The 65,525-nt window shown below is 39.0% G+C and overlaps 1 protein-coding gene and 1 non-coding gene across 2 annotated transcripts; one reads left to right on the top strand and one right to left on the bottom strand.

Moving 5' to 3' along the window:
* Positions 1-8,270: 8,270 nt before the first annotated feature.
* Positions 8,271-26,546, top strand: DYDC1 (DPY30 domain containing 1). The gene is made up of 6 exons (XM_065919902.1): positions 8,271-8,417; positions 10,411-10,512; positions 18,768-18,860; positions 22,024-22,080; positions 23,133-23,234; positions 26,517-26,546. Exons 1-6 carry the CDS (start codon positions 8,271-8,273, stop codon positions 26,544-26,546), a joined length of 531 nt encoding a protein of 176 aa, XP_065775974.1.
* Positions 26,547-45,216: 18,670 nt separating this feature from the next.
* Positions 45,217-45,323, bottom strand: LOC136162042 (U6 spliceosomal RNA). Its single transcript, XR_010661894.1, has one exon. It is a non-coding gene; the product is annotated as a U6 spliceosomal RNA (small nuclear RNA).
* Positions 45,324-65,525: the final 20,202 nt, after the last annotated feature.

The raw sequence follows: 65,525 nt of genomic DNA, 5'->3' as shown, positions 1-65,525 counted from the left end.
TGAAACTGACACATTTTAACTCCAAAAGAGCTAATAATAAAGTGAATAATAGGCTTAGATCAAGTCCTAACATTTCCTGGAGACGCTTTTCAGTTTAAGGAGGGAAAGGTAAGTAGATTGATAGATATGAATATGGAAAAAAATTCCTAGCTCTTTCCACTGCAAAGACCTAGAAGCAAAAACACCTCAGTAGCAATGGACACAAAGAATCTGCTTTTTGAAAGTTGAAGTATAGTTGATTAGTAATGTTGTTTTAATTTCTGCTATACAGCAAAATGATTCAGTTATACATATACATTAATATATGTATTCTTTTTATATTCTTTTCCATTATGGTTTACCACAGAATATTGAATATAGTTCCCTGTGCTATACAATAGGACTTGCTGTTTATCCATTATATATATAATAGCTTGCATCTGCTAACCCCAAACTCCCAGTTCATTTCCACCCACCCCACCCACCTAGCCTCAGATAGAATTTGCTTTTAAATAGCCTTAACAATTTAAAAAGAATCAGGGTTCCTTGGAGAAAGGACCAAGATCAAGGCAGAAAAAGTCTAATATACCTGGAATATTTTGCTGTCCCCCCAAAATAAGAAAAAGCTAAAAGATAAAATGGTTGGGGACAGAGGAGTCAGCTTGAAGGGGCTATTACTAGCCAAATCTGAAGTAATTTGGCCACCAAAATTAGTAATGACTGGTGTTATTGTTCAGTTGCTAAGTCATGTCTGACTCTTTGCAACCCCATGGACTGCAGCACAACAGGCTTCTCTGTCCTTCACTAGCTCCCGGAGTTTGCTCAAACTTATGTCCATTGAGCCGGTGATGCTGTCCAACCATCTCATCCTCTGTCGCCCCCTTCTCCACTTGCCCTCAGTCTTTCCAAGCATTAGGGTCTTTTCCAATGAGTTGGCTCTTCACATCAAGTGGCCAAAGTATTGGAGTTTCAGCTTCAGCAATAATAACTGTAATGGATTATAATCAATTGAATAACGTAAGAATCCATGAGTCCATATAAGAATAAATTACTGAATGGGAGAGCAGACGAATTCTTTCATAAAGAAGAATGCCAACTAATAAATGTGGAATTTAAAAATATTTTGTAATGATCATAGTATAACTGAAGCAATCATCAGTGAACACTAAAACTTGATGAATATCAAGGACAAGGACAAGACAAGGAGTAGGATATTCATATAGTCTCAAAATTTCTCTCCACAACTTATGGAATCCACAAGTTATGGATTAACTCCAAAAAGAAATACAGAAACTTAACAGTGGTAAAACCTGATAGGCACAAAGTTAACCAACTGATCAAAGCAAACATCACCAATAAAGGGACAAAATAACATTATGTGTCTCCTGATGTGATGCACTTTGTCCTGGGACACAATATATTTCTGTGAATTCTTGCCCCAAACGTAAAACTGGAATAAGACATCAAACAAAGCCAAGTTGAGAGAAAGTCTGTAACTGGGGTATACTCTTAAAATGTCAACATCATGAAAGACAAAAAAGATGAGGCACTGGTCCAGATCAAAGGAGCCTAAGCAGCCATCCCAACTACAAGCAATATATGATCCTTAGTTGGGTGTAGACCAGAAGACAGAATTCTGTAAAGGATGTTGTTGGGAAAACTGCATGTCAGCTGTAAGTTCCATGATAGAATTATATCAAGGTTAAACTTCCTGGTTGTGGTAATTGAAATATGAGTAAGAAAATGTCCTTGTCCCTAGGAAATACACAACATGCCAGGGGAGAATAATGGCTCCCAAAGGTGTTCACAAAGTAATACCTAGAATCTATGAACTACGTTACCTTATGTGACAAAGGGGACTTTGCAGATGTGATTAAATTAAGCATTTTTTGTTTTGGGGAAATTATACTGGATTATCCAGATATGCAGTCTTTCCAGGTGGCTCAGTGGTAAAAATCTGCCTGTCAGTGCAGGAGATGTGGCTTCAATCCCTGGGTCTGGAAGATCACCTGGAGAAGGAAATGGCAACCCACCTCAGTATTCTTGCCTGGGAAATCCCATGGACAGAGGAGCCTGATGGATTATAGACCACGGGGTCATAAAGAGTCAGACACAGTTTAGCAGCTAAAATAACAACAAATATAGGTAGGCACAATGTAATCACAAGGGTCTTTATAAGAGGGACACAGTAAAGTCAGACAGGGTAGAAGAAGGTGGGTAGCAGCAGAGGGAGAAAAGGTGATGTAATTCAGGACCATGAGCCAAGGAGGGTGGGTGTCCTCTAGAAGCTGGAAAAGGCAAGCAAAGGGATCTCTCCTGGGGCATCCAGAAGGAACCAGCCTTGCTGAAACACTCTGATGTTAACTCTGTAAGATTCATCTTGAATCTCAAACTTCAAAAACTGAAAGATAATAAATGTGTGTTTAAAGTCACTACGTTTGGGGTAGTGGTGAAGGGAGGGGATGGGAATATGTGGTGGCTCCTTCTGCCAATCTGTGACCAATGCACCTGAATCAATGCACCCAAATAAACTACTTTCTACACCCCTTCTCATCAAAGTGTAGTCCATAATCAGCACCATTGCATCACCTGGGAGTTGTTGAAATGCAGATCCTCAGGTCCCACCTCAGACTTACAGATTGAGAGTCTGCATTTTAACAAAATCCCCAGGTGATACACAGTTACAGCTCTCCTTTGCCTTAATCTCAGTACAAATGCCTTTCTCAGGGGGCAGAATCACCAAGTTTGCATCCCTCGCAGAATTCCAAGTCTGCAAATGTTGAAGGCTCTTCAAACATTTGGTCCTCAGTAGCTGCCACACTGCATTAAGTGTGGCAAACTGGATAAACTATCTGTTCCAAACTACACATTTTCAACAATGGTCTCAACCAAATATGTTGACCTGACCATTATTAAGACTTGATGTGAAAACAGTCGATCTGAAAAAGAGAGCCTCCATGCAAATCCTGGAAAGGGAGGGGCCAAAGGAATGCATTTTACTGCCCACTCCACACCAAATCAGGCCACACTCACCAGTGACAAGAGGGCTATTATTCAAAGTTTTCCAGAGCTCCTCTAAGGGTCTGCTTATACTAGACCTCCTTGCTCATACATAGCCTTGCATTCAGTAAACCAGGCTCTAAGTATAGGAATTGTTTTTGTTCACACTATATTTTTAGCGCTGGGCACACAGTAGGTGCTCAACAAATATTTCCTGACTTAAGCAATGAGAGCTCGGATGCACGTGGACTCAGGCAAGAGCTCATGCTCATTTCCGTCTGTCAGTGCCCATGCTGGAACATTTATTATCTCAACCAACATTTAGTGAAGCATCTCAAGCCCAGCACTGCCCCACATAAACTGAAACAAAACATGGGAAATGTTAGCCAAGAACTGCAAAACAACTAGCCCAGGGATGGCTGCAGATGGTCAGGGAGATCAAAAAGGTTGGAAGACTTCCTGGAAGTGGAGGCACCTGTGCTAGTTCTGAAAGGAAAGCCAACTAAAGAATGTCTTCAGCCAGCTAGCTCTACAAGGACTGAGTCATTAGCAGTTGTTATTGAGTCACTAACACAGCCTGAAAAGAGTTCAGGGTGGAAATCAGGAATGAGATACTCTACTCTCTGGGAAAACTCACAGAATAGATCTTCAGATAGAAATTTTCAGGAGAAAATTTTATAAACCCAATTTCTTGCATCTTACATACTTAGAAAAGCAATAAAATAATTAAACTGTGTGTGCTTGATAACTAGCAGTAAACTTTTACCTAGATATGAGTTTGACTGCAGGTACCCGTTCTCCAAATCTGCCACACGCTGACCTCTGCCCTCACCTCTTCCATGCTGAAGCAGTTTCTCAGAGTTGTCTGAGAGGCTGTCTGCAGGGCTATAATCCTCAGTTAAGTCCCCAAATAAAACTGAATTTACAGTTCTTAGATGTGCTATTTACACCCCCCCCCCCCCCCCCCCCAGTGGACAGGCTCCAAGCAGAAGTTACCAGCAGGTGCAAAAGTGCTAGGTTGAGAAAATACCAGGATGTTAGATTGCCACACTCCTCTCTGGCCTTAGGAAGTGCGGCTTCACCTACAGGTAGTCTTTGCGCACATCTACTCCCTCCCCCGCCCCGCCCCGGTCAGCCTCTGTCCTTGCTCTCTCCGTGTGCACAGCGTTTGCCAGTCTCGCTTGGTCGATTCCCCTTTTTGGCTGGCCCCTCCTCACAGCCTCTAGGTTGCACATCCTGTCTCTGCTCACCTACCCTGGTGCTTCCGGCTCTCCATCAGCACCCGGCACACCTCGGGCGCAGCCTCCTCTCAGCTGCGCATCCTACCCCGCCCCACTTCTCCAGCCTCTCCCCTCTGCAGCATCTACTCCTCCGTACTCTCCCCTCCCCCCACCCCAACTCCCACCATCGCTCAGGGCCCGGCCCGCGCGCCCCCTCGTCTGACCTCGACCCAGCGTTGTCAGCTCAGCTCTCAGAGAGCACTCTTCCCTCTCTGCCCCAGGCGGTCTCCAGCCCAGGGGCGCGCGGACTCGTTGCCTAGCAACGGGACGCTACCTGCAGGTAGGTAGGCGCATGCGTCAGGCGCCTGCCTCTAGAATGCAGGCGCCTTTGGGGAAGTACAGCTCCCGGTGCTGGGTTGGGTTCCAGCGGGCAGAGGCAGCTTTGGCTTTTAGACCTTGCCAGCGGTGCGAGAGAGGAATAGTTCAGCGCCGGGCGGCATCTCTGTGGCTGAGTCCTCCTGCTCCTCACTGGTGAGCAGCGCCGCCCCTTTTGGAGGGGCAGGGGAGGCGGGTCTGGGATAGAAAAGCTATCGAAGCTCTCGGAATCCAGGTCAGGTAAAATTCGGGGTACCCAGTTAAATTTGAATTTCAGAGAAATAAGAAATCACTGTTTATCACAAGTATAGTAGAGTGTATAATACAAAATCGTTTCCTGTTTATCTGAAATTTTAAATTTAACTGGCCACTGTATCCGATCCCTTCCTCTCTCACTCGGCCGGCTTTCTCCCAAGCGCATGCGAGGAACCTCTGTTTCTTCGGACAACTTCGCCAGGCTTACGGCAACTGTTTCTGTGGGAATGGGCTTTCTTATGTTGACCCAAGATGCCTCTTGGTGTGTATGAAAACTATGCCTTACAACAGGCTGGGTATTTTTGCTGTTTCGTGGAGAGGAAGCAAGCCAAACGAAGTAACGAGTTTCACCTGGGTTCCGATGATGAGAAGATGCAGCCGGCTTCGATTGGAGACCAATCTTCCTTGGGCGGTTTCTCCTTACGGAGACCACGGTCGTCTTCTCTTGTGTTAGCTTTCTAGAGCTGCAGCAGGAATTTGTTCCAGATTTCCTGCACTGCAGGCATATTCTTTACTGTCTGAGCCACCAGGAAAAAGTCCTTTAAATTGCTAGTGTGTTTCAAATGGAATTGAGATGTCAATGTAGTTATTTTTGTCCTTAGAGCATTATCCCATTGAAGAAGTACAATTAGGATACTGTGTTCCATTCTCAGTTATAATCTTTCTTTTCTCTATGTGGGTAAAATGCCAGTGCCAGCTAGGTAGGGCCTTTGTGCCGGGTTTTGGTTTGTTTTATGACAATGTTTATGCATACACAAGTACACATTTCTTTCCCCATAGCGGTTGTTAATACCAAAGAGGGCATACTAGATGCAATTTCTGCATCTTGCTTCCCCCACTTCCCGCCTTCACAGTATGTCCTAGAGCTCACTCCTGGTTTTGGAGACCTTCCTCATTCTCTTTATTTGCACAATAATCCATTGTGTGGCTGTACCTTAACGATGGATTCGCAATTTGGTTATTGTTAGTGATAGTACAAAACAACCCTGTATATGTATTGTAACAGAACGTGGGGAGCTCAGCCCTTAGAACACAGCAGTTGCTCTGCGGGTTACTCGACACCCCTTAGCAGGCAATGGTCCGGCTCAGCCATTAGTCAGTACAGGCGGCGGCCCGCCCATAAGCAACCAACCAACCATCAGTGAGTGACCGTTAACGGTCCTGCTTAACCATTGGTTGCTGCTGCAGTGGGCTCCGCCCACAAGCAACCAACTGTCAGCAATCGTTACTCAGGAACACAGCCGAGGGTCTGTTGGTGGAGTAGTGATCGGCGGAGTGGTAGTCCTCAGGCGCAGAGTGAGGTAAGAGGCGGATCCAGACCTTCTCCATGGAGTCCTCCAGTTCACCTGGCCTCGGACCAGTGGGTGGGCTGGAGGGCCCAGGGAACAGGCTGGGGGCTCTGTCCTGCAGAGTTTCAGGGCCCTTGCCAGGGCCACCCACTGGCCTTAGCCCGGGGCTTGAGGCAGCAGTGAACCTCTCCCCCATTCCCACTAGCTAGCAGTGGCTGTCTGTGGAACCTGTTCCTTCCCACACCCCGCAACTTTTTGGGCAGAACAGAGAATAGCATTTGATGGAATTTACAGGAGCACCGTCACCTGATCATGATCTGATATAAAGAAGTTTGCAACAACTAACTCCACCCCTCTCTCATCTTTCCTAGAAAAGATCTTGACTGAGAGCTTTGGAGTTTGGAGTTTTTAAGGCATGAGCCACCCAGTTCCTTGCATGGCCCTGCAATAAACCTTTCTCTGTTCCAAACTCTGACGCTTTGGTATTGTTTTGGCCTCACTGTGTGACAGGCATATGGACTTGCATTTCAGTAATAATTATCACTTCATATTTTTGTAAGATAGGATCCCAGATGTGAAATTGATGGTAAATGGTAAATACATATGTACATACCTATGTAAAATACAATGATAAAATACATATATAATTTTTAAGATATTTACAAATCCTTTTCCATGGTGTTATGCCATTTTGTACTCCTATCATGAGAGAGAGAGTAGGTTTGAGATCGATGGATCATTGTTAGGGGTCCTTGTTTCTACAATTTTGTGGAGAATGTTAGGTACAATTGTTTAGGGACAGGTCTAGACACTGGAATTCTGTCCCCTGAAATTGCTCATGTCTGAATATAACAGATACTCAGTATATATTTGTTGAATAATGAATACGTTTCATCAGATTCTCAGAGGAATCTGAATTCCATACGGGTAATTCAAAGGTGATCATTGCTTTCAAAACACCTGAGATAGAGTGGTTATTGCATTCCTCCCTCCCTCCCTCTTTCTTTCTTTTATTCTCCCTTCCTTTCTTGTCTAAGATTATTCTTGTCCAGATTCATTAGTAAATTGGGACATTACTGAGAGAGTGGAGAAACTCATTCACTTGCCCATGGAGGGCCAGCTGTGTCCTCACTGTGACTGAGCCATAATTTTTGAGGAGCTAGAGAAACTTGTCCTCTTGTGGGAGGACAGACATATGCATACACAGTGCTGAGGTAGTGTGACACATGCTGTGTGAGCTGCTTGGGGAAGGAGGACCGTCTTTGCATTGCCTGGGAGACAGTTGTATGAGGCACAGCAGGGAGAAATGAGGCCTTGCAGGTGAGGAAGTATTTTCCAAGCTGAGGGAGAGTGAGGGGGCCATCATATGCAAAAGTCATGGAGATGGAAACATGCAAGGTGTGAGCAGAAGGATGGCAAGATCTTCTGTGTAGTTAAAGCCCAGGAGCCAGAAGGGATATCTGGAAGTGAGCCCAGAGAGAAAAGTGGAGCCAAAGCATGAGGAACTTGATACGCTATTCTTGAAAGGTTGGATTTTTTTTTTTTTTTTTATTGTTTGGTCTTGAGATATTTGGAATTTTAAAAAATTTGAGGTGGACGATGGTGATATTTTCAAGAAATAACTCTCATGGCTTGCAACGAACATCTTAATGAGTCATGTAGGGTAACACTCTGGAATCAAGACTTGGGTATGATTCCCTCTCCATCATGCACAACCTGTGTGATCCTGGGCTGTTTGCTTACACTCTTTGTGCCCAGTCATCCTCATCTGCACAGTGGGGCTAAGGATACCATGTTCAGGTATGCTGTGAGGATTTAGTAAGACATGCATCTCTTGTCATATGGACATCCATATGTCATATGGACAATAATGAAAGTAACCCTCCTCTGACTCTTGGACCCCAGGGTCTTTAGGATTTGGAAACTATTCTAGCCGTGGCAACTTTTGTGGAGCCCTTTTGGAAACTGCCAGAAGCACCCTGGGGCCAGCTCGCTTGTGTCCTGATGTGCTGACGGCAGGTGCCCATGGCTGGTGACAGAGGTAATGCTTTGTTGGCCTTACCGTACTCTGCCTTGACTGTACCTTCATTGAAAATTTCCTGCACTAATGCAACACACTTGTCTTTTAGAAGTTTTTATTTAGCAATTAGAAATGGAGTCAACGTATCTTCAGAAGATTCTTGGGACATGTCTAACTGAAGGTCTTGCGGAAGTGGCAAGGATGCGTCCAGTGGATCCAATAGAATATTTAGCACTGTGGATTTATAAGTATAAGGAAAATGTGACCATGGAGAAACAGGTAAATGTGGATATAGTTTTAAAACTTCATTATTTATCAAAGAATAGTTGCTTTACAATATTATATTAGTTTTAGGTGTATAGTAAAGTGACTCAGATCTATGTATGTATTATATACATATGTATTTTTTAGATTCTTTTTCCATATAAATTATTACAAAATAGTATAGTTCTCTGTGCTGTACAGTAGGTCCTTTTTTACTATATATAGTAGGGTGTATGCATTACTTCCAAATTCCTAATTTATCCCTCCGCTCTCCCCAAACCTTTCCCTTTTGGTAACCGTAGCTTTGTTTTCTGTGTCTTTGAGTCTGTTCCTGTTTTATAAAGAAGTTCGTGTGTATCATTTTTTAGATTTCACATATAAGTGATATTGTATAACGTTTGTGTGACTTACTTCACTTAGTATTAGAATCTCTAGGTCCATCCGTGTTGCTGCAAACGGCCTCCTTTCTTGTGCTGAGGAGTATGCCTTTGCATATATGCACCACATTTTCTCTATCCATTTAACTATTGCTGGACTTTTAGGCTGTTTCCATGTCTTGACTATTGTAAACAGTGCTTAAGTGAACACTGGGATGCATGTATCTTTTTGAATTAGAGTTTTCTCCAGATATATGCCCAGGAGTAGAATTGAAGGATCATGTAGGTTCTATTTTTCATGTTTTAAGGAACCTCCATACTTTTCTCCATGGTGATTGTACCAATTTACATTCCCACCAACAGTGTAGGGAAGGGTTCCTTTTACTCCATACCACCTCCAACATTTATTATTTGTAGACTTTTTGATGCTGGCCTTTCTAACTGGTGTGAGGTGATAACCTCATTGTAGTTTTGTTTTGCATTTCTCTAACAGTGATGTTTAACTTGGCATCTTTTCATGTCTTTTGGCCATCTGTGGGTCTTCTTTGAAGATAAGTCTATTTAGAATTTCTGCCCATTTTTTGATTGAGTTGTTTGTTTTGTTTTTTCTTTTCATTTATTTTTATTAGTTGGAAGCTAATTACTTTCAATATTGTAGTGGTTTTTGCCATACGTTGTGTTTGTCTGTTTTGATATTCAGCTATATGAGCTGCTTGTATATTTTGGAGATTAATTTCCTTGTCGGCTGCATCATTTGCAAATATTTTTTCCCATTCCGTAGGTTGTCTTTTAATTTTGTTTATGATTTCCTTTGCTGTGCAAAAGCTTTTAAGTTTAATTAGGTCCCATTTGTTTATTTTTATTTCCATTACTCTAGGAGATGGGTCAAAAAAGATATCACTGCAATTTAGGTCAAAGAGTGTCTTGCCTATGTTTTGTTCTAGGAGTTTTATAGTATCCAGTCTTACATTTAGGGCTTTAATCCCTTTGGGGTTTATTTTTGTGTAGGGTACTGGAGAATGTTCTGATTTCATCCTTTTACATGTAATTGTCCAGTTTTCACAGCATCATTTATTGAAGAGACTGTCTTTTCTCCATTGTATATTCTTTCCTCTTTTGTCATAGATTAATTGACCAAAGATGCTTGGGTTTATTTCTGGGCGTTTTATCCTGTTCCATTTTGGATCTTCTGTTATAAAATTATATGAGTGAAATAATTGGCCCAGTGTCTTTGCTTTTTGAAAGAAGTTCAATATTATCATTTCTTTCTATTATAAAAATAGTATGTTTATTAAACAAAACTTGGACAACATGAAAAAGCAGAAGAAAACAAAGACATCTATTTAGATTTTTAGGTATTTTTAGTTAGTCTATAATCTTTTTTCTACATACTTGTCTGGAGTTTTGTTTTTTTTTACACAATTGTGACCACATTCAATGTGTAATGTTAATATTATGCTCTTTGTTGAAATAATACACACATTTCCCCCAATTATTATATAGTTTCCTAATGGATAGACTGTAATTTGCTTTGCTTTCCCTATTGGTGGTGGTTTAGATGCTTTCAAGATTGTGATTTACAAATTGTTTTGTCTGTAATTAGTAATGTGTTTTTCTTTAAATCATGCGAGAGACAAGAGGAAATGGTCCAACTGGAGCATGAAAGAGAAGTAGCTTTGATGGAGCAGGAGATGATGGAGAGACTTAAAGCAGAGCAGCTTCTCTTCCAGCAGGTGAGACCAGAGAGTTCAGTGGTGCCTAGAGCCCCAGGGGTGGCACTCTTGGTGCGGTACCCCCACACCAAGGTGCAGAAAACTCCTCACCTCTGGTTGCTTAGATGTGGCTTCCTTATATCTTCAATGTTATGTCTGTTATGTGGTTTCTTTAGTTTAATACTTATTTTTATTTATTTATCTCACTTGGCTGCACCAGGTCTTAGTTGCTGGCATGGGGGAATCTTCATTGGAGACATGCGGGATCTAGTTCTTATATGGGGAGCATGGAGTCTTAGCTACTGGACCACCAGGGAAGTCCCTGTATGTGTCTTCCTTACTGGGGAAGAAGCAGTGTGAAATAGGAGGAAAACCCAGAGAGTCTGCTATCATAGAAGCCAAGGGGACAGCATCTCAGTGAGACCTGAGTGGTCCATCATGTCTGTGGCTGGTCAGGTGAGAACAGAATTGCCAAGTGCTCCCTTAAGGCCACTGGTGACCTAGGTGGGCACAGCTCTGTGGGGTGGGGTAAAGCAGGGGAGATGGAGATGGTGAGTAGATGTAATGCTTTCAAGGAGATTTTCAGGGAAGGGGTTTTCTTTTGTTTGTTTGTTTTAAGGAACAGAGTGGAAGGGGAGTGGTTGATATAAAGAAATGAAGGGGATCGTTAACTAGGGTCAGCTTTTCTTGGAGACCAGAGGAAACTCTCTGGAATGAAGATTAGGCAGGTGAAAGTATCATTTGATTCAAGGGAAGAGGAGAAGACAGCATTAAATACATGTGGTGTGTAGGTTTTGTGGAGCAAAGATGAAAGCAGTTTCTGTGTGACTGTCTTTTTTATAAAGTAGGGACCATGATCATCTACCCAGAATGAGGTGATAAGGTAGGAGGTGACGGGAGAGTGGTAAAGGTTTGAAATGGTGACTTTGGAGAATTAGAGTTGACCAAGGAAACTTAGCATCCCTTGGTAGCACTGAATTCCCTGAGTCCAAGCAGTCATAATGGGGCCTTTTGGTTTGATTTTGTTATTATGTGATTTTCTCCACTTAGACCTGGGTATACTGATAAAGATGTGGAGGAGACAGACAGACTGAAGTGAGTGTGGGTTAGCAGGATTGGGGAGCTAAGGATGTTGGTATGAGAATGGTTGAAGAGGTGGGTCATGGACTATAAACCAGATAGGGGAAAGTCCTAGAGTGACTTCTGGGCTAATTTAATTTATGGAGCACTTCTAAACCAAATTTGAGTCACCCTTATACTTCTACCATATAGTACCTAACTCTAGAGACTCAACTCCAGTTTACATATTTTAAGAAGGGATTATTTGGGTGTGTGGATAAAAAGGAAAATCTAGACATGGAAAATAGCCTCTCTATCTTGTCTCCCACCCTCAATAGTTGGTAAAACATTCTAGGCACCTTAGATGGATATGGCTGTAGAGGCCTTTACTGCTTCTGAGTCTTCATTTTTCAGTCATTGGGCTTATTTTTGTGGAGAGGTTGCGAAGTGTTGGATGTCAAATGCCCATCCCAATTGGGTAAGTGTCTGCCACAACTTTGAGTGAGGATCTGCCCTGCCTCTTCCAGCTCCTAGAGCTGCATCTGTCCCCTGTCTCTCTGAATAAAGGGAACTTCTTAGCAGTTCTCCTTCCCCAGATAATTAAATCACAGCTGTGGAGGCACCCTAACTTTTGTTGACTTATCTTCTTTACATTACTTCTATAAAGTTTGACAATACTAGAAACTTTTCTCTGGCTGTATCAGTATGAAGCCACCTACTGTGTATTGGGTGGGTCGAAGATACAGTGATATCCTGCAGAGGGCATGGTGGCTGGTTAAAGAAGTGAATTGGTGGGCAGAGAGAGATGAGAGGAGGAGAAGGGATGTGTGTGGAAAGATGGACCAGCAGAGAAGAACTTAAAACAGAGTGAGGCTAAGATGAAGAAAAATCAGAGAGGCTTTCTGTGCCCTTTGAGTCAAATGAACTGGAGGTCAGGACTTTGGTCACCTGCCTTTTGGTTGCAAAAGCAAGTGTCCTCATAGTATAGCTGACATGAAATTCTTTGAAATTTTAAAAACTCTTCAGCAAGCCCAGGTCCTTGTGAACAGGGAAACATTTTTATTGGTATTTTTACTTAAGAGCTCATTTTGGAAGTAATAGCTTTTATATTTGTTTGAATGTTTTTCTAATGGTATTGGTCACATGTGAAGAAAGCAGTTGAGTTTCAAACATTTCCTGAAAATGTTAAGAAACTGGTTATGTTGACCAGTGTGGTTGGTATTTAACAACTGCATTTTGCATTATTATTGACTTAGAGTTATTTCACTTTCTTTACTGAAAGTGAATGAATGATAACGTTCCTGCATTTCAGCTAGCTAGCCCATCACTTTTATTTTAGTGGGGATGACATAAGAATACAAAGAAATTAATTAACAGCCCTTTGTGAATAACTATTAATCACTGTTTATTATCTCTTTGTAAAAAATGTATTTTTAAAATGCCTTAATATAGTTTTAAAATGCTCTTAATGGAATGGGCTTCTATTATCCTGTTTATGGAGTGGCACTGGACTGATGGTAAGAAATTATCTTCTGGTGAGGTTAACAAACTCTTCCTGTAAAGGTGGATATTTTGTGATTTTCAGGCCAAGAGGCAAAACTGAGGATATTGTGTGGGGTTTATGGTATATTATGTAGCCATAGCAAGAGAGAAATTTCTACAAATGTTTTATCAATGAAATAAAAAATTAAAAAATCTATAATTTCTTTCTGTAAGGTAGGCTTACTGTTGAGAAGAATTACACTCCCCCTTTAAAGCTAAAAGTTCACTTAGTTGGACTTCAAAGATAATATTCCCTCTCATCAAAATGGATGGAAATGTTTCTGTTAATGCTGATCTGTAATGAGATTTTATGTATTTCATCTATGAAAATGTTTTTTTCACTCATAGGTCCTACCAACTGTTGATAATTAGTCCCTGTGCCTACAATATTCAGTGTATTGATCTCTTGGAAGGCACTTGTAGAAGACTGCTCAATTTTTCTCTTGATATTTGTCTTTTAGCGTGTCTCCACCTGATAGATTAATCCCTTCCAGTTGATGGTTGGTGAAAGCTTCTCAGTTACACAGTTTTGAAATCCATTGTAATTGGATTTTGAAATGTGGGAATTTCCTTTGCACTTACATCAGGCCTAAACACACTCTGAAACTATAGTTTGAACTTAGAAAATGTATCTGGCACAAATTTGTATGGGAATAGAAATCTGGTTTCTCAGACAAAGGATTAATCTAAAAAATATACAAGCAACTTCTGCAGCTCAATTCCAGAAAAATAAATGACCCAATCAAAAAATGGGCCAAAGAACTAAACAGACACTTCTCCAAAGAAGACATACAGATGGCTAACAAACTCATGAAAAGATGCTCAACATCATTCATTATCAGAGAAATGCAAATCAAAACCTCAATGAGGTACCATTACATGCCAGTCAGGATGGCTGCTATCCAAAAGTCTACAAGCAATAAATGCTGGAGAGGGTGTGGAGAAAAGGGAACCCTCTTACACTGTTGGTGGGAATGCAAACTAGTACAGCCACTATGGAGAACAGTGTGGAGATTCCTTAAAAAACTGGAAATAGAACTGTCATATGACCCAGCAATCCCACTCCTGGGCGTACACACCAAGGAAACCAGATCTGAAAAAAACACTTGTACCCCAATGTTCATCGCAGCACTGTTTATAATAGCCAGGACATGGAAGCAACCTAGATGTCCATCAGCAGACAAATGGATAAGAAAGCTGTGGTATGTATACATAATGGAATATTACTCAGCCATTAAAAAGAATTCATTTGAATCAGTTCTAATGAGATGGATGAAACTGGAGTCCATTATACAGAGTGAAGTAAGCCAGAAAGATAAAGACCAATACAGTATACTAACACATATATATGGAATTTAGAAAAATGGTAACAATAACCCTATATGCAAAACAGAAAAAGAAACACAGATGTACAGAACAGACTTTTAGACTCTGTGGGAGAAGGTGAGGGTGGGATGTTCAGAGAGAACAGCATTGAAAAAGTATACTATCAAGGGTGAAACAGATCACCAGCCCAGGTTGGATGCATGAGACAGGTGCTCAGGGCTGGTGCAATGGGAAGACCCAGAGGGATGGGATGCGGAGGGAGGCGGGAGTGGGGATCGGGATGGGGAACACATGTAAATCCATGGCTGATTCATGTCAATGTATGGCAAAAACCACTACAATATTGTAAAGTAATTAGCCTCCAATGAATAAAAACAAATGGAAAGAAAAAAAAAAGAAATCTGGTTTCTGACAGCACTGGGAGTGTATACAGCAGCTTGACGTGATTCAGACGGTATTAGCTGTTGTTGAAATGATTTTGCTGAGGTGTTAAGGTTTACATATAAGTGCTATTTTGCCTTATACTTTTAGATTGAATTGATTAAAAATTGTTTAGTCTACAGCAGAAGCTAATTTCCAAAGTTATTTAATGTTTGATAATTGTGGTTGAAAATGGTCTTCTCATTCAGAAATACCTCAATCTTGTCCCTGAACTCAAAAATTCACAACAAAACTGTTAGGCATGAAACTATCGAGTGGTAGAGCATGTCAAGATATATTCAACTTCTATTTCTTTTTCTTTTTTAATATATGGTCTTTGTAACATTTTTTATTTATTTATTTGGCTATGCTGGGTCTTAATTGTGGTGTGCAGGATTTTCTATGTTGTGGCATGCACGATCTTTAGCTGAGGTTTGTGAATTCTATTAGTTGTGGCATGTGACCTGGAGTTCCCTGACCAGGAATTGAACCCAGGCCCTGTATTGGGAGCATGGAGTCTTAGCCACTGAACCACCAGGGAAGTCCCCAGCTTCTATTTCTTACGAAAATTCATAGAGCAGATGATGGTTAAATTCATAAGTGTAAATGAAGGTCGCTGTTGACACTGTTACTGAATCAAGCTCAAGTCTGTTTATCCAGTCCACAGTAAAGCCAAATCTGTTGACGCTGGGTTGTGGTGAAGGCAAGTACAGTTTACTGCAGGGTAACAAGCAAGGGAGAAGGAGACAAACTGCATATCCACTCATACTTAGTGTTTGAATGAGCGATTTTCTTAAAGGGGAAAAGTAAAGAGGCTGGGATTAATCTTGTGACATTTCTGTAACATTTTCTATTTTTTAATTTGAAGTATAGTTGATTTATAATATTGTGTTAGTCTCATGTGTATAGCAAAGTGATTTGGTGTTTTATGTATATATATATATATAGATAGATAGATACTTTTTTCTGTTTCATTATAGTTTATTACAAGGCATTAAATATAGTTCTCTGTGGTGTACAGTATCCTTGTTTATTTTATATATGGCAGTGTACATCTGTTAACCCCTGCTCCAATTCCCCCTACCTTTGTTAATGATAAGTTTGTTTTCTATCTCTGTGAGTTTGTTTCTGTTTTTTATGTTATGTTCATTTATACTATTTTTCAGTTTCCATGTACAAGTGTGATATATGATATTTGTCTTCCTCTGTCTGATTTATACTTAGTATGATAATCTCTAGAACTATCCATGCTGCTTCAATACTTCTGTGATATTTCTTAATCATTGCTTTTTTTCAGTCAGCAATTGATTTTTCAGTCGTTTTGAACTCAGCATTGACTCCTTTGGAAGTCAGGGTGTCACCCATTTATAGTTCTCTGGCCAGGTGGTCCATGGCCCAGTGGGTCAGTTAGCTCATCTTGTCCCAGAGAAATGATCTGAATTTGTACATTAATGATAAAATAGCAATTTTAGTGCATTAGCGATGTTACCGACAATAGCAATTTTAGTCATCTGACTCTGGTTGATTATAGTGTTTAGTTAGCACAGAATTGAGGTCAGAGAGGACAACAAAGGGAATAAAGTCTTGGATAGAGAGATTAATCATAAACTCGGTATGGGAACTCAATTTTAGGGGGTCTCAGTTTCAACACTGCTGGCTCAGTAACACATGATCAGTTTAGTTCAGTTGCTCAACCATGTCCGACCATTTGCGACCCCATGGACTGCAGCACACCAGGCTTCCCTGTCCATCACCAACTCCCAGGGCTTACTCAGACTCATGTCCATCAAGTTGGTGATGCCATCCAACCATCTCATCCTCTGTCATCCCCTTCTCCTCCTGCCTTCAATCTTTCCCAGCATCAGAGTCTTTTCCAATGAGTCAGTTCTTCACATCAGGTGGCCAAAGTATTGGAGTTTCAGCTTCAGCATCACTCCTTCCAAAGAATATTCAGGCCTGATTTCCTTTAAGATTGACTGGTTTGATCTCCTTGCTGTCCAAGGGACTCTCAAGCGTCTTCTCCAACACCACAGTTCAAAAGCATAAATATTTTGATGCTGTTTAAGAATTTTCCATAGTTTGTTGTGAAACACACAGTCAAAGGCTTTGGCATAGTCAATAAAGCAGAAGTAGATGTTTTTCTGGAACTCTCTTGCTTTTTTGATGATCCAACGAATCTGGCAATTTGGTTCTTCTGCCTTTTCTAAATGCAGCTTGAACATCTGGAAGTTCATCTGGAACTCTAACACGTGATAGAGTCAAATATTTCCTGCAGAGTAGCTGCTATTGAATCTTACAGTGAAAACTCATAGACTTTAAACACTATGTTTTCACAAACTTTGTAAATTTGTCCAATTAGGCATTTTTCTGTTCCACACACACTGTTTTGGCAGGTTGTTACACATCTTAGCAGATTTCATATCTGGTTGTACTGAATTAATGTTCCTCAATGTCTGAAGATGTTCTTGCCTATAAGTGCTATTCTATGAAGATTGTTCATGGTGGTTGATTTTTCAGTCACTGCAAACTCAGCATCAACTCCTTTGATAAAAAACAGCTAAGCAACGCTGAGAGGATTTGTCTACTCATCAAGGGCAAGGAAGATCAGTATTTCCCTTGTCTTTAATTGGCCATTGAAGTTGTTCCTCATGTTATCCACTCTGAGCAACTGTTCTCACCAAAAAGCTAATAATCTTAATTTTTTTTAGACACTGAAATCAAACTTGTTTTAATTAAATCACCATCGATAAATGTGTTTCTTTGGTTGGTTAACAGATGAGCCACTTGGTAACTTACTTTCATTGCAGGTTCGTTTTCACTTTTAATTTTTGTGAAGAAATTCTGTTCTGGTGAAATAATTTTGTTTTAAATTATCTAATATTTCCGACCTTTGTGTTCATGCAAGTTGAGGCCATTGTGATGAGTGTTTACTCTGATAATATTGACATTTACTGTATTCTTTAGTACAGTGTCATTGAGTGAGGAACACCATCCTTTGCTGTTGAATAATTTGATAATAAAATAACGCACAGTCTGCTTTGTCTTAAAAGAGCAGCATTCAACATTCACTTCTTTTCTTGATGGATAATGCACTGGTTAAAAAAATATCCCGGTGTAGTGATACTATGACACTCCAAACACTGTGAGTTCTGATGGTATCAGTGAACTTGTATGTACTGTGCTGAGCAGAAGTGCAGGGCAGTGAGAGCACCACCTGCTGCCTCTGTTGCAAATACTTGGGTCTGCTGTCGTGGGGCAGAAGCAGTCACAGTAAATAAGTGAGTGAGCGTGAGCACGGCAGTGTTTCAAGAGAGTTTTATTTATAGACACTGACATTTGGACTTCGTACAATTTTCATGTGAAGTAAAATATTATTCATTTGGTATTATTCAACCAAAAAAATGTATAAAAACCTTTCTTGTAGACTATAGAAAAACAGGAGTTGGGTCAGGCTTGGCCAGAGGAATTTAGTCTGTGGACTTCTATTCTCCTGGAGCTAGGATATATGTTGAGATGGAACCAAATATGTTGTTGATTATCTCTGTGTTCAGGTAATATACTTAAAAATGTTCTCATCTACTGTTTTACAACCAGAGTTTGGTTATTTGAAGATCTATCAGTTCTTAAAGAAATTTTATTTGATACAAATCGCTGCAGTCTCATTTGTAGCTTCTAGAAGAATAGGGAAAATGATTTAATTTTGTACAAATACTGCTTTTCTAAAATTAGCAACTAAGGAAGCTTCCTTTTAAATTTTGTACTTCACGAAATATTTGTAAAAGCTAAAGTATTGGGAGGCTGTGACCATTTATTCTAAGTTTCTGAAATTTAGGTGAGTGTAACCTTAATTATCCTGGGATACTTCAGAGTAATCAAGTGGATTCCTTGCAATAAACTCTAATATGACTTATTTATATCTGAATATTCAGCAACAGCTGGAATTCCAACTGGAGTTGGAAGAGCAAGAAAAAGAGAGACAGAGAATAGAAGAACTGCAGAGAGCTCAAGAACAATTTGAGAAGGTAAATTAGTTTGTTTTATTGAAAACCTCTTAGAATCCTCACTGTTAACTTCCAGTTGTTATAGCAGGGGATTCACAGTCTAAAGACCTGCCACATATTATTTGCATGACTTAAGCAAGTCCTATAACCCTTTTTAGTTTCAGTTTACCGTTTAGAAAAATAGGGATAACAGTATAATGTTATTGGCAATATCTCACTGGGCTGTTGTAAAGGATCGAATAAGATTGTGTATGTAAAACTGCTTTGTGATCAGTGGCGTTCTCTAACATTGATATGGTCAACATTTTAGTCAAGAGATAGTGGTTCCTAATTATGATAGCTGATACTGAAGGCAAAATTCTTTGTAGTATTGGAGGTATTCTGATCTCTGAGACAATAGTTTGTCTCTTTTCTTCACACTGGATGTATTATCAACAATAACTTACATTTTAAAATATGTTCTTATTTGGATTTTTCATGTCTTTAAATTTTTCAGTAACTTAGGTCAAAAAAGTCCATCTCCCTTGACTGTGTCTGTTTTATGTCAAGCCTCCTGCTTGGTCAATGTTTCCTTGTGTCCAAAAAGTATATGTTGTATAGTCCAAACTTTTGCATGACTGAGTTATACTTTTCAACTGGATATTTCTTATCATATGCTTACAACTATCAGTTGTTACTCAAATGCTATTCCTCTACTTAGTCCACAATTAAAATTAAAAAAATTTAAAATAGAAGCAGGTTTTGTAGAGTATATTTACTAATGGCTTAGATGAGAGCATCATTGTTTAAAGTGACTTGAAAAAGTAAGTTAAAGGGTAAATTAAATTAAAAAAAAAAGAGATTTAATTAATTTACTACTTTTTCCCATTAATTTACAATATTTATCATTCTATAAGAGATGAATAAGAATTGTTCTTTACAAAGTGAAATCATTTAGTCCTATTGTAGTCTAAGTGTTGGAAGACTACTTTTGTGAGTCAAAAAGATGAGCTTTTAAAAGGATAAAATCAAATACCTATACAGAGTTTTAAAAAACACAGATGCTGATGTTATCTTTGTCTGAATGAGCATAGGGCACATGGATATCCATGCATGCACACACACATGTAAATGCACACACCCTTCCACTTCAGTTAAAATTCAGTGATTGCAAATAAAAGAAGAAAACTCAGAATACATCAAGAAGATAGTGATCAAAATGATAAAAGAATTGAAAATGTGTTTTATTGAGATGCCCTGATAGTTATATCTGAGTGATACAGAAAGTCTGTGATATATAGGAGGGATTGGCTCCAAAGGGTCCCCGTTCATGTTACTTACTTTCTGGGCATTATCAGACTGAGTGTCCAGAGCTGCAGTAACATTAATAATCCATATTCCTACTGGCTTATCACCCCTTTCTTTCCTGCAACATACTGCCTTGCTCAGAGGCAAATTCATCCAAGTCTTTTCATCTTGGCCTTCTTGTGGCTTCAGAGACATGACTTAAACTATCATTTGCAAAAGGAAATTTATTGGAAGGCTCCTGGGTTGAAGCAAGGGTTTTACAACTAAACTGTGAAGGACTTTGGTTGAGTTGGATCTTCTAGACCTCTGGAAGCAAGAGAATCAGTGCTGTCAGGGCTCACACCTCTGCTATTGTCTCTCACTGTGGCCTGGTTTGCTGCACATGGATGAGGATCATCATGGTCCTTAATGGTTCCTGGGTCTTATAATGCTGTGTCTCCTACCATCTGAAAGGAATGGATTCCTTTCTTTTGGGTTTCAGTTTAGAAAAGAATCTTGGGAAGGATTCTGACTGGATGAGTTTGTGTCAAGTATCCATCCCTTGGTTGGGGAACAGAGTCCTGTGAGAACATGGATTTTTCCATCAGAACCACGAAGTTGTGGGATAAGATGTGTGCAGGAGAAGGGAGTGATCTGGAGAAAAGCATATAGTGCTAAGTTGCTTCAGTGTGTCTGACTCTTTGCAATCCTATGGACTGTAGCCCACGAGGCTCCTCTGTCCATGGGATTATCCCAGCAAGAATACTGAAGTGGGTTTCCATACCTTCCTCCAGGGGATCTTCCCAACCCAGGGATCAAACACATGTCTCTTACATCTCCTGCATTGGCAGGTTGGGCTTTTTTTTTTTTACCACTAGCGCCACCTGGGAAGCCCATATGTACCATTCAGTTTAGTTCAGTTGCTCAGTCTTGTCCAACTCTTTGCAACCCCATGGACTGCAGCACGCCAGACTTCCATGTCCATCACCAACTCCCAGAGCTTGCTCAAACTCATGTCCATCGAGTTGGTGATGCCATCCAACCAACTCATCCTCTGTCATCCCCTTCTCCTCCCGCCTTCAATTTTTCTCAGCATCAGGGTCTTTTCCAGTGAGTCAGTTCTTCGCATCAGGTGGCCAGAGTATTGGAGTTTCAGCTTCAGCATCAGTCCTTCCAATGAATATTCAGGCCTGATTTCCTTTAGGATTGACTACTTGGATCTCCTTGCAGTCCAAGGGACTCTCATGTACCATATGTGTCCCTAATCATCAGGGCCATTATATAAAAAGTCACGAGATGACTCACCTTTGGGCAGCTGAAGTGAATCAGCTCAAGAGCAGTTAAGTCAGCTTGCTGCCTTAGAATGAAAAGATAGAGGCCACAGCAAGGTTTGGTTTGATTAGAAGATTCTGTGTTTTCACATTCAGAAAGCAGTCTCCTATGTGTTCAGAGTGCTTTATAGAGGGCATTGCCCAGGTGCTGTGGAGAGGTCACATGTATTAGGTGGTGCCTTGGGCCAGACTAATCACTTTAGAAATATTTGCGTCTTTTTTACTATGTATAAAATTCTACTTAACTGAAAGTTATTTCAAAATCTCTTATTTTAAGAGTTTATTAAAATTTTTATTTTTTCACTTTTCACTTTTGTTAGTAATCTGGCTTCAGGTTTAGTGTTTCAGTCTATTTCATTTTTAAAAAACATTCTATTTAATTATAAACAAAATACAGTAGTCACCTATTACTAGAGTATTAAATGAGACTGTATCTGTAGTTTTGTGTTCATATTTCTCCTTTAAGAAGGACAGCATTTTTGCTGTTAAATGAGTCATAATGTAAAAATAAAATGCTTAAAAATTAAACATGGAATCAAAATGAAAAGCATAATCAAAGTATCTTTCTTCATTTTTATATATTATAGGAGTTGAGAATGAGCATGGAAAATATGGCTAAGGGTGAAGATACTTTACATGGAGAGGTGAGAAGAAAAGTTACTCTGTTATGGAATACAAATAAGTATCCTGGAGTGTGACGCTTAATTTTGATGCATTAGTAGATATGTTTTAAAAACAATTTTATTTATCCATGTTTGGCTGTGTTGGGTCTTCTTGCTGCACAAGGCTTTTCTCTAGTTGCAGTGAATGGGTGCTATTCTCTAATTGAGGTACACGCTCACTGTGGTGGCTTCTCTTGTTGTGGAGCACAAGCTCTAGGGCACATGGGCTCCATAGTTGCAGCTCCCAGACTCTATAGAGCACAGGCTTAATAGCTGTGGCACACAGGCTGCTCCTGCAGCATGTTGGATCCTCCCGAACCCATGTCTCCTGCATTGGTAGGCAAATTCTTTAACACTGAGCCACCGGGGAAGCCCAGTAGCTAAAGTTTTAATATGGTGATTATCAAAACTGATAGTTCAAATACATAATCTAGTAATAACAAGTCACAAATAGGGTATACTTTTTTTTCCATTTATTTTTATTAGTTGGAGGCTAATTGCTTTGCAATATTGTAGTGGATTTTGCCATACATTGACACGAGTTAGCCATGGATTTACATGTATTCCCATCCCGATCCCCCCTCCCACCTCCCTCTCCACCTGATCCCTCTGGGTCTTCCCAGTGCACCAGCCCCGAGCACTTGTCTCATACATCCAACCTGGGCTGGTGATCTGTTTCTTAAATAGGGTATACTTTAAAGCCAGTCTTCAAAGTGGGTAAAACTGGGATATTCAGTTCATTTTTGTATTTTTAAAAACCCAGAATATTATGAGATTATTGACCATATGATTACATGCAGTGATATGTTTTAAATTTCTGATGTATTTTTTTAAAAACACATTTTAGCATTTGTTCTTAGAATTCTCTTGTCATTAACAGGTATTGGTTCATTCCATTAACTGACAATGTTGAATTTTGATGTTATAATTCAGAAATGTCTTAGCAGAACTGAAAGCAAATTAATGTATTAATCTTAAAGTCATTCGAAAGTGAAAATGAATTATATGATTCATTTATGATCATATGACTATAGGATGGAGCCGACTCAGGCAAAACGCTAGCTGAAATTAGTGATCGATACGGGGCACCAAACTTGAGCAGAGTGGAGGAACTCGACGAACCAATGCTCTCTGACGTAAGTATCCTTAGGAAAGTGTTTTGTGAAAAGCAGAGTTTCTTGTTTTACTTGGGAAAGCCTAGTGTCTCTCAGGCCAGGGTTGGATAGCAAAATTGGTCTTTTGCTTCACAGAAAGAAATCAGTTTTCTGGGTGCCAACTTTTTTCTAACTGATGTTCTATGCAGTGTGCTGCTGGCCCCGAGAGTGAGGGCAGGTACTTGTCTGGCTCCACACAGAAGTGTGGGTGCCGATGGTGAGGTAGCCGGGTGTTAATGTGGAGTGAGCAGTATGCCCTCCTGTGCAGAGGGTGATATGGTTGATCGGAAGTGAGGCTTTGAAAATTTCAAAATCTCTTCAAAATGTATATTTAAAATCATGTATAATCTTTAAATTTTGGGGGCTGATATTTTGGTTCTCAGTAATAAGCCATGGAACCACGTAAATAACCTAATGAGGGTGCATGTTTTACAGTATTTATGTACTTGGCTTATTTAATAATCATATAGTGTTTCCTCTGCACACATATTGTGCCCAGTGCTTTTATGGCCAAAACACGTCGTTCTGACCTTGTCTGGGAAAGAAACAAACAACTGGACAAGCAAGTAATTGTCAGTGTTAGAGTGGCCAGGTAATTTGTCGTCCAAAGCAGCATGCTTTGAGAGCGAGAGGAGGAGCTGTTGATATCTGATGCCATCAGCAGCTATCACCCAGGACTGCCCTGAAAGAGGCTGCATTGAGTCACCTGCATCAGTGGGCACTGACAGAGTAGAACAGTTGCCTGGCTGAAGACCCTTGATCAGGGAAAGCTTCATGGAGAAAGTCAGCCTTGTCACTCAATGGGGGGGGTGGGAGTCTGGGAGCACAGAAAGTATCAAGACCCAGCTCAGGGTGAAGAGAGAGGGAATGGGAGGCAGGGAGAGATCAGAGCTGGGACAGTGGAGAAATCAGGGGCCAGGCCACTAAAGGACCTGAATTTGTGCTCAGACATATGTATTTTATCCTAAAGGCAGTGGAGGTCAACATAATCAGAGCTGCGTCTTAGGAAGGCCATCTGGCTGTAGCGTGTAGAAGAAAATGGAGTGATAGATTTGAGAAGACCCACCGGGGGGCTATTGTAATCTACGGAGAGATAGCATTGATGACCGAAAATAGTAAACGGTGTTTTAAGAGCTGTTCAGAAAGTGGAGCTGGGTGGATTTGGTTCTAATCAGTCAGCGGATATATTTTTATTAAATGGCTGCTGTGGTTCAGTACTATGCAGGGAGCTAGAAAATACCAGAGAGCAAAACAGATTGGGTTTCTGCCCTTTGGGATCCTTGGGCTGCTGAGGGAAAGGTCAGTGAGAGGACAGAGCAGGGAAACCTGACCTAACCTGGGTGAATCTGATGCAGGAAGTGACATTTAAAGAATTAGCCTGAGATAAGTCTAGCAGATAGAGATAGCAAGGTGCTTTCAAGGAACTGGAATAGTCCAATATTTTGGTTTGAGTTGCATGGAGCGAGGGGAAGGAAGTGATCTGAAGGTTGGAGAGGTGGGTATAGGCCAGATCATACTGGGCTCTGTGTGTCATGTTAGGGATTTTGGACTTAGGTGCAGTAGAAGTCATCAAAAGGGTTTATGTGAGGATTAGATAAGTGTTTTTAGAAGGTGGAGAGAAGATCTGAGTGGGTGGGAGTGGGAACAGCAGACAACTTAGGAAATTATCATAGTCATTCAGGTGCAAGGTGAATAGGATCAGGATGCACACAGCGCAGATGGGTACAGCTGAGTGGATTCGCTATTAGCTGGGAGGATAAGGGGGAGAAAGAAATCAAGGATGAAGTCCAGATTTCTGCCTTGGGTAACTGGACTCGTCACCATTTTTTGAACTTTACCATTGGTTGAATTGAGGAACGTATGAATAGAAAGTAGGTTTTGTGAAAACAATGACTTCAGTTGTGGACATGTTGAGTTTCAGGTCACTCTGAGATATGTAGGTGGGTCTGGAGGACAGGAGAGAGGTCCAGGAAGGAGAGAGGAATTCAGTCATATATACTAAGTGAAGCTAGGAGAGTGAGTCAGATGCTCCAGAGAGAATGCAGAATGTGAAGGAGGGGTCTCAGGGTGAAGTTTGTGTGTGTGTATGTGTGTGTTCAGTTGCTAAGTCATGTCCAATTCTTTTTTGACTTCATGGACTGTAGCCCACCAGCTCCTCTGTCCAGGGGGTTTCCCAGGCAAGAATACTGGAGTGGGTTGCCATTTCCTTCTCCAGGGGGTTTTCCCAACCCAGGAACCAAATCTGTATCTCTTGCATTGGCAGGTGGATTCTTTACCACTGAACCACCTGGGAAACCCTCTCAGGGTGAAACCATGAGAAATTTCAACATCTAAGGGATGGGTACAGGAACCTGCAAGAAGAATACAGACAACAATAAGAGAGAATAGCCAGAGAAGTAGAAGAAAGGATGGGTTAATAAATACATTGAGGATACAATTAAATTATTATGTTGAACTTGGATTTTATGTGAAATAATCTGAAACTATCAAAAGCTTCATTTACATAGTCACATAGAAGTTACCTACACTCTAATTTTGTGTAGCTTGTACATTTCACAGTTCTAATTGTATTTAGTTAGTTCAGTCACTCAGTTATGTCTGACTCTTTGTGACCCCATGGACAGCAGCATGCCAGGCTTCTGTGTCTATCACCAACTCCCAGAGTTTGCTCAAACTCATGTCCATTGAGTCAGTGATGCCATCCAATCATCTCATCCTCTGTCGTCCCCTTCTCCTCTTGCCTTCAATCTTTCCCAGTTTCAGGGTCTTTTCTAATGAGTCAATTCTTCGCATCAGGTGGCCAGAGTATTGGAGTTTCAGCTTCAGCATCAATCCTTCCAATGAATATTCAGGCTTGATTTCCTTTAGGATTGACTAGTTGGATCTCCTGGCAGTCCAAGGGACTCTTAAGAGTCTTCTCCAACACCACATTTCAAAAGCATCAATTCTTTGGTACTCATCTTTCTTTATAGTTCAACTCTCACATCCATACATGACTACTGGAAAAACCATAGCTTTGACTAAATATACCTTTGTTGGCAAAATAATGTCTCTTGTTTTTTAACATGCTGTCTAGGTTGGTCATAGCTTTTCTTCCAAGGAAAATTGTATTTCTAATTGTATTTATTAAAATTTCTAATTGTATTAAAGCATATTTTAATACAATATGCTACAATTAATTTTAATACAAAAGCATATAGGTAATTGTATTAGTTAAAATTTATAATTGTATTAAAGCATATTTACTTTTCATTTTGTTTTTAGGTTGCATTAAACATTGATCAAGATTTGTAGGATCAACCAACCTAAGAACACATTTTTCTTCTTGTTTCAAGTTTCAAAATAGGAGGTCTCCGGTTGTATTATTTTTACCTCCAAACTTGTACTCTGTTTTTCCTCCCTCTAACCACAGCTTTATAAATGAGTTTCAAGTGTGGCCTTAAAATATTGTTTTCTTAATGTAGCCAGTTATGTGTATGATGTCACTGAGAGAACAGGAGAGAAATTTTCCCAAAGCAACCAAAAGAAGCACCAGCTGAAAAGAATTATGTGCATCTGTATGAGAACAAGATTGCCTGAGGTGAAAGTTACTGGTCTGTGAGAAGTGAAAGAGGCTGCCACTGTGTAGGGCTCAGGAACATTCAACATGCTTTAGACATGATGGTTTCCTCCCGGGTATGCACTGCAAAGACCTCCCCAGTTTGCTGGGAAATGATACTTTGTAGTTCCACCTAATCCATGCTTATTGATGCGGCTGGGGTGGGGAGGGATGTCAAGTTCCCGGATAGGGAAGCTTTGTTTCTTTTGCAGCAATCTTTGGGCAGAGGGATGATGTGCTGCTGTTGAAAGGAAGATCTCTCTTCCTTCAGTGGATGCTGGATGGTCTGTGGACCTTGACTGCACTCTTGGCCTCTTGAAAGTTTCAGGGCTAGCTTTGAACTTTAGGGAGAAATTTGCTTTTATAAAAAAAATTTTCCATATCTTTGTTTATGTATGAGTCCTTTCTGTTCCTTAAGGAGTGGTATAGGCATGGAAGCATAAATGCCAAGAAGAGGCTTCTTCTAAAAAAAAATCCTGAAAAAAAATAAAAATAAAAATTCTGGTTTTGGTTATAATATACCTTTCCTGACACAGTGAGAAGAGAACAACCTAATTGCATAAATGGGAAAAGAAAAAGGGGAAAAATTATGGGAAAGAATACAGATTTCATTGAAGAGAAATGTTATATCAGTTCTGTACTTTTTAAAAAACTTAAAGAATTTGGGGCTGCGCTGGCGCTTCCCTGCTGCCCATGGGTGCTTTTCTCTAGTTGTAGTAAGCAGTGGCCACTTTTCATTGTGGTGCGCAGGCTTCTCATTGCTGTGGTTTCTCTCGTGGAGGAGCTCAGGTTCTAAGGGAACAGGCTTCGGTAGCTGCAGCATGTGGGTGCAGTAGTTGTGGTCCAGGGGCTTAGCTGCCCTGAGCATGTGGAATCCTCTTGGTCCAGAGATCAAACTTGTGTCCTTTGCATTTGCAAGCGAATTCTCAACCGCTGTATCACCAGGAAAGTCCACTTCTGTACATTTTTTTTCTGAGAAAAAAGTCCCAGCTGCCCTGGAGCCATAGATAACTTCTGTGTCAATCAGGCTGCCAGGCACTCTGCCCCCCATATGGATGACTTGTGTTCACTGCACCCAGGCAGAAGTATTGAAGGCAGCAGGAGAGTGTCTTTCCAACCAGTGTGGCACCATCAAGGAGGGTTAGGTGTGGAAAGACAGGCTCAGAGGGCAATCTTGGACTCAGTCCGCCCATGCCACTCCCCAAAGAGTGCAGTCTGGCCCTGGGATTTGGCAGGAAGAGTCTCTTGAGTGTTTGTCAACACTCAAGAGTATTAGTCACATGGTGAAGCTTTGTGGCTCTGGGCTAGGGGGTGGTCTTGTATGAAGAGTCCCCAATCAGAGCTTGGCATAAGAGGAAGAAGGTAGAAAATGGGATAAGAAAGAAAATGAAAGGTGTTCAACCTTTGTCTGGGGAGAGAGCTCTCAGGAGGATTCAGCTGGTGATCAGGGTGCAAGGGAAGAGGCTCCCATCTCCACCAGGAGATGACTCCCAGATACAGCAGATGCCCACTGGGACTAGGGCAAGGCTGTCGTCTTCAGGCAGACACTTATGCTGAGTTTAAATCTTAGTCTTAGAGTTTCTTGCTAATGGCAGCAAGACTTATTTTAGACCCACCCAAAGGATGGAGTCCTCTGTCCATTTGATTTCCCAGGCAAGAATACTGGAGTGGGTTGTTATTTCCTTCCCCAGGAGATCTTCCCAACCCAGGAATGAAGCCCGCATCTCCTGGATTGACAGAGAAGCCTGGTGGGCTACACAGTCCATGGGGTAGTAAACAGTGAAAACAAAGGATGGGGTGGAGATGGCTCCTGTTCTGGCATACTTTTAAGTAGCTAGATGAGATCCTGTTTTGGTTGAAGTATTCTAGGTTTTCCTATTGATCTGTTTCTTCAGTTCAGTTCAGTCGCTCAGTTGTGTCCGACTCTTTGCGACCCCATGAATCACAGCACGCCAGGCCTCCCTGTCCATCACAAACTCCCGGAGTTTACTCAAACTCATGTCCATCGAGTCAGTGATGCCATCCTGCCATCTCATCCTCTGTCGTCCCCTTCTCCTCCTGTCCCCAATCCCTCCCAGCATCAGGGTCTTTTCCAATGAGTCAACTCTTCACATGAGGTGGCCAAAATATTGGAGTTTCAGCTTCAGCATCAGTCCTTCCAATGAACACCCAGGACTTATCTCCTTCAGGATGGACTGGTTGGATCTCCTTGCAGTCCAAGGGACTCTCAAGGGTCTTCTCCAACACCACAGTTCAAAAGCATCAATTTTTCGGCACTCAGCTTTCTTCACAGTCTAACTCTCACATCAACACATGACCACTGGAAAAACCATAGCCTTGACCGGACGGACCTTTATTGGCAAAGTAATGTCTCTGCTTTTTAATATGCTATCTAGCTTGGTCATAACTTTCCTTCCAAGGATCTGGTTCTTAGTGGAAGGCAAAGAGGAGGAAGAAGTGAAAGAATGGAGAGACATAAAGGATCTAAATATAAGTAAACTATAGGTTTCTGCTTCTTTTTGTTTTACTCACTAGTTTGTTGTAGTTTTTTAAATTCCACATGTAAGTGGCATCATGCAATTAAATAGATGTTTTGACTGAATCTTGAATAGCCAAGTATTAAGTTCACTGTTCAGCTGAAGTTAAAGTTTAACTTCTGAGACATAGCAATTTTTAAAACATCACTTTTATTAAAATTTTGGTTTAATATTATGATGCTGGAGCAGTGATTTTTCAGTATTTTTAAATGCTTGGAACTTTTGTGGTCACTGTGCCACACAATTGTAGTACTGTATAAATGTTTATTTTCAGCTAAAATAGAGAAAGAAGATACTTTTCGGTACTTTTTCCCCCTAATGTGTTTTTTTCTTTAAGCTCTCTATTATTTATTTGTGTTTGATACTTCTGGATACCTAATTTTTCTCCAATTCAGTTTTCTGCTCTGTAGATGCTATATTTTTAATTTTGTTTGGATTGAAGAAGATTTATCCTGGATATAGCTGTATATATTTTTGGGACATAACAGCTTTATTGAGATAAAATTCACAAACAATCACCCATTTAAAATTTATAATTCATTGGTTCTTAGTACATTCACTGGTTTGTACAACCATCACCACAATCAGTTTTAGAACATTTTCATCACCCCAAGAAGAAACTGTCTGGTTTAGAGGTCATGACACCCAGATCCTTCCCCTCAGCTCTAGGCAACTACTAATCTGATTTTTATGTATAACCTCAGAAAACACAGCATCTGACCCACCATCAGTACAGTTAAGAATAACCGTTGGGTTAGGGTGATGATAGTCTGTGCCTCCGGTCTTCTGTGTCCCCTCTGGCAACTCTGAAGTAATTTGTATGGTTACAATACGACCATCCAATCCTAATCATTTTGATACTAGTTGCTAATTGTTATCCAAATCAAACTTTGCATTGGAGTTTGTGAAATTCATTGTTAATTCTATTTTCCTTTTACATTTATGTCCAGCATTCTTCTGAAAAGTTTTTCATAATCATTGAGAATCATTGGGTTACCCCCAAATGTAATTCTTCCTTAAAAGAGATAAATGTTTCTTTTCCCTTAATTACTAGCCTTGAAAGTAAGGAATTCAAGTAGCTATGAATAATGACACTCTTTCCTAAATTTCTTTTAATTGATTATCATTATGGACTCATGGTATTTCTTTGATTTCATAGTGTCTTTCAATCCATTACAGTTATTTTTTATTATCATCACCTTGGTAAGTGAGTAAGCTCCTTTATTCTTTATGTATGGTATTGCCACTACTCAGGCCCTGCATAATTTATATTATTCACTAGTCCGCAGATGAAGAAACTGAGGCACTAAGAGAGGGGTTTTGCCTCATTTTAAACAGTCGGTAAGTGACAGAGCTGACCTGGACTGGGCCTTTGTTGGGCCTCAAAGTCAGTGCTGCTGATGTGCCCGGTCATGGCCAACTCTTTGCGACCCCATGGACTGTAGCCTGCCAGATTCCTCTGTCCATGGAATTTTCCAGGCAAGAATACTGCAGTGGGTTGCCATTTCCTTCTCCATCAAAGTCAGTACTTTCTGTCAATTCACTATTTGGATTCTAGATAGGGACAAGAAAATTGAAAATAATCTTTTTAAAAAACATCTGAAACAATTGTTTGTATAGCTCAATGTTCATAAAGAATTAGACTTTTTAAGTATATGTTTTACTTTTTATTGTGGTAAGATGCACATAACATAAAATTTACCGTTTTACCATTTTAAAGTGTATAGTTCAGTGGCAGTAAATAAAGTCAGCCATCACTGTACTTGATATGCAGTCATCCTCACTGTCTGGTTCCAAGATGTCTTTATCAAAGCTGGAGACTACACACCCTTTAAGTAATCAATCCTCATTCCTCCCTCCTCCCAACCCCTACCAACCACTAAGTAGGTTTCTATGAATTTACCAGTTCTGGAAACTTCAAATAAATGCAATATATGGCCTGGCTTCTGTCACCTCCATAATGTTTTCAAAGTTCATCTAAGTTGTACCATATATCAGTACATTGTTTGTCACTGAATAATAACTTACTGTATTATATGTACCACACTTATTCATTTGTCAATTCATGGACACTAGGGTGGTTTCTGCCTTTGGGCTATTGTGAATAATGTTGCTATCAATGTGTGTATTCAAACTTTTATGTGGACACGTGTTTTCAGTTCTTTTGAGTATATACTTCAGAGTGAATCATACAGTAATTCTATGTTGAAGTTTTTGAGGAACCTCCAAGCTACTTTCCACTGTAGCTACACCATTTTACATTCCTACCTACAATGTATCATCCCCACTTACACTTGATATTTACCATTTTCTTTTTTTGTGTGTGGCTATCCTAATGGGTGTGAGGTCGTATGTCATTGTGGTTTGGTTTGTATTTCCCTAATTACTTAATAACTAAGCATCTTTACATGTGCTTGTTGATCATATTTACGTCTTTGGAGAGACGTTCATTCAAGTCCGTTGCCTGTTTTTATTTTGTTTTTGGTTTTTTTTAAATTGAGTTTTAAGTTTTTTCTTTTTTTTAGAAAAATATATTTTCTGGATTCTAGACCCTTATTGGTTGTATAATTTGCAAATATTTTCTCTCATTCTCTCACTCTCCTGATAGTGTCTTTTAATCCTCCAAAGATTTCATTTTCAAAAAGTCCAGTTCATCTATTTTTTCTTTTGTTACTTGTGCTTTTGATGTCATATCTAAGAAATTACTGCCAAATCCAAGGTCATAAAGGCTTACACCTGTGGTTTCTTTGAAAAGTTTCATAATTTTAACTTTATTTGGGTCTTTAATCCATTTCAAGTTAATTTTATATATAATATGACGTAAAAGTCCAACTTCCTTCTTTTGCATCTGCCTATTTCGTTATCCCAGCACCATTCATTGAAGAGACTGTTCTTTCTCCACTGAAAGGTCTTGGCACTCTGTTGAAATCAATTAAGATAATGTGTATGTATGGGTTTACATTCGTTGTGATCTCTCCATGCTATTCAATCAATCCATGTTACTGTTTTCGTCCCAGTAATACCCTCTTTTGACTATTGTAGCTTAGTAATTTTTACAAGTTTTGAAATTGAAAAGTGTGAGCCCTCCAACTTTGTTCTTTTTCAATGTTTTGGCTATTAGGCCCCCTTGAAATTGCATATGAATTTTAGGATTGTATTTTTCATTTTTGTAAGGGAGGACATTGGGATTTTGATGGGGATTTAATTGAATCCTTAGACAGGTTTGGGATATATGGTCATCTTAACCAAGTGTTAAGTCTTCCAATTCATAAACACAAGATGTTTTTCTATTTAAGTTTTCTTCATTTCTGTCAAAAATGTTTTGTATTTTTCAGCACACAGGTCTTGCTCCTTCTTGGTTATATTTATTCCTAAGTGTTATTAATGCTATTATAAATGGAATTATTTTATTAATCTGCCTTTTACATTGTTCATTACTTATGTATTGAAACACAATTGGTTTTGTTTATTGGTCTTAGATCCTGAAACTTTGTTGAATTTATTTATTAGCTCTAGTAGTTTTTTCTTTTTGTGATTGCTTAGAATTTTTTATACACAAGATCATGTCATTTACAAAGAGAGAATTTTACTTCTTCCTTTCCAATTTGTGTACCTTTTTATTCTTTTCCTGTTCCCTCAATTGCTCTGGCCAGAACTTTCAGTATAATATTGAATAGAAGTGTTGAAAGCAGGTATCCTGTTATGTTCCTGATTTTAGGGGAAAAGCTTTCCATCTTTCACAAGTAAGTATTATGTGACTGGGGTGTTTTATAGTTTTTTTTTTTTTTTTATCAGTTGAAGAAATTCCATGTATTCATGATGTGCTAAATGTTTTTTATCATGCTATGATCCTTTTTATGTTTTTCTAGGGCCAATTTACTAGGAATTTGTTAAGGATATTTGTATCCATATTCAAAACAGATACTGGTCTATAGTTTTCTTGTGTTGTCCTTAGCTTTGGTATCAGTTTAATACTGGTTCCATAGAATAAGTAAGGAAGCATTCCTTTCTCTTTTGTTCTTGGAAGACTTTATGAAGGATTGGTATTAATTATTCTTTAATTGGTAGAATTTTTTTAATTGATAGAATTCACTCATAAAACCTTCTAGACTTATACTTTTCTTTTTGGAAGCTATTGATTATTAATTCATTCTCTTTACTTCCAGTATTTGTTTCTTTTTGAATCAGTTTTTATAGTTTGTCTTTCTAGGAGTCTGTTCGTTTCACCTAAGTTATCTAATTTGGCGTAGAGTTAACATACAATCCTTATAATCCTTTATGAGGTTCATATATCTTTTTGAGTTAGTGTATTAACTTTCTTTGATAAATACCCAAAAGTGGAATTGCTTGATCATATAGTTTTGCTTTATTTTTTTGAGGAACCCTGTACTATTTTTCATAGTGGCCACACCAATTTACAGTTCCCAAAAGAGTGTACTAGGGACTCATTTTCTTTACATCCTCATCAATGCTTGCTATTTCTTGTGTTTTTTGATAAAAGTCATTCTAGTGGGTATGAAGTGTTATCTCTGTGGTTTTCTTTCGCATTCCATGATGGTTAGTAATGTTGAGCACCTTTTCATGTTAGCCGTCTGTGTGTCCTTGAAAAAATGTCTATTTGGATCCTCTGCCTATTGAAAAATTGTTTTTTGATATTGAATTGTATGAATTCTTAGCAGATATATGATTTTTCAAATATTCTTTCCCATTTGGTATGTTGCCTTTTCATTTTGTTGGTGGTTTCTTTTGCCTGGCAGAGGCTTTTTGGTTTGATGTAGTCTCACTTGTTTATTTCTGGTCTTGCTGCCTTTGGTTTGATGTCAAATTTAAAAAATAATCACTAAGAATGATGTCAAAGAGCTTACCACCTATGTTCTCTTCTAGGAGTTTTATGATTTAGGGTCTTTAATAATTTTGAGTTAATTTTTGTGAGTGTTATAAGATAGTGGTTTCATTCTTTTGCATGTGGTTATCTAGTTTTTCCCAACACCATTTATTGAAGACACTGTCCTTTCAAAGAAATACGTTAATAAATAATACTCTGGTTTAGAATAATGCCTCCTTAATTTTATTTATTTACAGAAACTGCTTCTACATAGCTCTATTTTCTCCCTCCTCTTTTGTGCTATCATTGTCATAGAAATAATATTTTCAAATTTTTATGCCCATTAACACAGGTTTTTAATTGTTGCTTTTAAATAATATAGAAGAAAAAGTTGCAAACAAAAAATATATAATTATGGGTATCAATGTTCTTTATTTCTTCATGGGAATTCAAATTACTGTCCAGTTTCATTTCTGCCTGAAGAATTCTCTTTAGTATTTCTTGCAGAGCAAGTCTGCTAGCAATGAATTCTGTTAGCTTTGTTTTAATTTCTCATTGACTTCTGAAGGATGGATTTGTTGGATATAGGGTTATTATCAGTGTTTTCTTTCAGCACTTTGACTACATAATCCCACTGTGTTCTAGATTCCAAGGCTTCTGATGAGGAATTAGCTGTTAATTTCATTGAGCATCCCTTGTATGTGATAAGTTGCTTCTCTTGCTGCTCCCAAAATTCAGTCCTTATCTTTGGATAGATTGATTATGATTTCCCTCAATATGCATCTCTTTGAGGTTATCCTACCTGGAGTACATTGGGGCTTCTTGGATTTGTGGTTTAATATTTTCTATAAAATTTGGGAAGTTTGGGACCATTATTTCTTCAAATATTATTTTAGCATCTTTTTCTTTCTGTGACTTCTTTATGCACATGTTGGTATAATTGATGGTGTTCTATTTGTCTTTCAGGCTTTGTTATTTTACATTTTTTTTCTTTATCTCAGAGTGAATAATGTCAATTGACCTATCTCCATAATATTGATTTATTCTTCTGCCAGCTCAACTCTGCTATTGCATTCCTCATAGGAATTTTTCATTCTAGTCACTATTTTTCAACTCCAGAATTTCTATGTTTTCTTTAGTTTTTATGGTTTATTTTAGCTCTTGAGCATATTTAAAATAGCTGATTTAAGGTTTTGTCTAATAATTCCCATGCTTGACTTTTCCTTAGGGACAATTTCTAATAATCCTTTCTTTTTCTGAATATGAGTCATATTTTCTTGTTTCTTTGTATACCTTCCAATTTTTTGAAAATTGAGTATTTCAAAACATATATATTGACAATTCTGGAAAACAGATTCTACTGTCTCCTTGGAATTTATTATTGCGATTTGTTGTTCTTGTTATTATTTGTTTTAGTAACTTTTGTATTTAAAATTAAATTTTACAAATTAAAATTTGTATTTAGTAACTTTTCTGAATTTATTTTATAATGTCTGTATGGTTTGTCGTATGTGGTCATTGAAGTCTGCTTGGGTTGCTTAGTCAGCCTTTGATTTGACAGAGGTTTCCTTAGATGTTTGAAACCAATAAATCTTCCAGACTTTGTCGTGGCATACATTCAATGCTTAGGTATGTAGTTTACAGCTTTGTTTTAACCTTCACTTTCTGATTGTGTTGAGCCTCCTCCAGTTCAGCCAGAGATGAGAGCTTAGGGTCTTTCTGGGTCTTTCTTAACTGTGTATATAGCCTTAGGCATGCAACCCATCAAACATGTAGCCTTCTCAATTTCTAGCAATATCCCAGAACTTTTAATAATCCCCTACAGAATCTCATTCTTGGGCTTTTTGACTTAAGTTTTTGGTCATCTTGTTCTTTGTCCCTGTCATTATCACTGTATCAGTCAGTCATGATGTTAAAAAAAGTTGGTGCTGATTTTTTGTTTGCAATAGGTGAACTTCAAGTCATGTCAAATATAGTTTTTCAAGTGGAATTTTCCATGGAGCTTCCAGGCAAGTCAAATAATGACTATTTGCTGGGAATTGGCCTTTAGATAAGTTCCATCCTGATTCTGTCTTTTTTTTTTGGCTAATAGGTTATTGATTTTCACTATGGTTTCAACATGAAAGCTCTGTTGGTTTTCAAGACTACCATAGATTTGGGGGTAGGGGAATGGGAATAGAGAAAGGTAAGTAGCTACAAGGTTCATGCTATTCCTGAGATTCAGCTATTTTTCTTGAATGAATATTCCCTGAATTTTTGCCAGTCTTTGGTTAATTTTAAGAGTTCTGAAAAAGTTGGTTTTGACAGTTTATACCAGTATTATTACTATTTTTATAGAGAAGAGGAGTTTTGGAAATCTTTATTTTTAGAGATCTTTATTTTTGGAGATCATTATTTTACCTTTATTTTAAAATTGTTTATTTAAAAAACAATTGTTTACTTTTGTTCTTAGGCATCCTAGTGAGATAAGGCCAAATGGTACATTTCTTTCTAACATTAAATGAAATCTATAATCATCTATCATGTAAATGATATGAGATGTAAGCCTTTGAATTTTGTGTATAAATGTTTTCTGGATTTTAACATTTGTCTTTGAAGCAGTTTTCCACTGCTTATAAAATTGTAAGTTGACAGTTTTTTCTCTTTCAGTATTTTAAGGATGATTTCTTGCTCTCTTCTCATTTGCTTTGTTTTTGATAAGAGATCTAATATCACCCTTAGCTGTTTTTATGTAATATGTCTATTTTCTCTGATTTTGACATTTTATTTTTATTGCTGGTTTTGAAGAATTTGATTTTGATGTGCCTTGGTATACTTTCCTTCATGTTTTGTATACCTTTGGTTTATTTGAGTTTCTTGGCTTAGGTTTTTATTAAATTTGAAAAAAAATTTTAGTCTTTATTTCTTAAGGATTTTTTCACTATCTTCTCTCTAGGGTGAACTGAGCTCACTGATGTAGTTCCATTCTTTTTGTTTTTTTGCCTTTCCATGTTTCATTTTTGAAAATTTCTGTTGCTAAAGATTTTTTTTTTTCTCGGCAATACCTACTGTTAATCCTGTCTAGTATATTTAGCATTTATATTTATTATTTTTAAAATATCACCCATCCTCTACTTAATATGTTCATTCTTTCCTCTAGCTTCTAAAATGTACAGGAGACAATTAGAATGATTGCATTAATGTTTCAGGTTACTAATTCTGTCATTGCATTGGGGCAATTTTGATTTATTTTTTCCTTATTATAGGTTATTTTTCTTCTTTGGTAATTTTTTATGTGAATTTTGTTTTCTTGAATGTTGAGCATTTTTATTCCTACAGTAAATATTTTCTAGCTTTTTTCCTAGGTGCAATTAAGTTACTTGGAAATAGTTTGATATCTTTTCAGGTCTTAGTTTTAAGAAGCTTTGTGAAGTGGGACCAAGGGAGCATTCAGTCTTGGGCTAATTTTGCTCTGCAACTAAGGCTATAGTCTCGAATGTATGCTACCCAATGCTAGTAGAGTTATGAGGATTCCCACTTTGGCTGTGGGAAGATCAATTATTTTATTGTATTTTTGAAACCACTTTATTTTTTCCAATGAAAATATTATTTTTAAAAATTATTTATTTTATTTTTAAATTTTATTGGAGTATAGCTGATTTACAATTTGTGTTAATTTTAGGTGTACAGTCAGGTGATTCGGTTTTACATATACATATATTCATTCTTTTTCAGATTCTTTTCACATATAGTAAAACCACTTTATTGATGTGTGATTGACAGGAAGAGAAATTTTTCCTGAGTCTTTTTGAGCCATGCTGTCTAATCATTTCACAGGGTTCTTTCTTTTTGTGTCATTTCCTCATACACAGGCATTTATTACCCAGCTGAAGACTCAAAAAGGATCCTCTGTAGGTTTCTCTGTGCTTTCAGTTCCTTTTCCTTCAGTCAAGCAGACACCAGGCTTCATATACATCCCCCTCCCTCACCGTAGCAGAGAATACTTTCTCCCTCATTCCTCAGTGATTACTGTCCCTTGTTGCTCAGCGATCACTGTCTTGAAAGTATTGTTTCAGGTATTTTGTCCTGGTTTTGTTTCATGTGCAGGGCCTGTCCCTTTCACACCATTCTGGCTTGAAGCCAAAGATCAAACTCTAGAGACTTTTTCTCATGAAAAACTGTTCCTTTGCTATCATCTTAATTTTATGAAGTTTAGTGTGACTATTTTCTGGGAACTTTAGGGGTCCTGAATGTACCTAATGACTTATATCTCTTATCCTGTTTGAAACCAGGCATAATGGGCCAAATGCCCCTTATGAGTCAAAGAATCGACTTCACAGATGTTAATTTCATCAGACAGTGCCCTTTGGACACTGGGCCAAAACAGTGTTTCATTCCTACCAGTTAGTCTCAAGAAAAGCAGTCGAGGAGCTGCAGTTTTGTCTGTGTCAGGTGGAGAGCCTGGTCTATTGGCTTCTCAGAGGGGAGACAGAAGCACATAGGGTCTTTGGTTGGTTTGGATGGCTGAGACATTCAGGAGCAAGAGCTCTAAGACCCAGGTGGGCCTGGGGCCTTTATACCAGACCCACTCATCCTTCTCTTGGAAGAAGCAAGAGAGGAGGGTGGTGCAGAGGTAACCTGGCTATTCTGCCACATCATTCCACCTGGGAAATGATACCATATTAGTCTTGTTTTCACTGAAATAACTTAAAACCCAAATTCAGCTGGCTTCAAGGATCAGATAACTAATCATCTCCACAAGAAGTGCAGAGGATGGCAGGCCCCAAGCATGACAGATCAGTCAAGACCCTGTCTTGGCTCTGTCATTCTCTTCTATTGGCTTCATCCTCAGATTTCTCCCAGCTTGACTACAGTAAATAAATCCAGGTGTTATATTCAGACACAGCCGCATCTTGTGTAGGAATTAGGGAGACTCCATCTTTCTGGGTGGTGTTATATTCGTAGAAACTGTTTAGCAAACTTCTTTTACTATCTCATGTGATTGCACTATGTATATATCATCTCCAATCTCATTTGCAACAAAGATGAGTAGTTATCACCCAAAGTACTTACACACCATTGATTCATTCACTGATTCATCGGTTTAGATTCTTTTATTCTCAATCTATATAAAAAAGACATCACTAGTTACAGGGCAGGGCCAGGGTGAGGCAAATGTGATAAAAGTTTAAGTGCAAGCTCTGTGATTACAGGAACCTTAGAATGCCTGACTCTTAAATTTTGCCTCCTCGTCCTGCCCCTGCTAGTTACTGTAGGAAATAAAAATAAAGTATTACTTTTTCCCTGATGGATCTTTTGTGTCATTGATAACCATAACTGTGTGCACATATTTGGGGCAGTGTGTTTGAAGCAATTAATTGGCACAAATAGGACCAAAGAAATTAGAGGAGGGAGTTATTTTTTTAATTTAATTTGTTTTTAAATTAAAGGATAATTGCTTTACAGAATTTTGTTGTTCTCTGTCAAATCTCAAGATGAATCAGCCATAGGTATACATATGTCCCCTCCCTCTTGAACCTGAGGAGGGAGTTATTTGAGCAAGCTTTATGAGAGGGAGAACCTTGAAAATAACCTTAAGGGAAAGATAAGTTTTGAGCATGTGAAACCCATGGGGATGTGAAGTGAAGTGAAGTGAAAGTCACTCAGTCGTGTCTGACTCTTTGCAACCCCGTGAACTGTACAGTCCATGGAGTTCTCCAGGTCAGAATACAGGAATGGTTAGCCTTTCCCTTCTCCAGGGTATCCTCCCAACCCAGGGATTGAACCCAGGTCTCCTGCATTGCAGGTGTATTCTTTACCAACTGATCCACAAGGGAAGCCCATGGGGATGTGAAGGAACTAGCCAAAGAGAGGGCTAGAGGGACTATTAAGAGCCAGATCACGGAGGCCATGGATGCCAGCCCCCAAGGTCTGGACTTGAGATACTGGAGTGATGTATGGAGAGACCCACAATGGTTCTTGAGGGCTTTTTACAGTTTTCACGAAGTATGTGGATGTGACATTCAGATCATATGGTTAAGGCATGAATTTTGGTAGAGAAGGGAAAGATATTGTAAAGCTATGCTTTGGAGAAATTTTGTGATGAAGAGAAAGTGCTTGAGAATTTTGCAAGATTGAGAAGGGATTCTCCTTTGGGTAGAAAAAAGTTTCATGATTTTGGCAGTAGGCAAGAGGCAGTTGAGTCAACTTGTTTGCAAGTTGAGAGGCAAAGGCTGGAAGTGTGGTTCAGGAGACTTAGAACAGGGTTCCTGGAGAAGGAGAATTAAGTGTGGAACAAAATTACAGACGAAGGAAAGCACTTTGGGAGTTACTCTTTTTCTCTCGTCCACGGGTGGGAAGTAGATGTTCTGAGTGAAGGGGAAGAACATTTGGGATAGTGGTGCATTCTAGAATTTGTAGTATGGACTTCGAGTCCTCTTGGTAAAGAAGGAAAGGAGGACAGAGTTTGGTTACATACTTGAGTGAGGATGAATTTTAAAATATCTGCTGGGGGAATGGGTGAATAAAATGATTGTTTTTATGACTGTGCACCCACTTTAAATATATTCATTCTGAAAACACGTTATGGATACGTACTCTGCCTCACTTTCCTTCTCTGTGTAATGAGTAATGATGCCTGCCTCTTACAGTTGTAAAGATTACATGACTTAATTCATATAAAGCTTTTGTAGTACTACCTAGCATTTAGTAGGCACTCAAGTAGTGAAGTTGTTACCACTACCATGTTATTTTATGCTAGGTACTCTGCTAGGTAAGTAGAGACCTCATCAGCATTCTTAAATCACATTCTCCAATAGCCCGTTACAAACTCAGAGGTAGGGCAGTCAGTGGATAATGGAGGTGCCCTAGAGGTGACAGCTGGTAGATTTAACAAGACCGTGGAGTCTAGAGTCCAACAAGAGCAGCAGTGGAGTGTGTGGCTCCCAGGCTCACTGTCAGCTGGGTGGAGGTGAGTAGCCTTGTGGCTCTAGGGGAGGAGGTGAGTAGCCTTGTTCAAGCAGATTCCTGGGCAGGCACAGAACAATGATAGGAGAGGGATGGGGAGACAAGAGCCAATATCATAGCTCATGGTAGAGGATTTTGCAAAGATTTGGCCCAGCCAAGGAGTCAGTGTTAAGGAAGGATTCTGACCCTACCAAGGAGCTTGACTGTAAATCAGAAGCAGGGCCAGTGCCCACTGTCCAGCCTAAACACACACTCTAAGGATGGGGGCAAGAGAGAAGTGAGTTTGTGAGTGGGTGGTAAGGGGTAAGGCGCGAAGTTAGTGAAGGAGAGAAGTGGACTGAGTGCTTCTTAATGTTGAAGGCTCTACTGTGAGTTTACAGGATTGCTGATGTGAGCTAGTGTTTGAAAGGAAGTTTCGGAAAGTAAGTTCGGAGCTGTTTACCTAATGTGTTGAAGCTGGCCTTGTTGCCCAGTTCTGTGTGACATGTTTAAATTACTGAATATACTTACATATGCTCAGAGCATTACAAAAAGTTACATCTGAAACAGACTTGACTTCATTTTCCTAGAAGCTCATCCTCCTCCTCACCTTTTGTTGTTATGCAGTCACTCTCTGTCATGCCTGACTCTTTGTGACTGCATGAAATGCAATACGCCAGGCTTCCCTGTCCTTCACCATCCCCTGGAACTTGCTCAAACTCATGTCCGTTGAGTCAGGAATGCCATCCAACCATCTTATCCCCTGTCATCCGCTTCTCCTCCTGCCTTCAATCTTTCCCAGCATCAGGGTCTTTTCTAATGAGTCAGCTCTTTGCATCAGGTAGCCAAAGTATTAGAGTTTCGGCCTCAGCATCAGTCCCTCCAATGAATATTCAGTATTTATTTCCTTTAGGTTGGATCAGTTTGATCTCCTTTCAGTCCAAGTGCCTCTCAAGAGTCTTCTCCAATACCACAGTTCAAAAGCATCAGTTCTTTGGTGCTCAGCTTTCTTTATGGTCCAATTCTCACATCCATACATGACTCTCCATACTAACCTCTGCAGTATCATAAATGGCTTCATTACTGTTCAGGTGCCAAATTTATGATGGAAGAGTCCTCCTTGACCTTCTTATGGTTATCTTTCATCCAGCACAGGGAGCCTGATACTCCTCTTTCTCTCATGTCCCAAAGCCATGTGATAGGTTCCGTAGCTTGTCACCTCCCTGGTGTCACTGTCATCAGTCTTTCATCAAGTTAAAAAACATTGCTTGCTTAACACACTATTCAGAATCACGTGCCAGCTCCCTTCAGATAAAAAATGGTAAGAGGTTATCCCAACTGTGGTCAATGGCCTCCCTCCCTTTACCTAACTTTCCTTATTTCAACCAAGCTCCTCTTGTTGGCTCCCCTCTGAGGACTTAGCAAATCCCACCATAGACTTTTGTGAGAGGTGCTCAGAGCCTTGCAAAGCGCTCTGCACATGGTGAGAAAGAGCATGGACAAGAAAGTAAATAATGATGGAACTGTAGACAACCAGTTGGGTAGTTAGTGCTATGAACTGTTTACGTGAATAGAAGTCACTTAGAGATCAAAACAAAACAAAACTTAGAGGTCAAAACAAAACAAGACACACACAAAAAACAAAGAAAAAAGTATAGAACTGATTGTGGATGAGCAGTAGAAATGTGAGCAGAGAAATGAAGGTGAGAATGCCTGCAGGATGCCTGAGAAATAGTAGATCTATTCAGTGATGAAGTAGGAGGGAAGTTTGGGAAAGTTGGTCTGGACCAGTTTATGAAGCTTATTAAGGTCAAAGCTAAGACATTTAGGGTGAGAGTGGGAATGGATATGAGATATGTACATTGAAAACTTTATTGGGAATGGGGGATGAGAAAGTGGTGCTATTTTGCAAAGAGATGTTTTTGAGATGCTTAATTTAAGTTGTAGTTAGCATGATTTTGGCTTAGAATACTGTTGTCTTAGCCTAGGCTTCAGGTAATGAAGGCTGGAATCTGGGTTGTGGTAGTAGAAATTCATCAGTGAACGTTCTTTGGCAAAGAACCCCCTGCCAATGCAGGAAACTTAAGAGATGTGGGGTCAATTCCTGGATCAGGAAGATCCCTGGAGAAAGGCATGGCAACCCACTCCACTATTATTGCCTGGAGAATCCCACTGACAGAGGAGCTCAGCGGGCTACAGTCCAAGGGGTCATGAAGAACTGGACACGACTGAAGTGACAGCATGCATGCATGCACTATATGCTAAGAACTGTTCTAGATACTCAAGGGAAAGGCATTGTATCAGATGTGATTCCTTCTCTCAAGTCACTCACAGATTAGTGGGGGAAGGTAAAAAATAATAAGTGTTAGCTATGACAAATTCCATAAGCAAACTTGGAAGCTGACTGTAGGAAGAACCCTGGCCTAGAATAATGGTGGGGCCATTGAGGACTTAGAGGGATTATGCAGGAGAAGCAGATCAGGGGCAGGAAGGGATGCCTGGCAGCTGGTTGTGTAGCAAGGTGTAAGGGAGAAGCTCAAAGCCTCTCTGCTGCTGCCCCCACTGACCCAGAGAATGGGATGGCAGGGGTCCCCTTGTTTGGGGATACTGGAACTAACATTACTGATACATTTTTCACAAGATCAGTGACTGAGACATATAATTAATAAATATGAGATGATAACCTAGTTCCAAAGTGCCATCCCCATTAAAAATATTCAAGTATAGACCATTTGGGCAAACTCCGGGAGATAGTAAGGGACAGGGAGGCCTGGCATGCTGCAGTCCATGGGGTCGCAAAGAGGGGAACACAGCTTATCAACTGAACAATAACAATAGACCACTGAAAACAGAAATAAAAAGCACAAATTTTGAAAGTTTTTTGAAATTTATTTAAACCCAGAAATCACGTATTAATGATACATTGAATCAAATTTGTTTCTAATTGTGTATTGTTAGTAGCTCAGTCCTGTCCAACTCTTTGCAACCCTGTGGACTGTAGCCTGCCAGGCTTCCCTTAAATTTGTAACTATTACTACTACCACTAGATGTCACAAAGATTCAGTTTTTAAAGGTCCTGCACCTCTTGTGGCTGTGGCTATGAAACATTCCTTTTTTGTACAGAAATAAGAGTTTCTAGTATTAACAAGTATAATGAAATACTACTTTAAAAATTTTTAATTATTATGAAACACCCCAAATATACACAAGAGTACACAGAATAATTGGAGAAGGAAATTGCAACCCACTCCATTATTCTTGATGGGAAAATCCCATGAACAGTTCATGGGGTCGCAAAGAGTCGGACAAGACTGAAGTGACTTAGCACGCACAGCACACAGAATAATACAAGCAGTATCTTTTACCCCTACTCAGATCTAACAAATATTAACTTTTCATCATATATTTGACATTTCTCTCATTTCTTACCCACAGATAACCATTCCCTTGAGATCAGTAGATGTACTACCCAGGCCTACATCCCTGATGTTTTCATGTAAATGCTTATTGATTTATTCAAAAGTAGCATCGATATTTTGGGGTGAGATTGAAACTGAATGTTAAATGGTATCAAACTATAATAGGTGTCATTCTGCACATTGCTTTTTTTCATTCCTGTTATATTTTCAAGATTTATTTCTGCTAATTCATGAATACACTTCATCTATTTTAACTGTTGTACAATGTACCATTGTACCCATTCTTCTATTGGCAGCTGTTTAGACTGTTTTAAATGCTTTATTTGTAATATACATCTTTGTATGTATCTCTGTGGAAATGTATGGAAACTTGAGGAAATCTGATTGTCTTCATACCATCCCTTGACACTTAGTGACACTCTATCCTACATCCCTTTCCAGAGAATCTATCAACTAGGGCCCATGTCCCTAGTATTCTGACACTATGTCCTAAAGGACACTATGTCCTGTGAAACAAGTGAAAACTAATATGTGAGAGCTTCTCTGGTGCAGTCATTCTGAAACTCAAGCATGCATCAGAATATTTGTGAAGTCTTTGAATGCACCCCTAGAAAGGCAGTAAGTCTGGGTTAGGGTTGGAGAATTTGCATTTCTTCTTTTTTAAAATATGGAACGCTTCACAAATTTGCGTGTCATCCTTGCACAGGGGCCATGCTAATCTTCTCTGTATCATTCCAATTTTATTATATGTGCTGCCGAAGCGAGCATGAATTTGCATTTCTATTAAGCTACCAGGTGTGGTGTTGCTCCAGCTCAGCAATCACATGTTGGAAAACTCTGGGAGACATGAGGCACCTTTGTGTGATCCTGGTCTCTATTCTCAAGCTTCTATATGATGGTAAATTGAGTCCCACAGCAGTCATGCGAGTGTTCTATACAGTCCTACTGGCAGGCTGTCGGGTTTCTTGTGTGTCATTCCCTTCCAATACTTGGTAATGTCACACTTAAATATTTTTGCCCATGACAGAACTGTAATGTACTAGCTTCTTTGTTAATCTGAATTTTTCCTGATGTTTAGTGAGGTTACAAATCTTTTCATATTTACCGAATAAAGGATTTGCTCTTCTGAGAATTGCTTGTTCATATTATTTATTTATATTTATTATTGATTTGCTTGTCTTTTTCTTATTGACTTTCTTAGTTCTTTGTATTGGGAAGTCTCTCAGTTGATGGGTTGCCTTTTAACTTGGTTTACGGTGTTTCTTGTTTAGTAGAAATGTTGTTTTATTTTAGTTAACTGTACCTTTTTTTCCATTCATGCTTTATGATTTTGTCTTTTAACAAATTAATGGAGCATTACTAAATCTGAAAAATTTATATCCAATCTGATTTAACAATTATCTTTATAAATTTTTTTCATGTATCTTAATTTAAATTTTTCAAATTAATTTTCTTCAAGTATAATAAATTGACAATTTAAAAATCAGGTTAAAGCATGATTTTACCAGTTATATTGAATAATAAAATGATTCTTCAGTTCAGTTCAGTTGCTCAGTCATGTCCGACTCTTTGCAACACCACGGACCGCAGCACACCAGGCCTCCCTGTCCATCGCCAACTCCTGGAGTTTACTCAAACTCATGTCCATTGGGTCGGTGATGCCATCCAATCATCTCATCCTCTGTCATCCCCTTCTCCTCTTGCCCTCAATCTTTCCCAGCATCAGGGTCTTTTTCAAATGAGTCAGCTCTTCACATCAGGTGGCCAAAGTATTGGAGTTTCAGCTTCAGCATCAGTCCTTCCATTAAACAACCAGGACTGATTTCCTTTAGGATGGACTGGTTGCATCTCCTTGTTGTCCAAGGGCCTCTCAAGAGTCTTCTCCAACACCACAGTTCAAAAGCATCAATTCTTTGGTGCTCAGCTTTCTTTGTAGTCCAACTCTCACATCCATACATGACTACTAGAAAAACTATAGCTTTGACTAGACGGACCTTTGTTGACAAAACAATGTCTCTGCTTTTTAATATGCTGTTTAGGTTGGTCATAACTTTCCTTCCAAGGAGTAAATGTCTTTTAATTTCATGGCTGCGGTCTCCATCTGCAGTGATTTTGGAGCCCCTCAAAATAAAGTCAGCCACTGTTTCCACTGTCTCCCCATCTATTTGCCATGAAGTGATGGGACTGGATGCCATGATCTTAGTTTTTTGAATATTGAGCTTTAAGCCAACTTTTCCACTCTCCTCTTTCATTTTCATCAAGAGGCTCTTTAGTTCTTCTTCACTTTCTGCCATAGGGGTGGTGTCATCTGCATATCTGAGGTTATTGATATTTCTCCCAGCAATCTTGGTTCCAGCTTGTGTTTCATCCAGCCCAGTGTTTCTCATGATGTACTCTGCACATAAGTTAAATAAACAGGGTGACAGTATACAGCCTTGATGTACTCCTTTTCTAGTTAATAACTTGTCCATTGATGATGTTGCTGAAATGATACTTTAGTGCTAAAAATGAGCCTATTGTAGTATAAAAACCTCAGCCTACTTCCACCACTGCTAATATTGTTTGCTTTTTACTTTGATGATTAGGCACTTTCTTCAAGGAGAGAAGAAAAAAAGCTTTAGAATCAGATGACTTCAAAGTATAATTTGGCATAGGAGAGTTTACCAGGTGGGAGGTGTGTGGTGTATGACTTTCAGGCTGGTAATGGTTGGTGGATTTTTCAAGTCATAAGAAATGCTGACCTACTCCAGGATGTCTCCTATGTGGCTCCATTGGTTGGAGCAGCACCTCCTAGATGTTTATTTGTATCCACACTGTTTTGAAATTCAGTTATCTCTGACGTTATTGGCTCATTCATTCCAAAGGAAGAGAATGCTTACTATGTGCCGAGCATGGTGTGCAAGATACTTTGCAGTAGTATGTGTAGTCCCTCTGCAGGCTAGGAATTTTCCTTATTTTATGGAGGTAGAAATGGAAGTTCAGAGAACTTTTTAAGTTTCTGAGACTCTCACTGCTAATCACTGAGAGAGCTGAGATATAAACCCAGATTTCTCTGACTTTAGAACTTCTTGCTACCACTGTGTACTCTCAGTAACATTCTATCAGAGAATGTTTGTAGGCATCAATAGCTATTAATACTTTAGTGAGACTATTTTGCTAAACATTAAGTTATTTTGCTAAACATTAAGTTATTTTGCTAAACCGTGAAACCTAGCTGAATTGGATATACTAGCTGAATTGGATACACTAGGGGAATACATGAACAGGTGGGCTGTTGCTGGAGGGTTTGAACTTGTCTGTGACACCTTCTGAGAGCCTGAAATACAGGTGTCCAAAGACTGCATGGGGTGGCAACTAGACAGGGGGAGTTTCACACCCTTTGACCTTTTTCCTAGGGTAGTGCTTCTCAAATTTTAATTTCTTTTTAAAAATTTTGTTTTTTTATTTTTTTGAGCTTCTAATTTTTTTTATTGGAGTGCAGCCAGTTAACAATGTTATGATAGTCTTAGGTGGACAGGAAAGGGACTCAGTCACACTGGCGGAATTTTGTTAAAGCATAGATTCTAATTTCCGAGTCTAGAGTGGAGCTCTAACATTTTGGATTTCTAACAAGTGGGCAGGTGATGCTGAGGCTGCTCATTAGGGAACTACACTGAATAACAAAGGTCCAAGGTATACACAGAAGGCATGTATGGAGGGTAATGAACTGGAGAGGAAAAAAAATTGTTTGGTAGACACATGGGTGGCTGGAGGAGTTTGAGGGCTGAGCAGTAGTGAGCAGTTTTAAGGAAGGTGGTGGAGGCTGGGTGGTGGTGATGGGGAGGTGGGTGGTAGGCTTTCTGCTGTAGGTTCAGAGCCCAGGCTGAGCAGTGTCGCTTGTCCACTATGGTGTCTGGTGAGTCACTGGACATGGTGCTGCAATATAGGTGATCCTTATGACTCAGAAGCCAATGAAAGCAGATCATGCTGAGCAGTGGAATTAGAGATGTGTTTGCTTCATCATCCAAGGACTCTTTGGGTATAATTCTGGAGCATTCAATGGCAAGCTTTCTGCAACTGAGGCTATGAGAGACTTTTTTTTACCTAAGCTCTGGTAGCAGAAAGCATTAGAGTAGCTGGCAGCAGACAAGTAAGCAACCACACTTTGTGGGTACTTAGTTGTTTATTATCTTGAATTAGGGAAAAGTTGAAGCACTTTTAATAGGCAACACAGTGTGGGTAAATGAGAGAATACTTATAGCTGGAAGGACTGAGTTTGAGTGTGGTGTCACTTACCAGTTGTGTGGCCCAAACTAAATCATGGAATCTCCCTGGACTTCCTCCTCTGTTAAGTGGGGATGGTAGCCTGCTTAGTTACTGTGAGAGCTGACATTTACAGGAGTGCTTTGTAAACTGCAAGACTTTCTGTATATATTTATTAATATGGAATATTAACATCAGAGACAGTAGGAATGGGAGGCTGCTCCCACTAGGTGTGTGTTGCTTTCCAAAAAAGGTTTTTAAAAATCTGTTCTCAGCCCCCCAAATGAGACAGTTTTGTAGACATTCCCAAACATGAAATACTTCTGACCCAATTTTATTTACTTTTGGATGGGAGGCTTAAATTAACTAAATAATTATTTTAGTTTCTTATTTCATTTAAAATATTTAGATCTCAACAACACTATTCAGTTATATAAAAATATTTTCTAGAGTAAATAAGGGCTTTCCTTGTAGCTCAGTCAGTAAAGAATCTGCCTCAGTGCAGGAGACTCAGGTTCGATCCCTGGGTCAGGAAGATCCCCTGGAGAAGGAAATGGTAACCACTCCAGTATCCTTGCCTGGAAAATCCCATGGACAGAGGAGCCTGGTGGGCTGCAGTTCATGGAGTCACAAAGAGTTGGGCACGACTGAGCGACTAACACTTCCCTTCAGAGTAAATAAGGGAAAGACAGAATATCAAGAGAAACTAAAGCCAGATGACAATGACTGTGATTTTCTTTTTCTACAATTTTTGCCTCTAAAGTGTTTAGGTTTTTGGGATGGAGATTTGTTTAGCAAAGAAACTGTATTCTGGGGGAAAGGTGACAACTTCAGTCTCTTCCGTACCCTTTTGCTGTATTGTGAAACTGGAGGTCAGCGATTTAACCCCATTAAGTAAATTATGGACTGAGGTCAGGTCACGTCAATCCATACACTTTCTGGATTTCCTACCAGTATTGATGAGTTTAGAGGGAAGGACATGAAATTTTAAATTTCTAAGGTCTGTTGGGATAATCTTCAATCTTTAAAATAGAACTTATTTATAATGACTGACTACAGCCATGCTGATTTTAATTAACATGGAAGTTATATGCGTACACGTAGTCCTTAGGGTCCTTAGCCTGAGCTGACAGATGTCTAGATACATTCTAGCTAACTTCTCAGTTTAGAGTTGAAACGTGATGCCTAATTTCTTGAAATCATGTATAGTATATTTAACATTCATATTGATTGCTGTGAATTGATTCATAGATTTGACTCATTTTTCTACTTTAAAAATGCTAAATCATCTACAGCAAAGCTATTTTTAGCTGAGTAGAGGACTCCATAGGAGCGCATGGAATTTCTGATTCCCTGTCTAACAACTGGGTTTCTGTAATCCACCCCTTCCTTCCCTCCACCAAGGTGTCACTATATTGGGAGATCAGTGGGCCAATCATATGCTACTCTTCCATCCCACCCATCTTCCTGCTTTTTCCTCCAAAATTATTGGCTGACATTAAACACACCCATGCTGGCTCCATTTTTACTTCAGTTATATATTTACCTTGGCAAGTGTGTTTGCTTATGTAAAATGAGTAGTGTTTATTTCATGATAACAATAACCTTCAGAATATTAGTTTTTAAATATAGAATCACTTATTTATAGAAATTCTTGTAGAAATGGCTTTATTGATTAGAGTATGGGATTATTTTCATACTTTATGTCTGTAAAGACTTTCAATTTTCTGGAGGCTCATTTAACACAACCTGACCTGTTGAGTAAGACATGGGGAATGCATGTAACAGGCAATGTTGGTATTTGCAGGGTAGGAGACTGGCACAAGTCCCTGAGAGCACCCAGTCCTCCCCAGAGCGTCAGTACTCACTCAACTCCTGGCAGGGTCTAATCCATCCTGAGAACACACTGTGTTTTTATTTATTGTCATTATTACTTTACTGTGGCATCCTGTGTATTCACCCAGGTCCGTCACTTGGAAGTGATCCCTGAATCCTCCCACCTTTTTGCTTCCTACATCCAATGAGGTATCAAATCCCACTGCTGCTTTCCGCCTATGCCAAGTAATCTGTCTGCCTCCGGGACAGACAGCTCTAGTTCAGTTCAGTCGCTCAGTCACATCCAACTGTTTGCGACCCCATGAACTGCAGCACGCCAGGCTTCCCTGTCCATCACCAACTTCCGGAGTTTATCCAAACTCATGTCCATTGAGTTGGTGATGCCATCAAACCATCTCATCCTCTGTCGTCCCCTTGGATGGGCATAAAACAGTGGCAGCAGCTGGCAGAATGGTTTCCATAATAAGTCCCATCCATGGCCATCTTTTTTTTTAAATTTAAATTTATTTATTTTTAACGAAGATAATTGCTTTACAATATTGTGTTGGTTTCTGCCATATATCAACAAGAATCTGTCACAGGTATAAGAATGTCCGCTCCCTCCTGAACCTCCCTCCCACCTCCTACCCCATTCCACCCCTGTAGGTTATCACAGAGCACTGGAGTTGAGCTCCCTGTTTCATATAGCAGATTTCCACTGGCTATCTAATTTACATGTAGTAATAATGTATATGTTTCAATGCTACTTTCTCAGTTCCAGGCACATGCTTGAAACCCTTCATCAACTTCCCTTTGTAATTAGGAAAACGCCTAGACTCCTTATAGGAACAACAGAGCTCTTCGTGATCTAGCCTCTGCCACCACGTCTAGTCTTCTCACTGGCAGCTCCCCAGCCCACACCCCAGCCTCAGCAAGTAGCTTGAAATATCACAAAGGCCTCATACTCTCTCTAGCTTGTGGGTTTCTGTAAACGATCTTCCCAGTGCCTGGAACATTTTCTCCCAGTGTTGCCTGGAATATTCAGGAGGGCTTGCTCTATTCCTGATATACATTAGGCATTTAGTTCACATTCACAGAAAGAACGCCTAGCATTCATATGTGAACAGGGAAAGATGGTAGATGCGTGGGTCCCTGGGCAGCCTGGGGGAGCCTGTCCTGGCATGCTGCCCTACTCCCTTCCTACCACTGCTGAGATGGCACCCCAGCAGGAGATGCAGCTTCCTATCTACATCTTGTCCCTCAGCACAGAGTGGCTTATGGAGAGATGACAGCTATCCTGATCTTCCGGTGTAAACTTAAACTCAGAAGAATTGTTCCTGCTAAGGCCAGGGGCTGGGCCTCCTGCTAGAGATTTAGCTCCAGAGCGGCCTCTTCCCCTTTGAATTCCTGCTCCTTGGCTGTCAGTTGTATGGTCTTCAGTCTGGGCCTTTAACTTCTCAAAGATTTTTCTTCCTCTTGGTTTTTTATAATTTTATTTATTTAGTTGGTTATTTTTGGCTATGCTGGGTTTTCATTGCTGTACTGGGTCCTCCCTAGCTGTAGTGAGTAAGCTTCTCATGGTGGTGGCTTCTCTTGCTGCAGGGCAAGGCTCTAGAGTGTGCAGGCTCAATAGTTGTGGCACATGGGCTGAGCTGCCCCGAAGCATGTGAGATCTTCCTGGGCAAGGACTTGAACCTATGTCCCCTGTATTGTGAGGTGGACTCAACCACTGGACCACCAGGGAAGCCCTCAAAGCTTTTTCTCAAGAAGATAATTTTTAATTTTAAAAGTGGTGACACTTCTTTCTGTGACTTGACAATGCCTTAGTGTTATTTCTTTTGTTTTCTGCTACACTGTCAGCTCCTTGATGTCAGGAGTCATGTGGGTTTTGTTTTGCTGTTTGTTTTTCCAGAGACTAGAGCAATATCTGGAGCATAACATAGTAGGTGCTCAGTAAATAATTCAGTGAGTCATGTGAATGAATACAGGAGTGAAGGAGCTGAGGTAAATTTTCAGTTTTTAAAACAGTTTAGAACTCTTCTTGATTTACGAAATTATTGCAGTTAGTACAGAGTTTCCGTATACACTGAATCCCCATTTCCCCTATTATTAGCATCTTACAGTGTTATTGGACCTCTTTCTCGAGCTCTTCCCTCTGTGATCTTTCCAGTTTTTTTCCCCACTTTGGGCCTGCCCTTTTTATCTTTTGTCCAGAAAACTGGCTTTTAGTTACCCTGCTCTGCTGTATATTTTGTATGGCTAAGCCTGCACCTGAGACTTGGCCAGGTGCCTAAGAAAAAACAACAGGGATTGGTTCCACTTTCTTGGGATTACAGCTCCTCCATTTGGAGAGAAATTTCCCCTCCTTCAGGATTTTAGGTGCCTACAGGCCCAGCTGCCAATTTTGTCACCCCAGAATTGTCTATGGGCAGGGGCTCCAGCGAACGGAAAAAGGAAAAGAAGTACAAACGATTTCCCTCTACTGTCTCAACCTAGGAATCCCTTTTCCTGCTCTTGTGTCAATAAAAGGGCCTCTTCCAGAGTTTTCTCTGTGTGTGCCCCGACACCCACTCCTGAGTTTTGTGCTGCCTTGGGTCCAAGATACAGGAGGGGAAAAAAGGGGAACCTTCCTGCCTCTTCAGTGCTACTTTGAATTTTGGTCTCTTCCCCTATTTGTCTACTACTATTTACTTTGCAGAATCCTCCAATAGCTACTTCATGTGTTCTGTGAAGATGTTATAGCTGCATTTGTGGGAGAGACAGGGTAGAGCCTGCTTTTTGTCCTTCCCCATCTCATCTGGAACTAGAACTCAGAAGGGTTAATTAACTATCAGATTTTTAATCTGAGTAACACATATAGGGGACCATACCATAGAGATACATCGATATATTTCCTTCAGGAGAAAATATGCCAACATATTAATCATGCTCATTAATCTATGAATGGAAGAATATAATATATTATTTTTCTTTTCTGTATTTTCTGAAATTTTCCCGCAGCTACCATAAATTACACCAGAATAAAACTCAACTTTTTTTTTTTTTTTAGAAGGCCTACTACAATTGAGTGCTATAATTAGAACCCCACAGCATCATTTAATCTGAGACATTTTGCTTTTATTTCTCTATGAGAAGCGAGCCTAAGAAAGCCCAGAGGTTTGGGAATGATGTATTGCTTTCTAGTTTTGGAAACATTTTGTTTATGCCAGTATTGGACACTGTTTTGATTACTATAGCTTTTGTAGTAAAATTTGAAATTGGAAAATGTGTGTGTACTCTAACCTCATTTTTCTTTTTCAAGATTGTTTGGCTATTTGAGATATTTTTCAATTCCATATTAATTTTAATATAAGCTTTTATAATTCTGGAATAGATGCCTCTGGGATTTTGATAGAGATTGCATTGAATCTATAGATTGCTTTGGGTTCTATTGCCATCTTAACAATTTGTTTTTGAACTCATAAATACGGGATGTCTTTCCATTTACTTAGGATTTTTAAAAATTTATTTTAGAAATTTTTAGTAGTATTCCACTGTAAAATCTTGAACCCTGTTAAATTTTTATTTTATTCTTTCTGATGCTATTGTAAATGGAATCATTTTCTTAATTTCCTTTTCATGTTATTTACTGATAGTATATAGAAATAACTGATTTTTGTGTGTTTATTATATACCCCAAAGTTTTGCTAAATTAGTTTATAAGCTCTAATAGCTTACTTTTGTGTGGATTCTTTAAGATTTTCTGTATACAAGATTATGTTATCTGTAAATAGAGATAGTTTTACTTCTTCCTCTGCAGTTTCAATGCCTTTTATTCCTTTTTCTTGCCCATTTGCTCTGGCTAGAATTTCCAGTACATTGTTGAACAGAAGTGGTGAAAATGGATATCCTTCTCTTGTTTCTGATCTTGTGGGGGAAAACTTTCAGTTATTCACCACTGAGTATAATGTGAGCTGTAGGTTTTCCAAAAATGCTATTTATCATGTTGAGGAAGTTCCTTATACTTCAAGTTTGTTGAATGTTTTTATCATTTTGATTTTTCAAATCCTTTTTCTGCATCAGATGAGATGATTATGTGGTTTTTCCCCCCTTCATTCTATCACTATAGTGTATTACACTGATTTTCATATTTAACCACCCTTGCATTCCTAGTATAAATCAGCTTTGGTAATGATGTATATTTCTCTTAATATGCTGCTGAAACATGTTTGCTAGTATTTTGCTAAGACTCTTTCATCCATATTCATAAAGGACATTGGTCTATGGTTTTCTTCTCTTTTGATATCTTAGTTTGCCTTGGTATCAGTGTAATGCTGGTCAAATAGAATGAGTTAGGAAGTATTGCCTCCTCTTTTATTTTTTGGAAGAATTTGGGAAGGATTGGTGTTAATTATCCTTTAAGTATTTGGGGAACTTCACCAGTGAAATCGTCTAGATCTGGGGTTTTCTTTATTGGAAGGTTTTTGATTGGCAATCCAGTCTCTCAAGTTTTTTTTTTTCCTTCAGATTTTCTATTTCTTTTGAAGTCAATTTTTTGTTGTTTGTGTTTCTAGAAATTTGCTCATTTCTTCCAGTTATCTAATTTGTTTACAGTTCATGTATGGTTTTATAGTCCTTTTTACTTTCATAAGGTCTGTACTGATGTCACCAGCTTTATTTCTTCTTTTAAAAGAACCAACTTTTTGTTGATTCTATTTTGTGTTCCTGTTCTCTATTTCATTTATCTCTGTTCTAATCCCTGTTAGGTTATTCCTTTGCTAGATTTGGGTCTAACATGCTCTTTTCCCCTAGATTTTCAAGGTGTAAAATTAAGTTATTGGTTTGGGATCTATTAAAATATATATATAAGCATTTACAATTATACATTTCACTCTGAGCACTGCTTTTGGCTGCATAACAAATTCTGTCATGCTAATTTTCCTTCACATCAGAGTATTTTTAAATTTCATTTGTAATTTCTTTTTGATTCATTTTTATTCAAGATTGTGCAGGTTAATTTTCATGCTTTTGTGAATTTTCTGGTTTCCTTCTGTTATTGATGTCTGTCTTCATTCCATTGTAGTCAGAAAAGATACCTTGTATGAGTTCAGTCTTTTCAGATGCATGGAAAGTTTTGTCACCTAACTTATGGTCTACTTTGGAGAATATTCCATGTGCACTTGAGAATAATCTATATTCTATTTTCAAATGGGCTTTTCTATATACATTAGTTAGGTCTAGTTGGTGTATAGTGTTCTTCAAGTCCTCTTTTTCTGTATTGATCTTCTGTTTAGTTATTCTACACATTATTGAAAATGAATACTTCAAATAGTTGAAATCTCCAACTATTTCTACTTTCTACCTTTAATTATGTCAGTTTTGCTCTGTATATTTTGGAACTCTGTTGTTAGGTGTGTATATGTTTATGTTGTTTATATCTTCTTAAATGATTTATGCCATTTTATCAAAATATAAAGTTATTCTTTGTATTTTGTAACAATTTTTTACTTAAATTCTATTTTGTCTGATATTAACTTAGCTATCCTAGCTCTCTTTTGACTTTTATTTGTATATAATATCTTTTTCCATCCTTTCGTTTTCAATATATTTGTGTATTTGGATATAAATTGAGTCTATTGTAAACAGTATATAGTTGAATCATATTTTATTTTTAATATATTCTTCCTCCTAACTGGAGAGTTTAATTCATTCATATTTAAAATAATTGTGGATGAGAAAGGACTTCTGTCATTTTGCTGTTTTCTATATGTCATCATTTTTGTTTCTCTGCTTCTTCAGTTTTGCCTTTTTTGTGATTGACTTTTTCCTATTGTACCATTTTGATTCTTGTTTCTTTTCTGTACTTTTTGCTTAGTGCTTACCTTACTGGGTTTTTTCCTTAGTGAATTACAGTTATCTTAAATTTATAGCTATTGAGTTTGAATTAAAACCAACATAGTTTCAATAGTATACAAAGACTCTGCTCCTTTATAGCTCAGTCTCACCTGCCATGTTTTTTTGTCCCTAATTACTGTAGCCATTAACAAAAATTTATAATTGTTTTATACTTTTAAGTTAAAAAGGAGTTGTGAAAGAAAAATACAATATACTACTTTTTATATTTATGTCTATATCTGTGTGTGTACCATTGTTCTTTCTTTGTGTGGTTTTGAATTACTGTCTAGTGTCCTTTAATTTCAGCCTGAAAGCTTCCCTTTAGCATTATATATAGAGTACATCTACTGTGGCAAACCCCCTCAATTTTTATTTATCTAAATGTCTTCATTTTCCCTTCATTTTTGAAGTATAATTTTATTGAATGTAGAATTCTTGGCTGACAGGTTTTTTTTCCTTCAATATTTTAAATATGTTATTGCTTTCTGGCTTCCACAGTTTCTGAAGAGAAACTGGCTTTTAATGTCATAAAGGAGTCCATGTATGTCATGAGATGCTTCTCTCACTCCTTTCAAGAATCTCTCTGTCTTTCATATTTTGGCTATAATGTGTGTCTGTGTGGATGTCTTGATTTTATCCTGCTTAGAGTTTGTTGAACACATTGAATCTGTAAATTTGTGTCTTTCACCAGATTTTTGAAGTTTTAAGGCATCATTTCTTCAAGTATTCTTTCTATTCTTTCCTCTCTCTCCTATCCCTGTGGGATTCCCATATATGCACATGTTGTTAAACTTGATGGTATCCCACATGCTTCCTTGACTCTGTTCATTTTTCTTTATTCTTTCCTATTTTTGCTCCTCAAATTGAATAATCTCAAGAGGAGCCAAGATGGCGGAGGAGTAGGACGGGGAGACCACTTTCTCTCCTACAAATTCATCAAAAGAATAACTGAACGCAGAGCAAACTTCACAAAACAACTTCTGATCGCTAGCTGAGGTCATCAGGCGCCCAGAAAAGCAGCCCAATGTCTTCGAAAGGAGGTAGGACAAAATATAAAAGATAAAAAGTGAGACAAAAGAGCTAAGGACGGAGATCCGTCCCGGGAAGGGAGTCTTAATAAGTGACGTTTCCAGACACCGGGAAACCCTTGCACTGGTGGGCCTGGGGGAAGTGTTTGAATCTCAGAGGGCAACCTGACTGGGAGCAAAACAATAAATAAAACCCACAGATTACGAGCCTAAAAGCAACTCCCAGCAGAAAAGTACCCCAGACGCCCGCATCCGCAACTAGCAAGTGGGGGCAGAACGGAGAGGAGCAGGCGGCATTGCTTGGGGTAGGGTCCGGGCCTGAGTGCCCTGAGGACAATCAGAGGGAGCTTTTGTGAGTTGCCAACTTGAACTGTGAGAGAGCAAAAGAGAGAGAGAAAATTAACCGGCCCGAACATACTGCCAGCCCTTCGCAGAAAAAAGGGACCGAGATTCTGGATGGTCGACATCCGCCGGGAGGGTCGAGGCGAGACACAGGGCGCAGGCACCCGACCGGTGCGGGCGGGGACTGGGGCTGGGGATGCGGAGGGCAGAAGGCGCACGCACCGGACTGGCGCCGGCGGAAACTGAGACTGGGACCGCGGAAGGGAGTGGGCGCGCGCACCCGGGGAGAGTGCGACCGCCAAGCCCCTGACTGCCTGAACTGCTCTGACGGGGAAGGCACAAAGAGCAGGCACAGCTTTTTGCTCCACGCTTTTGTGGAATACCCGAGGGCTGGAACCTCGCGCAGCGCGGGGCTCGCTCCATACAGAGCAGCCGGGAGCCTGAGCAGCGCCAGCCCCTCCCTGCAGCGCGACGGAACTAGCTACCTGAACAAGAGTCCACCTCCACCCGCCGGTGTCAGGTCGGAAATGAGGCCCTGAAGAGACCAGCAAACAGAAGCCAAGTAAACAAAGGGAACCTCTTCAGAAGGGACCGGTGCAACAGATTAAAATCCCTGTAGAAAACACTGACTACTATATCTTCTAGATATCGAGAAGTGTAAGCTGGAACAAGGAGCTACTGAGCCGAACCCACACTGACTGCAACAGCCCCAGAGAGATTCCTAGATATATTTTTACTTTTTTTTTTTTTAAGTAAGAAAAAAAAATTATTTTTTTATTTTTTATTTTTTCGCTTTTATTTTCCTTTAAAATTCCATTTTACTCCCCCATTACTCCTTAACTTTCATTTTCATAGATTTTTACAATTTTTTTAATTAGGGAAAAATTTTTTTCTTTTTTTCTTTTTCTTTTCTCTTTTTTCTTCTTTTTTTTCCTTTTTCTATTCTATTTTCTATTTTTCTTTTTCTCTTATTTCTTTTAAAATCCTCTAGTACTCCTCTACTACTCCTTAATTTTCATTTTCAATACACTATAACCTTACAAAAAAAAAAAAAAAAAAAAAGAAGAGAAGCCCTATTTTTAAACCGAAATTCATATATATTTCTAAAATTTTTTTGTGTGTGTTTTGGTTTTTGTTTTTAATATAGTATTTTTAAGAGTCTAACCTCTACTCTAGATTTTTAATTTTTGTTTTTCAGTATATGATATAAATTGTGAACATTTAATAATCCAATATTCAGTTCCCATTTTTATTCAGGAGTGTGTAGAATATTCTCTCCCAATCTTGACTCTCTGTTTTCTACCTCAGAACACATCTATTTCCTCCTTTCCCCTTCTCTTCCCAATCCAATCCTGTGAATCTTTGTGGGTGTTTGGGCTACGGAGAACACTCTGGGAACAGACAACTGTGTAGATCTGTCTCTCTCCTCTTGAGTCCCCCTTTTTCTCCTCCTGCTCATCTCTATCTCCCTCCTCCCTCTCCTCTTCTTCATGTAACTCTGTGAACCTCTCTGGGAGTCCCTAACGGGGGAGAATCTTTTTGCCATTAACCTAGAAGTTTTATTATCAGTGCTGTATAGTTGGAGAAGTCCTGAGACTACTGGAAGAATAAAACTGAAATCCAGAGGCAGGAGGCTTAAGCCCAAAACCTGAGAACACCAGAAAACTCCTGACTACATGGAACTTTAAGTAATAAGAGACCGTCCAAAAGCCTCCATACCTACACTGAAACCAACCACCACCCAAGAGCCAATAAGTTTTAGAGCAAGTCATACCATGCAAATTCTCCAGCAACTCAGGAACATAGCCCTGAACATCAACATACAGACTGCCCAAGGTCACACCTAACACATAGACACATCTCAAAACTCATTACTGGGCACTCCATTGCTCTCCAAAGAGAAGAAATCAAGTTCCACGCCCCAGAACACCAACGCAAGCTTTCCTAACCAGGAAACTTTGACAAGCTAATCGTCTAACCCCACCCACTGGGTAAAAACTCCACAATAAAAAGGAACCACAGACCTCCAGAATACAGAAAGCCCATTCCAGACACAGCAATCTAAACAAGATGAAAAGGCAGAGAAATACCCAACAGGTAAAGGAACATGAAAAGTGCCCACCAAGTCAAACAAAAGAGGAGAAGATAGGGAATCTACCTGAAAAAGAATTTAGAATGATAATAAAAATGATCCAAAATCTTGAAAACAAAATGGAGTTACAGATAAATAGCCTGGAGACAAAGATTGAAAAAATGCAAGAAATGTTTAATAAAGACCTAGAAGAAATAAAAAAGAGTCAATTAAAAATGAATAATGCAATGAATGAGATCAAAAACACTCTGGAGGGAACAAAGAGTAGAATAACAGAGACAGAAGATAGGATAAGTGAGGTAGAAGATAAAATGGTGGAAATAAATGAAGCAGAGAGGAAAAAAGAAAAAAGAATCAAAAGAAATGAGGACAATTTCAGGGACCTCTGGGACAATGTGAAACACCCCAACATTCGAATCATAGGAGTCCCAGAAGAAGACGACAAAAAGAAAGGCCATGAGAAAATACTCGAGGAGATAATAGCTGAAAACTTCCCTAAAATGTGGAAGGAAATAGCCACCCAAGACCATGAAACCCAGAGAGTCCCAAACAGGATAAACCCAAGGCGAAACACCCCAAGACACATATTAATCAAATTAACAAATATCAAGCACAAAGAACAAATACTAAAAGCAGCAAGGGAGAAACAACAAATAACACACAAAGGGATTCCCATAAGGATAACAGCTGATCTGTCAATATAAACCCTCCAGGCCAGAAGGGATTGGCAGGACATACTGAAAGTAATGAAAGAGAATAACCTACAACCTAGATTACTGTACCCAGCAAGGATCTCATTCAGATATGAAGGAGAATTCAAAAGCTTTACAGAGAAGCAAAAGCTGAGAATTCAGCGCCACCAAACCAGCTCTTCAACAAATGCTAAAGGATCTTCTCTAGACAGGAAACACAGAAAGGTTGTATAAACGTGAACCCAAAACAACAAAGTAAATGGCAACGGGACCACACCTATCAATAATTACCTTAAATGTAAATGGGTTGAGTGCCCCAACCAAAAGACAAAGATTGGCTGAATGGATACAAAAACAAGACCCCTATATATGCTGTCTACAAGAGACCCACCTCAAAACAAGAGACACGTACAGACTAAAAGTGAAGGGCTGGAAAAAAATATTTCATGCAAATGGAGACCAAAAGAAAGCAGGAGTCACAATACTCATATCAGATAAAATAGACTTTCAAATAAAGGCTGTGAAAAGAGACAAAGAAGGACACTACATAATGATCAAAGGATCAATCCAAGAAGAAGATTTAACAATTATAAATATCTATGCACCCAACATAGGAGCACCGCAATATGTACGGCAAACGCTAACGAGTATGAAAGAGGAAATTAATAGTAACACAATAATAGTGGGAGACTTTAATACCCCACTCACAACTATGGATAGATCAACTAAACAGTAAATTAACAAGGAAACACAAACCTTAAATGACACAATGGACCAGCTAGACCTAATTGATACCTATAGGACATTTCACCCCAAAACAGTCAACTTCACCTTTTTCTCAAGTGCACACGGAACCTTCTCCAGAACAGATCACATCCTGGGCCATAAATCTGGTCTTGGAAAATTCAGAAAAATTGAAATCATTCCAGTCATCTTTTCTGACCACAGTGCAGTAAGATTAGATCTCAATTACAGGAAAAAAAAATTGTTAAAAATTCAAACATATGAAGGCTAAATAACACGCTTCTGAATAACCAACAAATCATAGAAGAAATCAAAAAATAAATCAAAATATGTATAGAAATGAATGAAAATGAAAACACAACAACCCAAAACCTATGGGACACTGTAAAAGCAGTGCTAAGGGGAAGGTTCATAGCATTACAGGCTTACATCAAGAAACAAGAAAAAAGCCAAACAAATAACCTAACTCTACACCTAAAGCAATTAGAGAAGGAAGAAATGAAGAACCCCAGGGTTAGCAGAAGGAAAGAAATCTTAAAAATTAGGGCAGAAATAAATGCAAAAGAAACTAAAGAGACCATAGCAAAAATCAACAAAGCTAAAAGCTGGTTTTTTGAAAAAATAAACAAAATTGACAAACCATTAGCAAGACTCATTAAGAAACAAAGAGAGAAGAACCAAATTAACAAAATTAGATATGAAAAGGGTGAGATCACAACAGACAACACTGAAATACAAAGGATCATAAGAGACTACTACCAGCAGCTCTATGCCAATAAAATGGACAACTTGGATGAAATGGACAAATTCTTAGAAAAGTATAACTTTCCAAAACTGAACCAGGAAGAAATATAAGATCTTAACAGACCCATCACAAGCAAGGAAATCGAAACTGTAATCAAAAATCTTCTAGCAAACAAAAGCCCAGGACCTGATGGCTTCACAGCTGAATTCTACCAAAAATTTAGAGAAGAGCTAACACCTATCTTACTCAAACTCTTCCAGAAAATTGCAGATGAAGGTAAACTTCCAAACTCATTCTATGAGGCCACCTCTCCAAAACCAGACAAAGATGCCACAAAAAAAGAAAATTACAGGCCAATATCACTGATGAACATAGATGCAAAAATCCTTAACAAAATTCTAGCAAACAGAATCCAACAACATATTAAAAAAATCATACACCATGACTAAGTGGGCTTTACCCCAGGAATGCAAGGATTCTTTAATATCTGCAAATCAATCAATGTAATACACCACATTAACAAATTGAAAGATAAAAACCATATGATTATCTCAATAGATGCAGAGAAAGCCTTTGACAAAATGCAACACTCATTTATGATTAAAACTCTCCAGAAAGCAGGAATAGAAGGAACATACCTCAACATAATAAAAGCTATATATAAGAAACCCACAGCAAGCATCACCCTCAATGGTGAAAAATTGAAAGCATTTCCCCTGAAATCAGGAACAAGACAAGGGTGCCCACTCTCACCACTACTATTCAACATAGTGTTGGAAGTTTTGGCCACAGCAATCAGAGCAGAAAAAGAAGTAAAAGGAATCCAGATAGGAAAAGAAGAAGTGAAACTCTCGCTGTTTGCAGATGACATGATCCTCTACATAGAAAACCCTAAAGACTCTTCCAAAAAATTACTAGAGCTAATCAAAGAATATAGTAAAGTTGCAGGATATAAAATTAACACATAGAAATCCCTTGCATTCCTATATACTAACAATGAAAAAAACAGAAAGAGAAATTAAGGAAACAATACCATTCACCATTGCAACAAAAAGAATAAAATACTTAGGACTATATCTCCCTAAAGAAACAAAAGACCTATACATAGAAAACTATAAAACACTGATGAAAGAAACCAAAGAGGACACAAACAGATGGAGAAATATACCGTGCTCATGGATTGGAAGAATCAATATTGTCAAAATGGCTATTCTATCCAAAGCAATCTATAGATTCAATGCAATCCCTATCAAGCTACCAACGGTATTTTTCACAGAACTAGAACAAATAATTTCACAATTTGTATGGAAATACAAAAAACCTCGGATAGCCAAAGAAATCTTAAGAAAGAAGAATGGAACTGGAGGAATCAACCTGCCTGACTTCAGACTCTACTACAAAGCCACAGTCATCAAGACAGTATGGTACTGGCACAAAGACAGAAATATAGATCAATGGAACAGAATAGAAAGCCCAGAGATAAATCCACGAACCTATGGACACCTTATCTTTGACAAAGGAGGCAAGGATATACAATGGAAAAAAGACAACCTCTTTAACAAGTGGTGCTGGGAAAACTGGTCAACCACTTGTAAAAGAATGAAACTAGAACACTTTCCAACACCATACCCAAAAATAAACTCAAAATGGATTAAAGATCCTATAAAGAAACTATAAAACTCCTAGAGGAGAACATAAGCAAAACACTCTCTGACATAAATCTCAGCAAGATCCTCTATGACCCACCTCCCAGAATATTGGAAATAAAAGCAAAACTAAACAAATGGGACCTAATGAAACTTAAAAGCTTCTGCCCTACAAAGGAAACTATAAGTAAGGTGAAAAGAGAGCCCTCAGATTGGGAGAAAATAATAGCAAATGAAGAAACAGATAAAGGATTAATCTCAAAAATATACAAGCAACTCCTGAAGCTCAATTCCAGAAAAATAAATGACCCAATCAAAAAATGGGCCAAAGCACTAAACAGACATTTCTCCAAAGAAGACATACAGATGGTTAACAAACACATGAAAAGATGCTCAACATCACTCATCATCAGAGAAATGCAAATCAAAACCACAATGAGGTACCATTACACGCCAGTCAGGATGGCTGCTATCCAAAAGTCTACAAACAATAAATGGTGGAGAGGGTGTGGAGAAAAGGGAACCCTCTTACACTGTTGGTGGGAATGCAAACTAGTACAGCCACTATGGAAAACAATGTGGAGATTTCTTAAAGAACTGGAAGTAGAACTGCCATATGACCCAGCAATACCACTTCTGGGTATATACTCTGAGGAAACCAGATCTGAAAGAGACACGTGCACCCCAATGTTCATTGCAGCACTGTTTATAATAGCCAGGACATGGAAGCAACCTAGGTGCCCATCAGCAGATGAATGGATAAGGAAGTTGTGGTACATATACACCATTGAATATTACTCAGCCATTAAAAAGAATTCATTTGAGTCAGTTCTAATGAGATGGATGAAACTGGAGCCCATTATACAGAGTGAAGTAAGCCAGAAAGATAAAGAACATTACAGCATACTAACACATATGGAATTTAGAAAGATGGTAACAATAACCCTATATGCAAAACAGAAAAAGAGACACAGAAGTACAGAACAGACTTTTGAACTCTGTGGGAGAAGGTGAGGGTGGGATGTTTTGAAAGAACAGCATGTATATTATCTATGGTGATACAGATCACCAGCCCAGGTGGGATGCATGAGACAAGTGCTTGGGCCTGGTGCACTGGGAAGACCCAGAGGAATCGGGTGGAGAGGGAGGTGGGAGGGGGGATCGGGATGGGGAATACATGTAACTCCATGACTCATTCATATCAATGTATGACAAAACCCACTGGAATGTTGTGAAGTAATTAGCCTCCAACTAATAAAAAAAAAAAAAAAAAGAAAAAAAATTGAATAATCTCAATTAGCAAATTTGGAAAACTCAGCAGTGGCCACAGGACTGGACAAAGTCAGTTTTTATCCCAATCCCTAAGAAAGGCAGTGTCAAAGAATGCTCAAATTATCGCATAATTGCACTCATCTCACAGACTAGTAAAGTAATGCTCAAAATTCTCCAAGCCAGGCTTCAGCAATACATAAACCGAGAACTTCCAGATGTTCAAGCTGGTTTTAGAAAAGGCAGAGGAACCAGAGATCAAATTGCCAACATCCGCTGGATCATAGAAAAAGCAAGAGAGTTCAAGAAAAACGTTTATTTTTGCTTTATTGACTATGCAAAAGCCTTTCATTGTGTGGATCACAATAAACTGTGGAAAATTCTGGAAGAGATGGGAATACCAGACCACCTGACCTGCCTCTTGAGAAACCTGTATGCAGGTCAGGAAGCAAACAGTTAGAACTGGACATGAAACAACAGA

This window comes from Muntiacus reevesi, chromosome 2 (genome assembly GCF_963930625.1).
Source record: "Muntiacus reevesi chromosome 2, mMunRee1.1, whole genome shotgun sequence".
NCBI classification, from domain to species: domain Eukaryota; kingdom Metazoa; phylum Chordata; class Mammalia; order Artiodactyla; family Cervidae; genus Muntiacus; species Muntiacus reevesi.
Note: the sequence above shows the minus strand (reverse complement) of the source record. Positions and strands in the feature narration are given on the sequence as shown.

Excerpts from the sequence above, each read along its gene's own strand:
- DYDC1 (XM_065919902.1), top strand. The coding sequence starts at position 8,271 with ATGGAGTCAACGTATCTTCAGAAGATTCTTGGGACATGTCTAACTGAA. Across the intron at positions 8,418-10,410 it reads ATGTGACCATGGAGAAACAG|AGACAAGAGGAAATGGTCCA; the intron begins GTAAATGTGGAT and ends AAATCATGCGAG. Across the intron at positions 10,513-18,767 it reads AGCAGCTTCTCTTCCAGCAG|CAACAGCTGGAATTCCAACT; the intron begins GTGAGACCAGAG and ends CTGAATATTCAG.